Genomic DNA, 62,344 nt, shown 5'->3' on the forward strand with positions numbered 1-62,344 from the left:
ATGATGACCCACCATGAGCATTGTGGGAGCAGAGTCCTGGCAGGCCACATGTCCAGTCTAAGTCAAGGAAGTGGCCTCCTTCTTTCTTAGATTCTGGGCAGGAAATGGGAAAGGTACAGATCCATAAAGTGTTTCATGTGTTCGATCCAATGAAGAGGAGAGTTTCTGTAACTAAAGGATTGTATCAGCTTGTGTTACAAAAAGAGGCAGAAACACTAGATAATGTACTAGTCTTGGGAAGCCATGTCCTTGGAATATATTGATGAAATGTCTAAAGAATGTTGCGAGAAGCCACTCTATCAAAAGGAGGGTAGAAATCATTCAACACAGTGACCTAGCAGATGGCTGGGTTTATCTGTTTCTATTTCTTTCTTTTTCCTCTCCAAGACAGGGTTTCTCTGTGTAGCTTGGCTGTCCTAGAACTCCCTTTGTAGACCAGGCTGGCCTCAAACTCAGAGATCCACCTGCCTCTGCCTCCCAACTGCTGAAATTAATGGCGTCCACCACCACCACCTCGCTCTTTATCTTTTTAATTGCTTACTTACCCGTGCAGGCAAGCGTAGTAATTACTCAACAAGATCTGAAAGCACAGAAATAAGTCAGTCTCAGTTTCCTGTTGCAACCTAGACCAAAGGAAAAAAGAAGTGAGAAGCAATGAGCAAGGGGCTAGGGGGTGGAGGAAAGTACAAAAAGAGGGAGAAAAAAAATCTTATGAATCTAAGTGGCAGCCAGGCCTGGTGGCGCACACCTTTGATCCCAGCACTTGGGGAGGCAGAGGCAGGTGGATCTCTGTGAGTTCAAGGAGAGGTCTACAAATCGTATCCAGGACAGCCAAGGCTACACAGAGAGACCCTGTCACTCTGTCTCCAAAAACAACAACAACAAAAAGTGGCAATTAGGTTTTGTTCTTCCCTAGAAAGCAGAAGCAGCATCGGAACTGGGCACAGGTATCTGCTTTGTTACAGTTCGCTTGCTCCATTGTGCTCTTTTGGTTAGTGGTGAGTTTGTTGCAAGCCGAGCAGGGAGGACTCCTGCATCCCTCTTCCTACCCTTCACTGCCTTCCCCATCCTGGCAGAGTGGCCATCCGCTGTTCTCTTGTCCCACTCGCCTTTGCCTCTGTGCCCTTACCTAACATCATGGGCCAGAAGCAAAAAGACTATGTAGAGAGAAATTTGTATCTGTGAAGCGGAAGAAATCCATTCTATCACCTCCTGGATGGCTCATCAAGTGTGTTACTGATGGTCTCTGGACTTCATGATTTTGGGTTCTTGGCACCTTGTTCAAAGACCCAAAGAAGCACACACAAATAGCAAAGCAGCGGGAAATTTTGTCTTCAAAAGCGAAGTCCTCTGCAAGACAGCCGAGGGCTCTGGGTGAGGGGCCTGCTCCAGGCTTGCTTGTGTGGGTCCATGAACAGAGCGAGTTGGTTTGCTTAGGGACCAATGCAGGTATTTTTCTGTGCTGATAGATAGGTTGGGATTATGTAAGCCTTTGTTATGTCCTGTGGTGGTTTGACTACGCACAGCCCCCACTGACTGACGTGTTTGCATGCTTGGTCGGTGGAGAGTGGCGCTTTTAGGAGGTGTGGCCTTGTTGGAGGAAGTGTGTCACTGTAGGGGCGGGCTTTGAGGTCTCCTATGCTCAAGCTATGCCCTGTGTGGCCCACAGTCTTCTTCGGCTGCCTGTAGATCAAGATGGCTGGAAGGATGGCTCAGCAATTAAGGGCACTGGGTGCTCTTCCAAAGGTCCTGAGTTCAGTTCTCAGCAACTATATGGTGCCTTACAACCATCTGTAATGAGTTCTAGTGCCCTCTTCTGGCCTGCTGGCACACATGCAGGCAGAACACTATATAATAAATAGATAAATCTTTAAGGATGTAGAATTTAAGCTGGGCTAAACCCCTGAACTGCAAGCCAGCCCCAGTTAAATGCTCTTCCTTTATAAGACATGGTGCTGGAGAGGCAAGATTTCTACACCTTGATCCAAAGGCAGCCAGGAAGAGACTGGATGCATTTCACTCTGGGCGGAGCTTGAGCATATATGATCTCAAAGCTCAGCCTCCAAAGTGACGCACTTTTTCTAACAAGGCCACACCTCCTTCCAATAGGGCCACACCTCCTTCCAATAAGGCCACACCTCCTAACTGTGCCATTCCCCATGGACCCAGCATTCAAACACATGAATTTGAACAGGGGGCCAAACCTGTTCAAACCACCACAGGTATAGAAGCTAAGTTCTTTCTAGGCAAGTACTACACTACTGAACTACATCACTGGTCCTCTGTTGTTTCTTTTTTAACTCAATCTTCCCAGTATTATCACAGGAGAGGGAACTGAGACTCAGAGGTCTCGACTATTTAAATGAGGAACTGAATGTGTTGTAAGACAAGAGGCTCACATCAACCTGGTAAGGAGGAAACTTGGGGGAGAGATGAAATCAGGACAGGCTCCTCGGAGGATGCAGAAGGGTGGTATATAAGTTGGGTTTTGGGTTTTGAGGCTTGTGTATGATTGGAACTCTCAAAGATTCAACACAGAGAATCAGGTAGCAGAGGACTGGCTACCCTTCAAAGGAAGCTGTTTTAAATCCCTTAGGTCTAGAACAGGCAGCGTGGGAGACAGTAGGTGTGGAGAATGTTCCCCATGGGAACAAGAGACTGGCCCAGTGCTGAACTCCCTGCCACGACCAAATGTCATCTTGTACACTCCTGTGTGTTCCATGTTGTTTGGGGGGGGGGGGGAGGAGTGCCAGAAAAAGCACTAGTCCCAGCAGCCCTTGAGAAGCCATGGGGTGGTGGTTTCCAGATTCAAACTTTCCATCTCCCAGGAAAGCCTATCGAGAAGAGGGAGTCCTAAGGGGAGGTGGAACACCCCATCCTGCAGGGAAGCCTCTTATGTTCAGAGAGCAGACGATGTCTCCAAAACTGGCCAGATCCAATAGAACCTTCCCTCCCCAAGGGGAGAGAAGCAGTAGTGCTGGGTGGGAGATGTGCTCAGGCAAGCTGAGCTGCCCAGAAAAAGCAGTGACCAACTGAGCGTCCAGGAAGAAACAGAGGCCAGACCAGCTGCTGGACCGTAGCTCGGAACAACTGAACTAGCTGGAGCAAACCCTAGCAGAGAACAGTATGTTAAACTGTAATAAATCAGACCAAAAAAGCTACAGACTCGTTTGTCCTGTCTTATTTCTGGAAGCTAAAAGAAAACTTGACCTGAATATTGAGTAATAATTAACAGACAGCGAGGTGTGTGTGTGTGTGTGTGTGTGTAGAGAAAAAACAGATATCTTACCTGTTGAGCTACCCCAAGTCTGTGCAGTGTGTTCCGGGTTTTCAGCTTTTGTGAGCTGTCACTCACGTTGGGGTGGGCTCTTGGGGTACCGGTGTCTGTGAATCCTCCCTTCACCCATGATTCTAGAAGTAACCACCAATAAAACTCATGGCTCACCAAGTTGTACTTCAGCGATAACCATGTTCTGATCTGTCACTGGGTTCCCTATCTGGAGCAAAAAGATGTTTGTTCATGTGAGCTGCCAGAAGTAGGGTCACACATTAGGAGCCAAAGATCAGAACGGGACAGGATGCCAGCGCTACACTAAGCTTTAAGGTCACCTTGATATGCCGCTGCACTTCTCCAAGCGACTGTTTATTCTGTAAAATGGCTGCAATAAGAATTTGAATTTTAGCCAGGTGTGGTGGTACACACTTGCAATCCCAGCACTCAGGCAGTCCAGGACAGTCAAGGCTACACAGAGAAACCCTGTCTCAAAAAGAGTCAAGAATCAAAAGTACTTTCTTAGCATCTATTTAGGGGGCTTTAGATTGTATCATCATCATCATTAGTTTTTTGACACAGGGTTTCTGTGTGCTGGCTGTCCTGGAACTCACTCTGTGAGTCCAGGCTGGCCTCAAACTCACAGAGATCCGCTTGCCTCTGCTTCCCGAGTGCTGAGATTAAAGGCGTGCGCCACCACCGCCGAGCTTATTAGAATTATTTTAAAAATTGCTTTGTGAGTTGTTGGTTTGAATTTCCTAAGGACTAATCATTAACAAGGTATGGAGAGATGGCTTGGTGTTTGAGAACTCTGGCAGCTCACAAATGTTCGTAATTCGAGTTCTAGGGGATCTGACACCCTCACACGGGTGTACCTGAAGGCAAAACACCAATGCACATGAAAATAAACTAATTAATTTTAAAGGCACGGGAAGGAAGTTGGGCATGGGAACACACATCTTTAATCCCAGCACTCGGCAGGCGCATCTGTGGAGAGCTCAAAGTCAATCTTGGCTTCATGAAACCCCGTCCTAAAATTTGAAAAAGCCCATAGTTAGCTAAACCCTGTTTCAAGAGAACAAAACGATAGTGATAAAATGAATTTAAGGATCTTGAGATGCAGGCAACATCTTTAATTTCATGGGGACCCCTACCCATGACCTCAGGTGTCTTGATAAGAAAAGCCAAGAGAAACTGAACCGGAAAATGCAGCTGTTAAAGCGGTGCAGCCGAAAATTATAGAGGGCCGTCAATGAACCAGCTCTGCCACGGGGCATTTCACAGCCACTCGCGACCCTTGGTGCTGTGTTGTAATACACACAAATGTTGGACCCATTTCTAAGAAACCCGTGCACAGTTCCATTAAAAACTGGCGATGTTAGTTCCATTAAAATTGCTTTAGACTTCTGCATCCAGAACACACACACACACACACACACACACACACACACACTCTCTCTCTCTCTCTCTCTCTCATTTATTTATTTATTTATTTATTTATATCGTCAGTTAATGTCTGTGTGTGTGTGTGTGTGTGTGTGTGTGTGTGTTGAGGGAGGGTCTCCCTATTTACACAGGGTCCTCTAACATACTATGTAGCCCATTTGCTCCCAGACCTCAAACTCATAATCCTCCTGTCTCAGACTGCCCAGTTCTGGGATTCCAGGTGTGTGCCCCAACCCCCCAACCCCGGTTTAAGCCATTGAACGTGTGTGTCATTTGTTACAGCAGCAGGAGGGGGTGAACACACTGCTTCTTCCTCAGAATTCAGCTCACATCTCCAAGACCTTCTGCAACCTGCCTAGGTACGGCACTGATCCCCGTTCTCCCTCACTCAACACTTGCCACACCCCAGCCACGGGGTCCTAGGGTTTGAGTCCGGCTCACATTAAAGATGAGCTCCCAAAAAGTAAGCACCCTGCCTTCTTCGTACCTCCATATCCAGGACCCAGCACCCATGGTACCTTGAATCGCCTGCTGAGAGTTGAGTGAAACAAGGAATGCCCGTGGAAGGCTTTACTCAAGACCTCTCAGCCCACTTTAGCTTTTTGACTTTGACCCAAGGAAAGATAAAAATTACATCACTCAAAGAGGCTTGTTTTCATTCTCCACAAAAGCCAAAGCTTTCACAACATTTGGCCCATGTGGGGACTGAGTTTTTGTGTTTTTTTTTTCTTTTTTCAATTGTATTTATTTTATTTCACACGAGTTGTTTTGCGTGCGTGCATGCGTGTGTGTGTCAGATTCCCTAGAACTGGATAGCTGTGATCTGAGTCTTCTGGAAGAGGGGCCAGTGTTCTTAACCACTGAGCTATCTCTCCAGCCATTATTTCTTTTTCAATTTGGAGCAGCAGCAGCAGAGAAAAAAAAAAAAAATCGTGATCTCTTCAGAGCCCAGCTGCCTGGGTTTGCAGTCTCCAGTGAACCATGACCAAACTAATTTTACCCTAGATAGCAATACAAATCAAGTTCCTTATTTTCACTTTCAGTTTGAAAAAGCAGAAACATCCATTTTTTTTCCAGAACCCTTGAATCTGGCTTGCTGTTGTTGTTAGTGGTTTATGGGACTTTTTGGTGTTGGTAACTGAGTGGATCCACTTTGGCCTGATTAACAGAATAAATTAAAAAAAAATATGTTCTAAGTCTTTTAAATCTCTTTGGAGATTAAAACACCCTCTCCTGCATGTTCCTCTCGCTGCCCCCCTCTCTGCTAGAGATAGAAGTCAAGGCTTTCCACATACCAGGGTAGTGTGCGCAAGCAAGGCAAGTAGGCCACTACAAACAACAGTGCTTTGTTGTTCTCAGGGTGTTTGTTTGTTTGTTTGTTTGTTTGTTTGTTTTGACAAGCTTTTGGTTTGTAGCCCAGGCTAGCCTCAAACTCTTCATTGTCTGGCTCAGCCCCCTTAGTCCTGGGATTATAGGTCTGCTTATTAGGAAGGTTATCTGTGTTTTATGTGGCAACCTTATCAAACATCAGCCCACATTACTGATTGCTGGCATTAAGGAGAAAGCCTCCCTCAGGCCTGTTAATAGAACTTTTATTGGGTAACAATTAAGCTGGAGATTTGTAACTCAGTAGTAGGGCACTTGCCAAGTGAGTGTGTGGCCCAGAATTTCATCCCCAGCACACACACACACACACACACACACACACACACACACACACACACACAGAGCCATGTTTACTGTGTTGGAAAATAAAGCATGAAAAGATGTTATTACATTGTCTGTCTGTCGGTCTGTGTGTGTGTGTGCATGTGTATGTACCTGTTCAAAGCATGTGTGAACGTGAGAGGACAACTTGTAAGAGTTGATTCCCTCTTTGTACCATGTGAATTTCAAGGATCTAACTCAGGCCATCAAGCTTGGCAGCAATTGCCTTTATCCACTGAATCTTCTCACTGGCCCTTCCTCCTCCTCTTCTGCCTCCTTCTCTTTTTCCTTCTCCTCCTCTTCTTCCTCCTCTTCCTTTTCCTTCTCTTCCTCCTCCTTTTCCTCCTTCTCCTTCTCTTCTTTTCCTCCTCCTCTTCCTCTTCTTTCTGTTTTTACACAAATTTACCACCACCACCACCACCACCACACAGGGTTTCTCTGTGTAGTCCTGACTGTCCTAGAACTCACTCTTCAGACCAGGCTAGCCTCAAACTCAGTGATTCACCTGTCTCAGCCTCCCAAGTGCTGGGGTTAAAGGCATGTGCCACCATCACCCAGCTCCCCCACTGATTTTTACAGTGCTAGGGACTATATTGAGGGCATCCGGAATACTAGGCAAACGTTCTACCACTGAGCTATAGCCCCTGACCTCATCCTTAAGCCATGCTCTCCCTCTTATTTTGGTTGGCCTTGAATTTGTTCTGTTGACCAGGTGGGCCTTGAACTCATGATCCTCCCTGTTCTTGCAGAAGGATTAAGGGTTCAAGGTTATTAACTGTACATACATCAAGTCTGAAGCCAGCCCGGGCTACGTCAGAGTCAGACTCTTGTCTCATGGGGAAAAAAATAAACTTAAAAAAAGCTGATCTGTGTTTTACTGTGGCAACCTTATCCAACATCAGTCCACGGCCTTTGAGGCAAGATTTTGCACTGCTCTGAATTACTCCATGTTATGTAAAGCAGCAGTTTTTCAGGTGGTGCCTCGCCCTGAGAAATTCCATTTTACAGCAGTTCCTGACTCCGTTTGGAAGATGGAGGACAACTCTGCAGCCGAGTGAACACTGAATGAGGTCATCTGTCTGGCACCACTTAGGAGGTATAGATGGAGAAATTATCTATTCTTAGGAGTAAGTAATTTATTGGGGGGGGGTGAGTTGAGATTGTAGGGATATAAAAACATGTTAAAAATGATACCAAGAGGGGCTGCAGAGATGGCTCAGCAGTTAAGAGCACTGGTTTCTCTTCCTGAGGACCCAAGTTTATTTTCCCAGCACCCACAAGGTGGCTTATAATCATCTGCAACTCTAGTTCATGGAATCGGATGCCCTCTTCTGGCCTCACAGACATACGGGGAGGCAACTCAGACACGAAATACAAGAAAAAGATTTTTAAATCATATCAGGAAAACCAGGCCCAAGAACTTACTAAACATACTAGACAGAGAAAATGGTACAACTCCCTGACTTATGAAGGGGAGTTAAACCTAACACTAGGAAGGTAGCATCACTGGCCTGTCACCTGACCCACCCAGTGTCTGTCAAAAGATTGGCAGGGAGCTGGAGAGATGGCTCCGCGGTTAAGAACCCTGGCTGCCTGTTCAGAGGAACCAGGCTCAGTTCTCAGCATTCACCTGGTGGTTCTCAGCTGAATGTTAACTCCAGTTCCAGGGAATCTGATGCCCTCTTCTGGCCTCCTTGGGCATTGCATAGTGTGTAAATGACACATATAGGCAAAATACCCATAACATACAAAATTACAAAGCACAAGAAAGAATATGATAGCCGGAGAACTCCCACACGGTCCCAGGGGCTTCAACTCTGCTCAGCTCCCACTGCTGAGGCAGCCTACTCAGCTTCCCTCTGTGGGTTTTTCTGTTCACCTCAGTTACCCTGCGTCCATCCATCTGGACCCGGCCCTGCCCTGCGCGTGGTCCCACACCTCCTCTCTGCAGCTGGACTTAACTCTGTAGCTCTGCTCAAAGCTATGGCCCAGCTGCAGCCTGATCCTCACCTCCACCATCATCCCCAACTGCCCCTCTGCCTGGGCTCATTATCATATTAAGGCAGAGATCCTCCTTGTGTGTGTTCCATCGGCTTCCAAGCAGTATGATCTCAAGATCTTTGAAAGTCCTTGAGGTTGGCTATGTTTCTGACTCTTTAAAGTCATTCTGTGAGCCTATATACACACCCATCTACTTTGATTTCTTTTACTGCGTGATACGAAATAATCCGAAGATGAATATTAGTAATTAAGATTGAAATGGGGGTTTGGAGGTGATGACTTAGCCTGTAAAGTGTTTGCTGTGAAAGCATGAAGACCCGAATTCAGATCTGCAGCACACGTGTGTAAAAAGCCAGGTGTCGCGGCGCTCGGGAGGTGGAGACAGGAAAGTCCCTGGGGCTTGCTGCCACTCCTTGTACCTGAGTCAGTGAGGTCCAGGTTCAGTGTGGGGTCCCATCAAAGGATGAGATGGGGGTGGAGTGGAGAGGTGGCTCCGTGGTTAAGAGTGTTTGTTGCTCTCGCAGAGGACCAAAGTTTGTTTTCCAGCACCCACATGGTGGCTCACAACTATCTATAACTCCTGTTCCAGGAGATCTGACATCCTCTTCTGGCTTTGGATGCACTAGGCATGCACACGTTTCATAGACATACATGCAGCCAAACATCCATACACATAAAACAATAAAATAAAGATGAGACTTTATAACTTTTTAAAAGGTGGGCTAGCTTGTGCCCTTTGCTCTCCGTTGCCTACCAGAAGCACCACATGGTAAGACCTTATTGCTGAAGATATAAGCATACTTTGGTACAGGACATAGAGAAATCAATTTGGAACGGGCCTGAAAACTTTCTCCTTGCTAGCTGATTTTCATAGGTCTGGAAGGTGCTGTGCTGCCGGCTGCCAGAGAGAAAAGTCATCGATGGTGCCACCCAGCAGTGAGCCCTAGAAACTATACACCAACCTACCAGGCAAGATGCAGGTGACCGGGTAACCAACTGCTTTTGGATTAGATTCGAGGCCTGCTTTCACAGAAGGGGATTCTGACCTGGTATTGTAAACCCGGTTAACCGATCATGGCTTGGGAGGTCGTGGGCCTTACAGTGGAACCTATGATTGTTGTTTTGCCAAATGGACAGGTCATCAAACTGTTTTCTAACTATTTCCTTCTATACATATAGCTTGGTATCACTCTTAACCTTGGCCAGAGAGGCTGCTTTCTCCAGTGGAATGGAATGCAAGGATTCACAACTGGTCAGGGTGCTGAGAATAATTACCTGTTGAGTGTTCAGCCCCAAGTGGGTCACTCATCTTAATTAGCCACCCCACCCCCAAATCCTGAGGGTCAGGGAATACTGTGGAATGAAAGGCTATAAAAACCAGAGAATGTGGAGGAGTGTTGTGGAATGTTGTTTTTGGGCCATGACATAATCGTGAGCTCACAAACTCACTGTGGTTACCTGACTAAAACCTGGATAAGAAAAGGTAAAAAACCAGTCAATGTTCCAGCAGGCAGCACAGTGGATTATGAAAGAGAGAGACAGGACAAAAAGATGGGAGGGGAATACAATGGTAGCTGTTGACCCAAGAGAGTGAAAGGGAAAAATAGGGTGGATAAGATCAAGATACAGGGGAGGGTGGGAGTGGGAGGGAATGAGGGAGCGGGAGACAGCTGGGATACAGAGTTAATAAAATGTAACTGATAAGAAAAAAATAAAATTATAAAAGAAAAAAAAAGATCAAGATACAGTGTTAGACATGATGATACATGCCTTTAATCCCGAATTGCATTGGGGAGGCAGAGGCAGAGGCAGAGGCAGGCAGATCTCTGAGTTTGAGGCCAGCCTTCTTGTTTACAAAGTGAGTTCTGGGACAGCCAGGGCTACACAGACACCCTGCTTTAAAAAGCCAAAAAAAAAAAAAAAAAAAAAAAGAAAGAAAGAAAGAAAGAAATATAGTGTATATATGCATTAAATTATCAAAGAATAAAGAAACACTTTTTTTTTTTTAAGTAAGAAAGAGGTAGAGAGAAAAGAAGATTCCTGACATTGACTTTGGCACCCACATTCCTATGAACACATTCACACCACACAAAGACTGGAATAAAGAACTTGTGTTTTCTTCAGCCTGTCAAAGTAAGTGAGACTTGACAAATTGTTACCATTGAAACGGCCGCACCTTGAGGGTTTGTTCTTATTGAATAAACTGTGACTAAGCCAATTCTGATTGTGAAATGTCACACATGCATCTGTCTGTTTTCTGACATAGTGCATGAACAGCCGTGCCTCACATCTGCAATCCTGGCACCCTCAAGGCTGAGGTGAGTTGTGAATCTGAGGCTAGCTTGGTGACACAGTGAAGCAGGCCGGTCAGGGCTTCACAGAAAGATCCTGACTCAAAAACAAAACAAAACAAAACAAAACAAAACAAGCAAACAAACAACAACAACAAAACCAGAGGCTGGAGCAATGACTCAGTACTGGAGAGCACCCACTGCTTTCGCCAGAGGACCTGGCTTTCATTCCCAGCATCCAAATGGTGGCTTTCCACCCCCTGGAACTCCAGTTCCAGGAGATCTGCCCTCTTCTGGCCCTCAAAGGCACCAAACACTCTGGCACTCTCGGCATTTGGGACACACAGGCAGGTGGCTCTCCGAGAGTTTGAGATTTACACAGTGAGATCTAGGGCCAGCCAAGGCTACAGAGTGAGACCTTATCTAAGAAACAACAAAACCAAACCAAAACACAAAGCAACAAGACAACAGCAACAACAACAAAAAAGGAACCATTTTTGTTGCCCACCTCTGAGTCTGACCTAACATCCTTTCGACTATCCGGAAAAACCTTTGGAATGTGTTACAGGCCACCGCTGCCTCCCATCAACCCAGAAGTTAAGGATGTTGTCAGATAACTTCCGAAAGCCAGTGCAGAGCTTCCCCCTGCCTGCCTGCTGTTTCCGCTGATGTTTGTGGCAATGCCAGGATTTACGATTTTCTTTTGTTCTGTGTCCTCATTTTGCTGTAACCTTGCCTGCTACTACCCCCGCCAAAGCATGCGGCAAAAGCCTTAATTTATGGCCTTCTGTTCTGTAACATATTATGCTGGTTTGTTTCTGAGATCCTGTTATGTAGCTCAATATGTATCCCAGACTGGTCTTGAACACAGAGATCCACCTGCCTCTGCCTCAAAGGCATGCACCACCACCCTCAGCAAAATGTTATCTTGGGGTAACCTGAACCCATGTCCCCAGGCCATGGTAGCTTCTATTTGGCTCTGAATAATCTTACTCTCCTTGAGGTGAGAGCTGAGATTTTTTAACTAAACAGGTTCTAAGACTTTTACTATTTTAGGTTCTCTTAGAAAAACAGGCTTTATTCACTTTATTATTATTATTATTGTTTTTTTTCGTCACATAAAAATCCTATGTGGGCCTGGTGGTGGTGGTCGCCGCCGCACAGGTCTTTAATCCCAGCCCTGGAGAGGTAGAGGCAGGGGGATCTCTGCAAATTCAAGGCCACCCTGGTCTACAAAGTGAGCTTCAGGATAGCCAGGACTACACAGAGAAATCCTGTCTTAAAAATACAGAAACAAAACCAAAAAGCTTATGTTGTAGCCGCAGCTGGCCCGTGGGTCCTTCGCACAGAGGCTCTGGTGTGGGTTTTCACACCGTGGTTGGTCGTTTCCTAAGGAGGAAACTTGGTGAACAGTCTCTTTCCAGAGGTCAGGGCTCAGACAGCGGTAGGTCTTGGGGATGGCATCAAAGGTGGCCTTGGTGGAGTTGCCCAGGATAGCCCTGCAGCTCTGGCTGATGTGTAGCTCTCGCTGATGTCTCTTCGTGTTGGTGTGTTAGTTAAGGTTTCTACTGCTGTGAACAGACACCAACTCTCACAAAGAAAAACATTTAGTTTAGGCTGGCTTACAGCTCAGAGGCTCAGTCCATATAGGATCCGAAGGAAGCAGGAAGTGACTGAGATAGGCTTCCTCCAACAAAGCCACACCCACTACCATAAGGCCACACCTACTGATAGCACCATTCCCTGAGCCTATGGTGGGGGTGGGGGTGGCATTGTCTTTCAAACCACCACAGTTGGGCACAGGGCCAATGACAATGCCAGTACTTTACCTCTGGGAGCAGGTGTGAGGCACAGCAGCACGGAGCCACGGCAGCCTGTCACCTTTGCATGGGACAGCACAGAGCTTGCCAATCTTGTTCCCCAAGTTGCCTCTCTCCAGTGGAAAGCTTGGCGAGATAATGGGCCCTAAGATGGCGGTGGCTACCTTCTTGGAGCACCTGATACTCAGAAGAACATGACTTTTGTAGTCCACAGCGGTGTCAAAAGTCTGGAACCTGTTACCCTGGCCAATCTGAATCCACTTCTACAGTGGTAAGAGCTTAAGAAGCTCATTCTTAAGGAACCAGGAAAAAGTCTGTAACCTCAGACTCCTTGATGGGTAGGAAGAACAGGTGGATCTCCTTCAGGGAGTTGATCTTCATGTCTAAACCAGACAACCCTAACTGGAGATGGGGGTCCATTCCTCATCTTGGACTTTCCGTACAGTGTTTTGTTTTTGTTTTTGTTTTTTTTTCTTTTATGTCAGTTTTATTTCAACTAGCATTTCTTCAGGGTTTCCCTGCAGTTTAGAATGTGTCAGAATGTTTTTTTTTCTTTTGATTTTCTTTTTGTTTGTTTTGTTTTGAGAGAGGGTTCTCTCTACTGAGTCCTGGCTGTCCTGGAACTTACTATGTAGACCAGGCTGGCCTTGAACTCAGAGATCCACCTGCCTCTGCAGGGATTAAAGGTATGCACCATCACCCACCTACTTGTACATTTTTCTCCTTCTTGTGGTTTCCTAATGTTCCCTGACCTAATTCAAGCCATCAGGCTTGCTTTGAAAGTGCTCTTTATGTGCAGAGCTAGCTTGCTGACCTCATCAGGAATTTCATTTGAGGCAGGGTCTTCCTACGTGGACTGAAACTTGCTATGCAGACCAGGTTGCCCTCAAACTCATAGAGACGTGCCTGCCTCTGCCTTTCTACTGCTGGGATTGAAGGCATCTACCACCTTGTCCAGCCCATTTGAACTATTTTAACTGCCTCCGTTTTATCTTCTCTATTTACTTCTAAGTATTTAATTTTTTTATAGTTCTATTTCATAGTGGTTTTTGCTGTTGTAGTTCACATAGGTTTGTCTCTAGGGAAGTATAAAAGCCTACCATCTCCTTTTAAGGTTCCAATGACAAATCCAAGTAGGATTCCTTCAAAGTTTGCCCTGGAGGGCCAATTAAGGTCACTGAGCTGTCTTACAGGTATGGGTGAGGGGTTGCTTTTGGAAGCACAAGTGACCCCTAAAGTTGCCAGACTGGAAAGTCTCCATTCAACTTGGACAGCCTTCCCCTCCAGTTAACCTTCTCTAGACCTATAGAGTCCCAAACAAAACTCCACACAAACAGTTGGGAGGGGAGTGTGGAATCTTAGTGAGGCTCTTATGACTCTCCCCACCCATTCCTTTTCTTCGGGACAGTACACAGCCAACAGTCCTGCTGCGGATGGTCTTCGGTAAGCAGGAACTTCTGATCTGATAAAGGTGGTGGCTTTTGCTTTGAACACTGTGCCCAGAAACGCCTGTTAATAATAGCTTCATTGTTTAAAAACAAAAACAAAAACAAACAAACACCATTCCAGCCAGGTGATGGTGGCACTCACTTTTAATCCCAGCACTGGGAAGGCGAGACAGAGGGATCTCTGTGAGTTCAAGATCAGGCTGGTTTACAAGGCAAGTTCCAGGACAGCCAGGGCTGCACAGGGAAACCCTGTCTCTCAACAAAAGCAAAGGAAAAAAAAGTTCACAATTCTTTCCCTTCTGCAACATCACCTGCAGATAGGATCTGTTAACACGTTTATTTATTTATTCTTCATCTGGAGGCAGGGTCTCCGTGTGCAGCCCTAGCTGGCCTGAGGTCCACTATGTAGACCAGGTTGGCCTGGAGCTCACAGAGATCTGCCTGCCTCTGCTTCTAGATGATGAGATTAAAGAATGGGGCACCCACACCCAGCCTTATTTATTTACTGAAACAAAGTCTTGGTGTGTAGGCTAGGTTGGCCTAGAACCGGAAGTGGATTCTGTCTGTACGCGCAGCTGACGCTTTGGTTCATTAGATTTTACTTATTGTTATTATTATTGCTTTCTAAATTGTTATCATTTATTGTTGTTGGTGGTGTGGGTGCAGATACATGGTGCTGGGGATTGAACACAAGGGCTTTCAACATGCTAGACAACAGCTACTTCAGTTTTTTAAAGATTTATTTATTTATTACTTATACGGTATTCTTCTTGCATAGATACCTACACACCAGAAAAGGGCACTAGATCTCATTATAGATGGTTATGAGCCACTGTGTGGTTGCTGGGAATTGAACTCAGGACCTTTGGAAGAGCAGACAGTACTTTAACTGCTGAGCCATCTCTCCAGCATTTTTGTTGTTGTTGTTGTTATTCAAGACATGGTTTCTCTGTGTAGATCAGGCTGGCCTTGAACTCAGAGATCTGCATCTTTCTTAATTGTGATTAAAATTTTAATTGTGATTAAAATTTCTGGACACAGGAGCACCTGTTGGCAGATTTATAATGCCAATACTTTGGAGCAGGAGGCAGGAAAATTAGGAGTTCAAGACCAACATCAGTTACTTAGTAAATGTGAAGCCTGCCTGGGTTACATGGTGTCTCAAAAACATGGCAACAACACGAAGCAAGGATATGGCTCAGTGGGTAAAGGTGAGCCATCAAGCCTGAAGACCTGAGGTTAATTTCCTGGACCCACACATATCGAAGGAGAGAGCCAGTTTCAACAAGTTGTCTTTTGATCCCCGTTGTGTAGAAGTACATTGTACACGTACAAATCACATAAAATTGGCTGTAATGATTCAAGTCTGTAAGACAAAAGGAGGCAAGAAGATCAAAGTTCAAGGTCATCCCAAGGACAGATACAGAATGAGGTCAGCCTGAGCAGTATGAAACCCTGTCACATAAAAAAAAAAAAAAAAAATGCCAGGGACTGTCTCTGACACGAACTGATTAGCCTGTTCTTTAATCACCTCCCCCTGAGGCGGGAGCAGCCTTACCAGGCCACAGAAGAGGACGAGGCAGCCACTCCCAATGAGACCTGATAGACTAGGATCAGAAGGAATTGAAAAGAAGACCTCCCCATCAGTGGACTTGGGGAGGGGCATGCGTGCAGAGGGAGGAAGGGAGGGATTGGGAGGGGAGGAGGGAGGGAGCCGCACAAAGTGAATAAAGTTAATAAAAAATTTAAAAAATGAAAAAAAAAATGCTACTAATGTTAGCATTTACCAGCCCCTTCCCTCCTTTTCTTTCTTTCCGGGTTTTTGTTTTGTTCTCTTTCTCCAGGCTTGCCACAGGCTCCCTTTGTAGCTGGTGACCTTGATTTCCTGATCCTCCTGCCTCTATCTCCCTGGCTGGGATAACACCAGGCCTTTCTGAGTCCATCTCTGAAGCAGAGAAGGGATATTAACAAGGGGAAGAGGAGAAAGCCTTCCCCAGGTTACCCCATAGCACAGACGGAATGACTCACATCCTTCCTCCCCTCCCCCAACTCTCACTCAGAGACTAGTCAGGAAAAGAAAGGGTCCTGGGGACCAGAATGTACCCTTCACCTTGCCAGGGCAATTATTTATCCAGAAGGGGTCAATGATTCGTTCAGGGTCATCCACCAAGCTTTCCAGGCAGGGCTTGGATCCTGAATTTGGGATACTAGTCAGCACCCTCACTCCCTGGGCCTTGCCTTCTGAAGCCACTGTCTAAACTTAATTTGGAGAGCACGCCCTTTCAAGCCCAGCTCTTCGAAGTCTCTCCTCTTGACCCTTTCTCCAATGAAACACTGATTCGCCCCCCCCCCCCCGCCGCCTCCAAAAAAAAAAAAAAAAGCTGCCAGAGGAATCTGTGGTCACTCTGGAGATCAAAGAGGGAGTAGCTGAATTTCTCATGACCACAGCTGAATCAGGATTCCCAGATAAAGGCAAAGGTTCACTAGGCCAACCTCTGCCCTCAGCCAACTGTTCCTCCCCGCCTAGCTTTCTTCTTTCCCAAGTCAGGAGAGGAGAAGTCACTCTGCCGGGACCTTTCTTCTCCTCTCCGTCTGGAATACGGATCCTTCAGGACAACGTGGGCGCTAGAAGTTGTAGAAATTGTGTGTCAATCTCTGGTTACCCATTGCCCAGGCCCAGGAATGAGTAGTCCCTTTCCTAGATTTTGTCGCCCATCCCTCTTGAACTACATGTTAGACTACAACCCAGAGGCCACAGCTAGAGGGCTGAGTCTCTCCTTGGTCCTTTGGAGCCCAGGGGAAGTCGTGTTTTCAGGCCTCAAGCTAGGGCAGAAAGACAGAAGGTAGCATTCGACAGACTCGCTCCTGATGCCACCTGATTTTGTCTTCCCAGTAATCTTCTCGGAAGGACGTGGTACAGAGAAAGAAAGGATGCCGCGGGAGCCGGACTAGGCCCTGGGTCCCCCAGCACAGAGGGATTCACCCATCAAACCAGCTGGTCCCTTCTCCTCTCCCCTGAGGCCCTCCGTTCGAGCTGCCAGGCTTCAGAGGCTCTCGGGGCGGGTTCCTTTGGCTTGTAGCTCAGCACCGAGGAAGTTCCCACGTGACCCACGCTCTGCCGGGCACGTGGGACTGACCAGCCTTGGCATTGCCATCTGGCCCTATGTGGGCTCCTGATTGGTCTTCCGTTTATGAAACTTCTCAGCACTCCGAACTTATCCGAGGGATGGTTGCGGGAAAGCCCTATACTGTGCAGCAGAGTGGGTCTTGGGATCCCCAGACAAAAACAAAAGAGAACAAACTACAGGGGCCGTTCTTCGAGGGTGGGCGAGGAGGGCTGCAGTTCCCACGCGAAGGTGGCCCAGGACGCGGAGTCGCCACTTTCCTGCCTCTCCTCGCCCCGCCCCGCCCCGCCCCTCGGGGACCCAATCCTCCTCACCCCATAGGCAGAGCGACCCTCCCGCCTCCCCGCCCGCTTCTTCTTCACCCCCGCCCCGTTCGCTTTCAAAGTTTACTCCGGGCCGGGACGGGCGGCGGAAGCGAGCCATGGCTGTCTACCTCGGGATGCTGCGCCTCGGGAGGCTGTATATCGCGAGCCTGGGGGCGCAGGGGGCCCGGACGCTGCTCTCTCGGCCCTGGCAGAACTCCAAGTTGCAGGGTGTCCGCGCTCTCAGGTACCCCGAGCAGCTCCCCGAAAAGAGAGGGGGCTGGGCAGTCCCGAGGAGAAGGGACTTTGGGAGTTCTGCAAAGCTTGGCAGGGGCTCACCCAACTCTGGGTGGCCCTCAGGCACACTACCCTCCGTGGCTGCTGCGGGAGTCCCAGATTGAGTTCAAACTCTAGTTCAGAATTCTGTAAGCGTCCGAGGTGATACACAGGGCTTTTACTAGTACAGGGCTAAGTGCTGCCGGGACACTCTCTCAGCTGAATGCACTTCAGTGAGAAACTTGGGGACCGTTTGGGGTCCTGGGGTACTGAGTATAACAGAACCTTCTTCCCTCTTTTCTTTTCCTCCTCCTTCTCCTCCCCCTCCCCCTCCTCCTCCCCCTCCTTTTGCTCCTTCTCCTCTCCCTCCTCCTCTTCCTCCTCCTTTTGTGTTTGTTTATTTTTCGAGACAGTTTTCTCGGTGTAGCCCTGGCTGTCCTGAAACTCACTCTGTAGACCAGGCTGGCCTCCAACTCACAGAGATCAGCCTGCCTCTGCCTTCAGAGCGCTGGGATTAAAGGCGAGTGCCGCTGCCACCACCCCAGGCCTCTTCCCTCTGTTTTCAATCATGGCCACTTACTTCTGGGCTTGTTTTCATCTGTCCTCAGCACCAGGGCTGGGAAGTGGGTTGGCAGGAGAGAGCTGATTGAATAAAACTAATGTGCCTGGACCCTGAAGGGACTGCAGGGGATTGCCTTGGGAAAGGCCGGGCTGGGAGAACTGACTGTGCAATAATAATAGATCTCTGAAAACTAGGTTTAAAAGACACTGCTAGGGCCCTGTGGCGGTGGCGGCAAATGCCCTTAAGGCAGAGAGCAGGTGGCTTTCTGAGTTCTAGGCCAGCCCTGGCCTACTGATTGAGTTCTAGGACAGCTAGGGCTACACAGAGAAACCCTGTCTCGAACCCCCCTGCACCCCAATAAAAAGACACTCCTGAGAAAAAGTTGGACAGACAAGTTGGAAGATGCCTTTTTGTGCTGGAACTCTCAGGTTACAACCTTCTGAAAACTAGGAGGCAGGCGGTAGTGTGTGTGTGTGTGTGTGTGTGTGTGTGTGTGTGTGTGTGATGCATGCTGAATTGGTGCTCTACCACTGATGAAGCCCCTATGATGAACTTTAGCATCCCTCTGTCCCATTTCTTGAGGAGACCTTGGGAATCACAGTGGGCAGCGACTAGGACCCATTGGAGGGAGCTGGGTGCTTTTTAAGGGGGCTTCTCTCATGTCTTTTTCTCCCTATTGCCTCCTTAGGCCAAACTGACCCTCCCCCATTCCTAGTTGCCCTCTCACCTTTGAACTCCTGCAGTATTCCCCCCCCAGGTTTTGAGGACTCTGAAGAAAAGTTACTCCCCAAAGTACATATATTTTATGATACTCAGAGACAGTGTTACACGATGGTGCTTCGATTCGTGTGTGCTTGTGTGTGGTTCATGTGGAAGTGTTTATATATGCACAGGTGCCCATGTGTGACCGTGAGCTTGGGTTTTAAGTGCAGGCCAGGAAGGCAACTGGTCAGTGTCGGGTGTTTTCCTTGAACTATGGCTTCCTTACTATCTATTTTGAGGTAGGGTCTTTGGCTGAGCTGGGGGTGGGGGTGCTCACTGATTTGCTTTGCTGGCTAGAACTACTGCCTGAACTGTTTCCCTAGCCCCAGCACTCCTGATCTTTGACATTTTCCTGTGTAAACAAAGCAGGTCACTTACTTGCCTCAGGGCCTGTGACCTCGGAGGGTTTCGGTGGCTGTCAGGCCTTAGAGAAACCGTCTAGAAGAGACTCTGTTATGGGGGGGGGGGGGGGGGGGGAAACAAGATTTTCTGAGCATCTGGCCCAGCTTCTTCCCATTCCTCTTGTGTTTGCATCCTTTCTTGCTGATTGTGGGGACTTTTATCTGGTTCATCCTCTGCTCTCCTTTGCAGATGCCTCCCCCCTCAGGCATCTCAAACATTCAGCACATATCCCTAAGGACACTCACTGTGTCAAGCACCTAGGCCATACAGAGCACTCAGACCCGAACTGGTGGAAGGATGGAAGGAATTAGGGGGAGCACTCAGCGGTGTTCCTGGGCATGATGATCTGAGAAGCTGCTGTCCTTCACCCTCTCTGATTAGAGGCTTTGTTTGCTGCCGCCCAGCACACCAGGTCAGTCACTCCAGGCCGGAGTTTGGGTTTTCTTTGTGGTTTTGAGGAAGGGTCTTGGTATGTAACCCAGGCTGACCTGCAACTTGAAGCTATTAATCTTCCTGCCTCGGCCTCTGGAACCATGAAATTACAGGCGTGTACCACCGTGCCCCGCTCTGGTTGCTGGTTTTGCTAAACAGGAAAGAACAAGAATTTGCAGCTAGCCTGTCTTGAGAGACAACCTGGGCTCCTCTGCACAGGTGATGCCCCAGGGGCACATTACATAATCTCTGAGTGTGGTTAGTTTGTTGCTAATGAATTCTTTCCTGCTAGCTTGCTATGGGTGGGAGAGGCAGAAACTGGCTATTCCTTTCAGCCTTTCCTTTGAGGTGGGGCTGACCCTAGGTGGCTAAGATTTAGACTGATCTGTTTGGATTTTAGCAATCCATCAAAGGGTGAGTGTATTGAATCAGGCCTCACCCCTGACAACTGGGGCTCTGTACAATGACCTGGGAGGGCAGGAGCTTGCAGCATGGGTGCCTGAACCCTAAGTATTCCAGGCTTTAGAAATGTCTCCTGTCATTTTTCTTCTCTCTCTCTTCCTCCCTCCCTCTCTCTCTGTCTCTTTCTTTCTCTCTCCCTCCCCTCCCTCCCTTCTTCTCTCTCCCTCCTTCCCCTCCTTTCTTCCCTCCCTTCCTCCTTCTCTCTCTCTTCCTTTCTTTCTTTTCTGGTAGTACCAGGAATCAAACCCAGACTCTTGTACATGTTTTTGCAAAGGACATCCTCTGCTGACTCTTTGTAGGAAGAGTTTGTCACACTCAGATAATGACTTCCCACGCACTTTCTCTTTGTCCCCATAAAGGCACGTCTACCAGCGCTTCCGTTTAGGATGCTGAAAGTGAGTCCTCCACCAGTGGAGGACTGCATTGAAAATCTTTATTGCGGTTCTCACCCCTAAGTAGTTCTTTGTAGTCTGCTTCCTTCCTAGGCCGTGGGTTCCTTCAGGGAGGTTATATTGAGTGATCATAGGACTTTATGGTATAATTACATATGGTAAATTGCACAGATCTTAAACGTATTGCTCGGTGAATTTTAATGGTTTGTTTTCTATTGCCGCAACTGAATGCCAGAGAACAGAGCAATTTGTAAGCTTTCCCTTCAGAGTTCATTTAGCTCAGAGTTCTGCAGGCTAGGAGGCCAAGAGGATGGTGCCAGCATCTGCTTGGCACTGGCAAGGGCCGTCCTGCTGGGTCATGACATGGTCCAGTGTGCATGAGGTGGTGAGGCACAGAAAATGTGCCAGGAAGAGCCCTTTCATAGCAGAGTTGCTCCCTCTATAACCCATTAATCCACAAAAGCATGGATGGATTACTCCTCCGTTCCCATGTGCAGAAGTGTGTGTGATTCAAAGGTTACAGCCTAAGAACCATTAATGCATGAATTTGGATAATCATTCAAACTCATAACAACGCTTTCCAAGTTACAGAAGTTTTTTCCCTTCCTCCCTTCTTTTCCTCTTCTTATCCTTCCTTTCTTGCTGTTCTACTTTATTTAATGATTTCTAAAAATTTACTTTTATGCACATGGATGTCTTGCTTGTACGTAGCTCTGTGTATCACATGTTTGCCTGGAAACTTCAGAGGACAGAAGAGGGCATCAGATCCTCTGGAGCTATAATTCAAGATGGTTGTGAGCCACAGTGTGGGTGCTGGGAACTGAGTGCTTTGGAATAGCAGCCAGTAATTTTTATTTTTATTTTTTAAATGTGGCTCTCTACGTATTTGTTATAAATTAGGATATGCTCTCCCCAGAGGGAATCCAAGGAGGAAAAGCAGTCCTATGGCCCTGGGGACAGAGCAGGGTAGCCTAGAGCAGAGTCCTGGGTATGGCTGGTGCTTGGACAGCTCCCACCTCTTCCTGGGAGGAGCAGGTGTGGCTGCCTTCTCAGTGGCTGGCACAGCAGAGCTCTCAGGCATCTTGCCTGACACCGGGGCCTTTTGTGAGGTACAACTTCCCGATGGCCATCCTCACGAGTGCCGCAGTCACTGATGGACGGCTTATGCCTGGGGCTCACGAGGAGTTGAGGAGGTGGCTGGGTCCCACTTGGCCATCTCTGGCAGCGCAGCTGCAGCGTCGCCTGCAGGTCACGCCCAGGCACCCAGTTCCTCGGCCTCTGGGTCGCCATGTTTCTTGTGCTCCGAATCGAGCAGCCAGTACTCTTAATCCTCAAAATATCTCTTCAGCTCCTTGATCTATCTATCTGTCTATCTATCTATCTATCTATCTATCTATCTATCTATCTCTGACATGGGGCCACATCATGCTGCCTCAGGCTCTCGGCAAACCCTCTGGTCTCAACCTCCCAATGCTGGCATCACAGGCATGAGCTACCTTCCACACCCAGCTCTGCTGTTTGTTTCTCCCTTCTCATTTATACCGGTTCCTTTTCTTTACTTAAATGCTCAGTGAGTACAATTCAAGGAAGATTTCTGTTGGCTCATGATGTGAGGGTAAAGTCCACCCTAGCAGGGAGGGCATGGTGGCGAGGGCGGCAGGGGTGTGAGGCGGCTGGTTGTATTATGTCCGCAGTCAGGAAATGGAGAGGAAGGGATGTCAGCTCTTAGTGCCGCTTCTCCTTTCTGTGGTCTGAGACCCCGGCCTGTGGGCTGGTGCCAGTCAGTCCCAGGTTAGCTCTATCCCTCACTTACGCCTCTTTGGAAACACCCTTGAAGACACACTCCAGTCCCTGCGGTTCCAAATCCAGTCAAGTGTACTCCGATTAACCACCACAGCATGGGTACGGGCACGAGAGTATGCCAGTGTGTACGTGAAATTTGGATTTCGTGAGTTCCAGGAACAGCCAGGGCTATGCAGAGAGACCCAGCCTCAAAAACAAACAAACAAACAAAACCAGTAATACAAAACTCAAACCAAATCCAGCGTGTCATTTTTGTGCTCTTAGTGACCACTATTCAAACGGCCGTGGGTTAAGAGAATGACCACTTACTAATGCTGTCATTTTAGATCTTATTTGTCACAAACACGTGTTTTCTGGAACGGTTGCAGGTTGTAGCTGGTGCGGCCGTATCACCATAGGTAGATAAATACCAGAGTTTATGGCTGGAGATGGCACTCAGCCGTGCAGTGTTTGTCAAGGACTCATGAGGCCCTGGGTCTACCCCCAACATGTAATAACAAGACTCAGACTGTGATTTCATTTCAGGACAAGGCGGTCTCAAACATACACCCTGAAACTAACCTGAGAAAAAGCCCACCCATGGTGGTCCACCCACAGTTTCAACACTCGGTATGCGGAGGCAGGAAGGTTATATAATACTGGGTTTGCAGATTCAAACCCCAGTGTCTGGGGCTCTTCCTTCCTTCTAACCAGTGCAACCAGATGGTCAATCATTAGGCCTAGTGTCTACTGGTTAGACATCCCCCTGAGGGTGCTGGTGGCTGGTGGCAGGTTAGCTGATGGATTGATAGCTTGGGACAGTAAACCTCAGGGTGGTATGCGAGGGTGATGAGAGAAGAGAGCCTGCCTTTGAGTCCCCTGACTGTGCCAGCAAGTCGCCCCATCTTTCAATTACTTCAGGTACCCTAATTAAGAGGGTATTAAACCTCTAGATTTTTTCTTTTTTAAAAGAATTTATTTTTATGTACATTTGACACACACATATATATCTATGTGAGGGAATCAGATCCACTGGAATTTGAGTTACAGACCAGACAGTTGTGAGCCGCCATGTGGGTGCTGGGAATTAATTGAACCAGGGTCCCCTGGAAGAGCAGCCAATGCTCTTAACCACTGAGCCATTTCTCCAGCTCTGACTTTTTTCTTGTTGAGGCAGGGTCTGACTAGCTCAGGCTGACCTGGAACTATGTAGTCCAGGATAGCCTCAAACTCACAGTGCTCTTTCTCCCTTAGCCTGCTGAGTTCAGGGACAGCAGGCAGAAGTGGCCATCCTTTGCTTTAGTGTTTTGGGTTTTGTTTTTTTTTTATGCTTTTTTGTGTGTGGGGAGGGGTGTTTGGTTTTTCAAGACATGGTTTCTCTGTGTAGCCCTGGCTGCCCTAGACTCGCTTTGTAGACCAGGCTGGCCTCGAACTCACATAGATCTGCCTGCCTCTGCCTCCCCGAGTGCTGGGATTATAGGCGTGTGCCACTGTCCCTGGCAAGTTGTTTTATTTTTATTTTGTTTGTTTGATTTGATTTATGTGTACCTGTGTGTATTTATGTGAGTGTATGACACATGTGTGAGGGTGCCTGTAGAAGCCAAAAGGTGTTGGAACCCCTGGAACTAGAATGATGGCTGTGAACCGATTGATATGGGTGCTAGGAACTGATTTTGGTTCTCTGGAATTGCAGAAAATGCTCTCAACCACTGAGCCCTCTCTTTAGAGCCCCTAGCATTTCCTCTTAAGACTTGGTGGGGTTTTGCTATATTGCCCAGGTTGGTTTCATAGTCCTGGGCTTAAGTGATTCTCCTGCCTCTGCCTCCCAAGTAATTGGAAGGATTAGTGAGTATCCATGATGTCTGGCAAGCTTCTTGCATTTTTCTTCTCAATCATATTAAAATGATAATTTTGAAAAGCCATACTTGGTGGCACACACATGTACTTTCAGCACTTGGGAAGTGAAGGGAAGATTATCTCTAACGCCACTCTCAGCTACATATTGGGTTTGAACTAGCCTGGGCTACATAATATAGGACACTCTGTCTAATATATATAAATTGGGGGAGATTGCTCAGCACGGAAAGACGATTGCCACCGAGTCTGATGACCTTAGTTTGATTCCCCAGAACCTACATGATAAGAGAGATCAAACTCTAAACAATAGTCCTTTGGCCTCCACACATACAACACACCTTGGCATGCTCATGCCCAAATACAAACACACATGCACATACAAAATAAGCAAATGAATGTAATTAAATTTTTTTTTAAAATATCAGAAAAAAAGTGAAACAAAATTTCAAATGGGAACTACGCAAGTCATGACATGATAGAGTAACAAACGCCTGTTCCCCCATCGCTCAGAAATAAAAGCTGGCCGTAGTATTTAATTTCAGAAAGTTATAAATGGAAGGAGAAAGCCATTATAGATAAAACTGAAGCCCCCTCCCATTTGTATAGTTTTTATGTTATGTTTATGGGTAGTTTCGCCTTTGTGTATGTCTGTACCACCTGTGCATGCAGTGCTAGTGGAGGTCAGAAGAGGGCGTCTGATCCCCTGGCACTGGAATTAAAGAGGAGCTGAGCCCAGGATTCTGAGCTTCCCTTTCGGGGTGCTGGAAATCCAAGCCTGGTCCTCTAGTAAAGCAGCCAGGGCTGTCCACTGCTGAGCTGTCCCTTCAACCCCAAAGTCTCCTTTATATTTTCCCTGCCCTAAATGTAATGATATTGTATCAGAGCTTGTCTTACACCCTGTTTCTTTATTCTGGAATCAAATGCAGAGGCCTGGAGCAACCTAAACATTCTCTGACACTGAGCTCCACCCCTAGCCTGGTTTATACTGTTGACCCATCCGTTAGCTGACGAGTGATATATTGTATCAATTGGTATATAAAGTGTTTGGTTTGTTAGGCCTATAAAGCTCTTGTAGCCATACCATGTGAATCCTTTGTTGGTTTTGTTCTTATACTCATACAGGCTACATGTATCCTGCTGTGAGCAAAACTAGCACTGTAGTTCTGTCAGCGGCAGGCACCTGCTCACGCTGAGGCCTGGGGATGGCATTCCCGGCTTTCCCTGCTGCACGGCAGTCCCCGGCATGAGTGTCATCTGCAGCAGCAGGGTTGATGCCCTGGGGAGCTGACACGCAGCTCTTCAGGGTACTTCCCTGGACCAGCTGTGCTGGTGTGATTCCCAGCACCATCCAGATCTTGCCCTTTTCCTATATCGCTGCCAGTACTCGGAGTGCTCAGACTTCGAAGTACTTCCTGGGCCATCCTGCCGAGGCAAGAGGGCATCTCGAGGGCATCTCGTTGTGGTTTTAAATTTACATGGCCATGGCTATCAGTGAGTTTGTCTGTCTTTTGAAGTATTCATTGTTCATCTCTCCTGTGACTCTTCCATTCCTATTATTTGTTTCTTTATTGTCCTTGTTAATTTGTGGGGATTTTGAGGGAGAGAGGTTTCGAGATAGGGCCTCTCTTTGTAGAACTTGCAGGGACTTAAAAGGGGTGCACTGCCACCCCCTGGCAATTTGTGGTGATTTTTAAAAAGCAGGCGAGGGCTTGAAAAGCTGGTTCAGTGGTTAAGAAACCATACTGCCTCAGGTATGTTGCCTCAGGTGACTTGCCTCAGGTGGTTCCCAATTGCCCATAACACCAGCTTCAGAGGGATCTGGAGCCTTTGGTTTCTGATGATACCTGCACTCATGTGCACATACCCCCACACACACCCACACAAACACTTAAATACTTTTCTAAAAAGCAGGTCAAAGACTGGAGAGGTGCTCAGTGGTTAAGAGCACTTGCTGCTTTTCCAGGACACCCAGGTTAAGTTCACAGCACCTACACGGCAGCTCCCAACCATATGTAACCCCAGTTCCCCGGGATCCAATGCCTTCTTTTGCCCTCCATGGACAGGCACTCACATGGTACAAGTTCATATATTCAGGCAACACACTCCATTTGTTTGTTTGTTTAGCTTCGATTTCTTTGTTTTCTCCATGTAATATCTTTATCATGTCAAAATGTAGAACACCAAATTGTCATTTTAATATCTTTAAAGTTTTCTTAGTATTAATTATACACAATACTGGGTTACATGCTGGTGTTTTCATACGTGTGCATAATGCTTTCGTTATTATCACACACATCACATACTATCTCTTATCCTCCTTCCACTTCTGATGAGTCCCTCTTCCAGTTTCACGGTGTGTGTGTGTATGTGTGTGTGTGTGTGTGTGTGTGTACATGAGTTGTATTAAGGTTGTTTACAGGAACAGAGGTGTGACATTCACAGGAGCATGGACATCTTACCCCAGTGGCTACGCCACTAAAGAAAATGCCCACGCTCCTCATTAACCGTTCTCTTTATGAAAATCTTCTGGGGGTGACTTGCTCATGAGCCCCCCTCCTCCTACGACAGCCTCACCCAGTGCGTGAGCTGGTGAGCACAGAGCTGTGAGCTCAGGGAAGTCGGCATTCCCTGGGTCTCCTCTGTCCTCCCCCAGCTCTTATATTCCCTCCACCTCTCCATCTGAGATGTTCCCTGAATCTTGGAATGATGATGCAGATGCTGCGTCTGTGAACAGCCATTCAACGGTCACTTATTCTCTGCCCTTTGGCCGGTTATAAATCTATGCGCCCACTGCTGACCACAGCAGGAAGAAGCTTCTGGGGCCAGAGCGGGCAACACAGCAGCGTTGTTCTGTGGTTACTCAGAAGGCAGTTTTAGGTGCATATAATGACCTAGGTTTTGTTTCATTGAGATAGGCTCTCACGTAGCCCAGGCTGTCCTCAAATTCACTGTGTAGTCAAGGATGACCCTGAACTCCTGATCCTCCTGCCTCTCCACTTCCCAAGTGCTGAGTCTCTAGGCATGAACTACCATGCCTGGACCACTTGCTTGCTTTAGTCTTACTGATGATTTACATTTTTCCCTTCTTTCTTTCTTTTTCCTTTTTGATATTTTATTTTTAAGTATGCATGAGAGGAAGGTTTGTGCATGTAACTGTGGTTCCCTCGACAGCCAGAAGAGATCATTGGATTTGATGGGGCTGGAATTACAGGCAGTTATGAGCTGCCTGATATGGGTGCTGGGAACCAAATTCTGTTAAAGCCGTACTTGATATTAACCAGTGATTCATCTTTGCCAGTCAGCCTACTGGTTGGGGTGCACGCCTTTAATTCCAGCACTCAGGAGACAGAGGCAGGTGGTTTTCTGTGGGTTTGAGGCCAACCTGGTCTACAGAGTGAGTTCCAGGACAGCCAAGGCTGATACACAGAGAAAACCTGTCAACCGTCCCCCCCACCCCCATCATACATATGCTGGACATTGTGGCACATGCCTTTAATCTCAGCACTTGGGAGGCAGAAACAGGCAGATCACGCTGTGAGTTTGAGGCCAGCCTGGTCTTCACAGAGAGTTCCAGGACAGCCAGGGATATGTAGAGAGATCCTGTCTCAAAAACCAAAATAAACAGATTAATTAATAACCAAAAATAAGTACATTACCTTAAAGAGGTCTGTGCCGAGCCGTGAATGTGAAGGTCAGAGGGCATCATGGGAGGGTTGGTTTATCTGTGTTTAGGGATCATTTCAGGTGTTCAATCTGGCAGCTGGCACCTCTGCCTGAGCTAGTTAGTTCATTGCCCTTGGATCAGATGCCAGGGAAGGGAGGGGGCAAAGGTCAGTGTTAGTTCATGACTTGGGTCTAATTGGCAAAGGCTTTCAATTTCATTTCAGAAACTTTGCTGGTGGCTTGCATGAGTCTTTTCAACCGTTGACTTAAATTTGGGGGATGCTTCTGTGATTCTTCGGTTCTGGGCATCTGGCATCAGCCCTGCCTGCTCATCTTTCTAGTACTGTCTGAAGGGATCAAGAGGCCTTGCCCTGGGCCTAGTAGATTTCCAGCTTTCCAGCAGGGTTCATCTGCTGACCTCTGGTTCAACTTCCAAGAACCATAACCAATAGATAACGTTTTCAGGGGGGGCTAAACAAATGGCTTCTCCTCCTAGGCCTGTTTGCTCAGGCATTATCAGTATTCCTGTCTCCGTGGCTCCCTGGAGCCCAACCCTGCAGTGTTTGACTCAGACAAAATAGACTCATCCTCTGTGTTGAGCCCGCCTTTTAGCTGCCCACCCCGAAATATGACAGACTGCCACAGACAGACCTCACCTGGGGTCCCCATGAACTAGCCACCTGTGTTTTCCGAGGCTGGGCCAGGCAGAGAGCGTGAGACCCTCTGGGTCTGCCCTAGGCGGAGCTGTGAAGACAGATTCTATAGGTATTATGGGTTGGTGCTGGGAAAGGAGAAAGCTGAGCGGGAGCCCCGAGGACAGGAGAGTGAGCCGAGAGAATGAATCAAGTGTCACAAATAAACAATAGAAAGAGCTGTGTGTACTTGAGGGCGGACGGGATCCCTGTAGGGAGTGCTCGGGCACTCCTGCTGAGCACACTTCTCAGGAGGTTTCCATTCACCTACCCTTCCGTGGGTTCTACAGCAAGGCCACTAGGGAAGGCAGCGGATGAGCCGCGGCGCAAGGACCAGTGTGTATTCAGAAAGGATGTAGGCTTGCTTCCTGTCGGTGCTGGACCTTCAGGAAACAAACCTCTTGCTGTGTTTTTAAAAATAGGGTTATAGGGTTCCACTGAAGAGGTTTTGGACATAATTTTGTTCTTACAGGGGTCCACCTACAAATTCACACATGGGTTCCAGGGCACCTGTCTGAAGGTCAGAGGACACATTGGCAAAGTCAGTTCTCCAGGCGGACAGGTAAAGGCAGGGCTAGCATTCATCACCCTCAGCACAAACAATTACTTTTATTTTGTCTAGGTCAGACAGAACCACAGCAGGGCTGGGCTCCAGGGAGCCACAGAGGCAGGGTGCAGATAATACTGGAGTAAACGGGCCCCTGTGGGTTTGGGGAATCTAACTCAGGTCTTCAGGCTTAGCAGCAAGCACCACACACTTGCTGAGCCATCTCAGGGTCCCCTAATACATAATATATTATAATACATACACTTACATGCATACACACATGTATACATACATGTATGTGTGTATACATATATGTACACACACATATACATGTATGCCTGCATGTATGTCTGTGTATCATGTACTTGCGTGGGGCCCAGAAGAGAGCATCAGATCTCCAGGAACGGGAGTTAGACGTGGTTGGTTGTAAGCCATCATGTGAATCATCCCGAAGAGCAGCCAGTGCTCTTAATTGGTTGATCCATACCTCCAACACCCGAAACTATTCCGATACAAACTTTTAAGCACAAAGAGTTAAGAGAGAGGAGCTCAGATGGAAAGCGAGACACACCTAAGAGGACTGGAGTGGGCTTCTCAAACAGTTACTTTGTTGTTGTTTGAGACAATGGAGCAGGCTGACCTCAAACTTGTGTAGCTGAGGCTAGTCTCGGTGTTTACACTTCTCCTTTTATTCCCAGTGTTTCTTTCCTAGCCCAGGCACGGCCTCGAACTTCCTGGTCCTCCCTCCTCTGCCTTCTGGATGTTGCAATTACTGGCCCGCAGCACCACATGCGGCTCAGTGCTTCCTGACTGGCAGCTCGCCTGCTGTCTCCAATTCCCAGGAGCTCTCAGCACTAGGGCGGAGGAGAGCGTCCTGGTGAGGGGTGCTGAAGGGCACTCCGTGGTCATGAAGGCTCCTGTGCTCATTGTCCTCTGGAAATCTTCTACCAACCTGCGCGATGCTCCATTTCTCCGCAGCCGCTGTTCCATACCATCTGTCATTCTTATTTCTGTTCGTTAATCGTATTAATCTTCTAGTGGGGGGAGTTTTGTTTAGGCTATTTTTGTTTTTAAACACACCCCGGCCCCTAGTAGGGTGCCGAGAGCTGAACTCAAGGCCTTCGATATGCTGAACAGGAGTTCCACGACCTCTACCCTCCAACCTGAGACTTAGGTTTTTGTTGTTGCTTTTGTTTTATTTTTATTTTGTGAGTGTTCTGCGTACATGGGACATCAAATCACCAGAAAGCGGAGTTACAGATGGTTGTCAGCTGCCACGTGGTGCTGACAACTGAACCTGGATCTTCTGTACAAGAGCATCAAGTGCCTTTAATGGCTGGACCATCCCTCTGGCCTTGTTTTCATCTTTGCTGTGGGTCCGCTTAAATCCAGCAAAACTCAAGCACTGGGTCAATGCAGATGACACAAAAGTTATTGTAATCAAACCGCTACTGACTGATCAGGGCCGCAGAACAGACTCGGGAGCTGAACTGCCACCCCGAAGAGACATTTTACAGCATATTTAAAGGGTAAAACCATAAAGGTTTGGGGGAGGGGAGGCTGTAGCATTGTCCAGTCATATTTTAACTTAAGGGGTTTAGCAAGGGAGCTTCCATCTGTCGGGATAGGAGTTGGTTCCTGGGTCTGGGAACATGAACTTAGTTGACCCTGCCATCAAGATGGAGAGGTTGCCCTTGAAATGGCTGGACACAGACAACTGTCTCCTTATAAGTTGTCCCTGAGATGGCTGGATTCAGACAACTGTTTCCTTATGACAGAAGCCGAGACTTCTGGGAGGTCCCCAGCTCTGCTAGGTCCTGGGACCTCGAACTTAGTTTCTCGCTATGATTAAATGGTGTCTGAAAAGGAAATGGTAGTACTTAAAATAAGTTTATTTGCTTGTTCTCAATAATGTTTTTGTTGTTGTTGTTATTGTTGTTGTTTGTTTGTTAGCTCTTTGATGCACAGGCTTTCTCTGTGTAGCCCTGACTATTCTGGAACCCATTCTGTAAATCAAACTCTGAGTCTGTTGGCCTAAAACTCAGAGATCCACCTGCCTCTAGCTCCCAAGTGCTGTGATTAAAGGTGTTTTTTTTTTTTTTTTTTTTGGTTAGTTTGTTTTTTGAGACAGGGTCTCAGTACCCCCCCCCCATTGGCCTTGAACTCAACGCAGTCAAGGATGACCTTGAACTGCTGATCTTCCTGCCTCGACCTTCTGAGTGCTGGGTTTAAAGATGTGTACCACTACAACCAATTCATGCTGCACTAGGGAATCCAACCCAGGGCTTCACTCTTGCTGGGCAGGCACTCTACCAACTGAGCTGCACCCCCAGCCTCGCTAAGGCAGTTTTGAATTCTGCCCTGTGGTCTAGTCTCCAGCCTATTTTCGGATGAGCCGTCTTACTGATTGCACAGAGTCAGCAAGAACGCATTGATTTAGGTCCCAGGATGAGCTGTTATCCACTGGAGCTGCTGCCTGACCTACTGCAGAACTCTTTTGCCCAAGAACGCGTTTACAAAAGGATTTTATTGCATTTTATTTTTTACTTACATATATGTGTATGGTTACCTGCAGAGGCTAGAAGAGGCTGTCAGATTCCCAAGGGCTGAGTTGAGGGAGCTGCCTGATGCAGATACTGAGAACCAAACTCTCATCCTTTGCGAGGGCAGCAGGCACTCTGCAGCCCCCTGCTTATCGTTTCTCGTGAAGAAGAATCACTAAGTCCTTGAGTTGCCATTGAAATCTCTCTAATGACTTCCCTAGAAACTGCACTGTGAAGCTGGTCATCCGGGTGGATTCTTGTTTCCCTCTGGAGCGTTGGACCAGTCTTACCTTCTGGACCCCAGCTGGGTATCTGAGAAACCTTATCCTAACAATATGCCATGGGTCCTGGGGAGCTCTCAGCCCTGTCCCTGCAGAGCGCGTATCCATGGCTGAGATGGGCTGCAGGGCGCAGTCACAGAGCACAGTCAACCCTGCAGAGCACACAGTCTTCTGCCTCCTTTATTGGAACCCCTTGGAAGCAAAGCCTAAAAGGTTTAGAAAAGGAAGGATTCTTTTGTAGAGGGAATTAAAAAAAAAACTATTTATTTATTTATTGGTTTTTCTAAGACAGGGTTTCTCTGTGTAGCCCTGCTTTCCTGGAACTCACTCTATAAACTAGGCTGGCCTCCAACTTGCAGAGATCCACCTGGCTCTGCCTTTTGCTTGGAATTTCTAATCTAGAAATCACCAACAGATGGCATTATTTACTGATGTTTGAACATGTTTTGCACAGAAGAAAAAAAATGGCAAATAGATTCAGCAATGTGCTGTTTAATTTATTGGTTATGACTTTATCAATTCTAACTTAATCCCTACAAGTTAGGTTGTTTTTTTTGGTTGTTGTTCGTTTGTTTGTATTTTCGAGACAGGGTTTCTCTGTGTTGTCCTGGCTGTCCTGGAACTCGCTCTCTAGATCAGGCTGGCCTTGATCTCAGAGATCCACCAGCCCATCGGAAGAGTGCTGGGACTAAAGGCATATGCCATCTCTACGTGGCTCCTACAAGGATTGTTTAAAAACTTTAGGTTGAAGTACCCAAGACAAAAGTATGCTTTTAAATTTTTAGTCACTTGTTATCACTGCTGTGTGGAGGGGCCACCTGAGTGTCAGGTCACATGTGTGGTGGTCTTTGGAGAGCTGGTTTCTCCCGCCTTTAAGTGGGTTTCCGGTATTGAACGCAAGATTATCAGGTTTCTGGGGAAGTGCTGTTACCCAGTGATCCATCTCGACGGCCCCAGAGTGTCTTAAAATAAATGGTTACTGGCAACCAAGCTGGGTCACCCAAGGCCTTACACATCTAGGCAAGTGCTATACTGTCACTCCTTCGTCGGCCCTTCATATTTTTGTTCCATTTTATTTTGTTGTTGTTGTTTTGAGACAAGAGATCATATAGTCAAGGCTGGCCTCAAACTTGCTGTGCAGCCAAGGCTGGCCTTGAACTCCTGATCCCCCTGTCTCTACCATTGGAGTGTCGGGACCACAGACAAACAGCCATGCTTAGGGTATGTGGTGTCCAGAGCTTTGTGTGTGTGTGTGTGTGTGTGTGTGTGTTTAAGATTTATTTATTATTTATACAGTATTCTGCCTGCATGTGTGTCTGTAGGCCAGAAGAAGGCATCAGATCACATTATAGATGGTTATGAGTCACCTTGTGGTTGCTGGGAATTGAACTCAGGACCTTTGGAAGAACAGCCAGTGCTCTTAACCTCTGAGCCATCTCGCCAGCCCTTTGTGTGTGTGTGTGTGTGTGTGTGTGTGTGTGTGTGTGTGTGTTTTGAAAGCCTTCTATTAACTGAGTGACAGCCACAGCCCTGTTTATTTATTTTGAAACTGGGGGATGGTGGAGTTGTAGTCCAAGCTGGCTTGGAACTTAGTGTGTTGACCAGACTGTCCTTGAACTTGTGGTACTGCTCAGCCTCTGCCTCCTGAGGACTGGGGTGTACCATCATGCCCCGTTTTCTCTACCCTTTTAAAATTTATCTGCAGGTAGGGGCTCACTAAATTATGCAGGCTGTGCTGAGTGTGGTGGCACACCTCTACTTGGGATGATGAGGCAGGAGGATTGTGGGTTTGTGAGCAACTTGGACGCCATGGGAGCTTCACACCATCCTGAATTAAGTAGAAAGACCAAGAAAGGGGAGGGGGAGGGAGGGAGGAATGGAGGGAGGGACAGAGGGAGAAGTGTATCAAGCTGATCTTGAATTTCCAGTCCTCTTGCCTCAGGCTCCCAAATAGTTGGGACTTTCAGGACAATAACTCTAGCTCTAAGCCACACGGAACCTTCACTCACTCATTCCAATACTCTAAACAGAGAGGAGATTTAGTCGATGTGGCCATCTTGGGGGGCCTGACATGAGTGCTAGCGTTGGGACAGTGGGCAGGTGGTATTTGTAATTGAGCATTTTCTGCTGTGGTGTGGCTCTGCTCCTCACTTGCAGCTCTGAGAAGAAGAAAGATAGATCGTTGATAGCCAGAGAAAATTGATCCGGTTCCTACAAAACAGTACGTTAAGATGGCTCCCAAAAAAGCTGAACAGACTGTACGCCCTGGCTTAAAGACAAGATGGAAAAGCAAGGGCCAACACCCAAAGGTTGTCTTCTGATCCCCACATGTGCACCGTGGCATCCACACAGACATGTGAACAAGCACACATGCACGCGTGCGTGCACACACACACACACACACACACACACACTCACACACACCCACATACCTGCTCCATTGCATAGCCTCTCTACCTTGGAAACTGTATCTTGTCTGTGGTCTGTCCTGCTTCAGGCCATGTTACGTTTGGATTTCTAGGTGACTGCAAATTTAGAAGGATGGGTAATTTTGTGCCTTCAATGTTAAAGGGAAGTAAGATAGTTATCTCTGATTCCTAGGTAGACACTTTAAACGCAGAGGCAAGCAGGTGCTGCAAGGTGAAGGAGACAGATGCCACAAGGAGGCAGAGGTGTCCGGCTTTCTTGTGGTTGGAGTCAACGGTTTTTAGCAAAAGCAGCTTCTGAATGCCTCTTACAAGATTATAGGCATGTGCCTTCACTCTACACTCTCCCGCCTCCCCCTCCCTCCTTTCCTCTCCTTCTCTTTCTTTCATGGAAATCAAACCGAGGTCCTCGGCAAGAGCCTTAAACACCCTTAACCTCTGAAACATCTCTCCAGCACTCCCTTTTATTTTTTTATTTTTTTTTAAGATTTATTTATTTATTTCATATACGAGTGCTCTGACTGCATGTACACCCGCACGCCAGCAGAGGACGTCAGATCCCAGTAGAGATGGTTGTGAGCCACCATGTGGTCGCTGGAAATTGAACTCAGGACCTCTGGACGCCATCTCTCCAGCCCAGCACTGCTTCTTATTATATTTTAATTTGCCTTTATTTTAATTTTGTTTGTTTTGAGATGGGGGCGCATTCTTGCTGTGTAGCCTAGGGCGGTCTCAAACTCTTGATCCTGCCTCAGCCTTCGGAGTACTGGAATTACAACCTCACCATGCCTGGGTAAATATTTATTTATTTATCTAGTTATTTTTGTGGTATGGGGGGGGGAGGGTCAAACCAAGGGCTTTGTATATCTACTAAGCTAGTACTTTACCGCTGAGTTAAAGCCACAAGGAGGCAGAGTTAAAGCCTTAGTCCTTGTTTTTGTTTCTGGAGTCCGGGTTGAACTATGAACTCCAGGCTGTCCCTGAACTCACTGTGTAACCCAGGCTGGCCTAAAGGTCTCTCCAGGCAGTGAGTGATATTTATTAGTTTTGTGAAGAGTCTCTTGTATCCCAGGCTGGCCTCAATTTTGCTACGTGGCTGAGGATGACCTTGAACTCCTGGCTTCACTGCCCTAGCTAGATTTTGGTGACTGCTGAATTACATTGTTCAAAGGGTTTCTAAAGAACTTTTTTTTTCCCTTAAACCTTGGTAAATGAGGTCAGAGGGTGTCTCCATAGGCCACAAAGTCTATGGAATCTTTGCTGTACTCAATCACAAGAGAGTTAGACACATTTTTTCCTACCAACAAGGTAATAAACTTGTTTGTAAGAGCCTTTGAGAGCAATTTACAGCTTCACAGCCAGGAAAGGGGTAAGGTTAAATTCAAAGATCTAACATGCTTTGGTTTCATGCATGAATTTTGCTGCTTTACTATTAGTTTTTTTTTTTTTTTTGGTTTTGAGACAGGGTTTTTCAGTGTAGCCTTGGCTGTCCTAGAGTGCTTCTGTTGACCAGGCTAGCCTTGAACTCACAGTGATCCTCTGCCTCCACCTCCCGAGTGCTGGGATCAAAGGTGTGTGCCACCATACCCAGCTTTGCTTTGCCGTTCTTTTTCTTCTTTTCTTCTTTTGCTTTACCACTCTTATTTCAAATATCTTTACAAAAAAAAAAAAAAAGGAAGGGGCTTGGAAATATGGCTCAGTAGTTAAGAGTACCTTTTGTTCTTTCCAGAGGTCCCAAATTCAGTTTCCAGCAACCACATGGTGGTTCACAACCATCTATAATGTGATCTGATGCTCTCTTCTGGCATGCATGTGTACATGCAGATAGAGCACTCATATACAAAATAGATGTTTTTTAAAAAAATGAGTACTTTCTCCACATGGGCAACTACACTATGCTTTTCTCTCTCTCTCTCTCTCTCTCTCTCTCTCTCTCTCTCTTTTCTCTCTCTTTCTTTCTTTTTCTCCGTGTAGCCCTGACTGCCCTGGAACTTGCTCTGTAGACCAGGCAGTAACATTTTGTTAATTGTGCTGAAAATTTCAAATCTCAGTAAGGGAGTGATTTCAACCACACTCCTGGATATCAGGGTTTCGTTTCCTTCCCATTATCCTCTATTTTCCTAGTCTTTGTAGCCTGCCTCACTTCCTTCCACCACCTGTATTCGCCACCACCCTTGATTCTGATGTCTTTTATTTACTGTTATTTTTATAAGATTCACCCAGATTATCTGGTTCTGTCATTAAGTCCTTTGCTGTCTTTCACATATGAACAGACCAGTGATAAGTCACTGTTTATCTTTTTTAACTGGTGATGGGCATTTGGGAAGTTTCCATATTCCACTGGATGTGTGTGGTCCTATCTCATCTTGAGCTATCAATCTTCAGAGTAGACAGCACCCACTAGCTCTGCCATCACTTAAAAGTCTCAAGGTGGGGGCTGGAGAGATGGCTCAGAGGTTAAGAGCACCGGCTGTTCTTCCAAAGGTCCTGAGTTCAATTCCCAGCAACCACATGGTGGCTCACAACCATCTATAGTGAGATCTGATGTCCTCCCCTGGTGAGCAGGTGTACATGCAGACAGAACATTGTATACATAATAAATAAATAAATCTTAAAAAAAAAAGTCTCAAGGTTTCTGTCAAACTAAGATTTAGGTGAGGCCTGTGGTTAAATCCAGTGAGTCACTAAGGTGGACCTAAAGGAAACATAACATCCAGAGAAGGAAGCACAGGCTCTGTTCCTAACCACAGCCCAAATCTGTCACCCACCTAGCAAATAACAGCAAATTAATTACTTAGCAATTGTTCTCCCTCCCTCCGGTGCTCGGGAGCTAACTCCGGTCTTCATGAAGGTCAGGTAAGCGCTCTATAAGCCACACCCAGCCCTTATGTAATCATTAGAGTTTTTTTTTTTTTTTTTCCCCACAGAGACAGGGTTTCTTTGTGTAGCCTTGGCCATCCTGGACTCGCTTTGAAGACCAGGCTGGCCTGGAACTCACAGCAGTCTGCCTGCCTCTGCCTCCCTGAGTGCTGGAGTTAAAGGCATGTGCCACCATGCCCAGCCTATGTAATTCTTAGAATACTTACTGTATCAGTATTTTCTCCTCCTTTTTTTAGATCTTATTTAATTTTACTTTATGTGTTTGGATATTTTGCCTGTATATATATATATATATATATATATATATATATATATATGTATATATATATGTGTGTGTGAGAGTGTTATGTATGTACACGTGTGTGGTGCACCACCAGAGGCCAGAAGAGGTCGTCAGATGCTCGGGACTAGAGTTACAGGCTTAACAGTTGTCGGCCACTGTTTCAGGCCTGGGAATTGAACTTGGGAACTCTAGAAAAGCAATCAATGCTCTTTGGCACTGAGCCATCTCTCCAGCCCCATTGTTTTTCACTTTTTTTGGAAGTTTCTGAAATTGTTTTCAAAGGCTTTTTTGAGGAGTTGGGTTTTTTGTTTGTTTGTTTTGTTCTGTTTGTTGGAGTTAGGGTCAGGCTGCCACTAAATTTACCACAATCCTCCTGCCTCAGTTTCCTCCCAAGTGCTAGGAAGCCAGGCGTCCACCATCGCTCGTAGCCCCTTTCAAGCACTTTTCTATCTGCAGGTCTTCAGTGAAGAAGCCAAGGACGCATAGAGCTGGCTGTAGCTTCCCTGAAGGCACGCCCCCCATCATGTAGTCTGGCCCTGTTTGTCCTGTGTTCAGACCTCAGTCAGGTTGACCTACATCTTCCCAGACATGGCAGTTCTGTTTGGTCCAAGCTCCGTGATCATTTCTCCAGCACCTCAGAGCAGGGAAATTCCTTTAAGGTCTTGGTCCCTTTCCTCCCTCTCCCCTTCCCTCCCTCCATTCCTCCCTCCCTCCCTCCCTTTCTCTTTTCCTTTCTTCCTTCTTTCCTTCTCTCCTTCTTTCCTTTCCTTCTTTCCTTCCTTCCTTCCTTCCTTCCTTCCTTCCTTCCTTCCTTCCTTTCTGTACTTGGGTTTGAACCTAGGACTTTGCACTTGCTAGGCAAGTGCTCTACCAAAGAACTACATCTCCATGCCTCTTGCCGAGTTTTCTTCTTCCCGCCTGGAAGACCTCCCCAGCCTGTGTCACGCCGGGTGCTCTGGAAGAGCAGCCGGCGTTCTTAACTGCTGAGCCATTCTTCTCTTTTTCCTCCTTCTCCTTCTCCTCCCAGTCCTTCTAATAGGATCTCACAGTCACTATGAGGCTGGTCTCACACTGTAGCTGAGGATTCTTCTGCTTCCCCCTCCTGGGTTCATGGCACCATGGCTGGATTCTATGGTACTGGAGATTAAACTCAGGGTTTCATGTGTGCTGAGCAAGTACTCTACCAACTGAGCTTCACCATCCCCAGCCCCATAGATCTTTTCTTTCGTGGTCAAATAACATTCTAGTATATAGATGGAGCACCACATTTTGCTTGCCTGTTCTTCTGTTGCTGGGTACTTACTAGAAACATTTTGGCTGTTGTGAATAATGCTGCCATAAATTATTCATGTCCAAGTTTTTGTTCTGTCAAAGAACTAAGTTAGGAACTGAAGATGGCTCAGCAGTTAAGAGCACTTGCTGAAGACCTGGGTTCTGTACCCAGCATCCACATAGCAGCTTACAATGTCCAGTCCAGAAAAATCTGACATTCTCTTCTAACCTTCTTGGGCATTGAGCATAGTTTCGGTGCATATACATAACATGTGGACAAAATGTATACTTAATAGTTTAAAAACGTTATTCATCAACTTAAAGTTAAAACCAAATTTACAGCAATGTTGTTTATTAACAACATTTAAATTAATTAAAAAAAATTAAAAAAATTTATTTATTTATTTATTTATTTAGTAAATAAGACAGGATCTCATTAAGCCTAGGGTGACCTTGACTTCTGATCCTCTCCTTGTATCGCCTCAGTTCTGGGATTACAGTCCTGAGCCACCAGTCTTGTTTATGTGACTTCTGCTGATCAAACCCAGGCTTCACGCCTGTTAGGCAGGGACAGAGCCACCTCTTGACCACCTTTTTTTACTCCTAGGACACCACATTCCATAAAACTGAGTTAGTGGCAGGCTGTGTGCAGGAGGTTGGCTGTGTAAACACAGAGGGGCTAACCAAAGTCAGAACAAAGAACAAAAGCACATTGACCATTTCAAAGCAGCTTTCCTGGTACAGTTGGACAGAGACAGAACTATGGGACCTGCCCCCATCCTGAGGAATCAAACCCAAAGCCAAACCATGAAACTCTCTGCTAAGAAGCTCCCTGTCCAGCCCCAAGGGCCACGGTGTGTGTGTGTGTGTGTGTGTGTGTGTCTGCATAAGGATAAGGGGGGGCCTTTGTTATCATTTAGACTGAAACACACCCGTTTAGAAAATAAATCTGTTATTCGCTTTTCTGGCTTTTTTTTTCTAAGTGTTCAGGTAAACAGTTGAGTTTTATTTGGTAACGGAGATCTTCAGACAGAGTGACTTCGTTTTGATTTTTAGTCCTCTCTGCCAGAGCTCAGGGCAGGCACTTAGCTCCACACCAGGATCATCCGTGATTTCTTGTGGGGTCAGGGTGGGGTGGGGTAGGGTGAGGTAGGGTGGGCTAGGGTGAGGGTATGTATCGGAGTATATGCATATTGAGGAAGGGCAGAGTCACCTTGAGTGTCTTAAATTGCTCTGAAGCACATTATTTGTGTGTGTGTGTGTGTGTGTGTGAACAGAGTTTATGGGAGTCATCTCTCCTTCCAACTCAGGTCACAGGGCTTGGCAGCGAGTGCCTTCACCCGCGGAGCCGTCTCCTGTTTCTGAGGCAGGGTCTCTCTCTGAATCTAGAGCTCGTAGATTTGGCTAGCCTGACGAGTTTTTTTGACCGAGAAGTTTGAAGCGCTTGTTTTTTGGGGGGTGTTTAGGAGTCATGCATTCCTACCAGTGGAACCGAGCAGTTTGAACACGTGTGTTGAGTTTTTCTTTTGGGGGGGGTTGTTAGGTCACATGGAGAGCCTGTGTTTCACTTTCGGGGGAACCGCACCCAGTTTTCCACAGAGGCGGTCTCTTTCCACTCTGACCGGTAATGGATGAGGATTCCGGTTTGTACACGTTCCCATGACACTTAGGGTCACCGACTCAGGTTTTGTCTTGTTTTTTTTTACCTTGTGCCTTCTCAATAAAAATGAGTCGGTACCTCACACGGATTGTGTTCGTACGCACGCAGGAGCACAGGTTTGTGCTGCAGGTGTGTGCGTGGACATGTGTGCACACACGCATGTGTACGCCAGACCACCTCAAGTACCGCCCCCCCCAAGCTCCGGGTCCTTTGGCTTTATAGACAGAGCCTTGCAGTGGCCTGCTCCTCTCTGGCTGGTAGTGAGCCGGGAATGCCCGTCTCCGCCTCCACTAGGCTAGGAGTACAAGTGTGTACCAATTCACCCAGTTTTGTCGTTTGTTTGTTTGTTTGTTTTGAGACAGGGTTTCTCTGTGTGTCCTGGAACTCACTCAGTAGACCGGGCTGGCCTAGAACCCACAGAGAGCCAGCCGCTTGCCTCTGCCTCCTGAGCATTGGGATTAAAGGCGACCCGGCGCGTCCCGCCTTTTACATAGGTTTTAAGGATCAAACTGGGCTCTTCATGCATGTACAGTTTTCTGAGCGAGCGGTTTCTCCGCCCCCTCGGAGAGGATAGCAGTTTGAATTTTCATGTTATAGGCCTGTTGGAAAGATAAGTGTTCAGATCCTGCTCACTCCCCCCACCCCCCAGTGCTGAGAATCGAACTCAGGCCCTCACCTAGGTCAGGCAAATGGTTTTCTACTAAGCTGCAGCCCTAGGCTCAGGTTTGGCTAGTTCTTTGCTGGGGCATTTCCTACGTTCCAGACACTTGGGCTGTGAAGTGTGAACACGTGAGTTTGCCAGTATAGAGAAGTCAAGAGGATTTTTTTTTCTTTAACTTCCTTATTCTCTGCTTCTCTTAACGAAAACAGATCTGAGCTTGAATTCCCACAGGCTAATTCTAAGGGCACCTTTAGGTGAGGCTGTGCCTTCTCCCTTGTCCTCCTGCAGCACCTACTTGGCTTCAGTCCCGCCTGGCCCGGAGTTGGGTTTTGCGATCCCCGATTGAAGCTGCGCAGTTTTTCTCTTCGGTTATTTGGGAGACCGATGGGCCCTCCTCCTCCAACTCTGTCAGCTTCTCGCGCTGCACTAAGGAACACGGATTTCTAGTAAAAGTTTCCCGGTTCTTTTTAAGAAGATAAAAAGAAAGAAGCATCTACCCTTTGGGGCCAGGTGTTCAGGGTGTGTGCGGAGAGGTACAATAACTCGGGCCTTTGAAATGACTGAATGACTAGGGTGGTTCCCCCGTTTATGAGCAAATTATACTGGTATGGGTTTCTAGAACTCTTTTTCAAAACATTTTATTTATTTATTATTTTATGTTTTTGCTTTTTATGTTTTAGATGAGTGGGGTTTGGTTTGGTTTGGTTTTGTTTGCCTGCATGTTCATCCATGTACCCCTTTCCTGCAATGCCTGTGGCAGCCAGAAGAGGGCCCCTGGAACCGGAGATACAGTTTGTGAGCTGCCTTGTGGGAGCTGGGAACTGAACCCAAGACTTCTGAAAGAGCAGCCAGGTGCTTTTAACTGCCGGGCCCTGAGGTTCTAGAACTCTTAACTCTTTGGAGAAGCTGTTCTCCCCTTAACACTGCCCCCGTGTCACTTGATAGAAGTGTGGAAAAAAATAACACGGGAAGTTAGATACTCTGATGATGGGACTCGGGATGAATGCAAAGAGAAAAGGCAGGCACGGCAGGCTTGACTGTAACTTGCAGCAGTTGCGCTGGTTTCCATTTCCAACTTTGCTGTTCCCCATCCTTTCTGACCCTTGTCATAACAACCTCTTTACCTTGAGAATCGGTGATCACAATTCTCACATGTACTTCAAGGTCTTGTTACATAGCAGCCAGAGCTGGCCCGGTACTCACATGTAGCTCAGGATGGCCTCCTCTCAGCAGCTTTCCAGGTTTCCAAATAAACCTGTTTGCTGAGGGTGATGGAAGGGAGATGGAGTGTCTTCTCCAGGGATAGTCTGTCTTGGCTGGCATAGGAGCTCTTTACTGGGGCGCCGGCTCCTCTTCTCCTGTTGCCCTGCGGTGCCTGAGATCACCATGCGGTCTGTTGCAGTAGCCTCTGCTTTGCCACAGCATCTGAAGGGGGAGCCTGAGGGCATCCAGTGGAACGTGGGACTCCCTTCCTACACACGACCTCTTACTCAGAGATTTCAGCAGTCTTTCCTACTGCCACTATCCACTATCCTAAACCGCTTGCCTATTCTGTCTGACCCAGAAGAGATAGACAAACTGGCCCATTGAGAAGCCAAGAAATCCAAGGCTGTGGATCCCACTTCTGGGTCCAACCATGGGCTTCATTTATTTCCCCAGGAAGATCCACAGTGACTGTCACCCTCAGAGGCAGGGGCTGGGGTGCAGGTGCAGTGAGATCTGTCTGTCTCTGTACCCCTGGGCACCTCATCATTTCCAGGAAGGTGCAGGAGACCCCTTGCCCCCAGCTGAGGATGGCCTGGTCCCCATCCTGCTGCTTTGAGGTTAGGGAAGGAGTGCACGTGAGCACAGTTTATAAGATCTGGAGAGAATGAAACTGGATGTGGTAGCGCACGCCTGACATTCCAGCACTCAGGAATGGAGGCAGAAGTTCAAGGACATCCTCAGCTAAATCAAAGTGAATTTGAGGCCAGCCTGGGATACACTAGACCTTGTTTAAAAAGAGAGAGAGAGAGAAAAAAACATATCTGTCCTCAATATACCAACACATTGTAAACAGCTGCCCTACTAGCTAGCTAGCTATGTGTACCAGACTGTTGGTGCCTGGGAGACCCTGCCTGGCACCCATCCAGTCCCTGGCTCCTCTCTCCACAGTTCTGCGATGGTGAGTTGCACCAACCCCCTGCCTGTCGGAGGCCTCAGCTACATTCAGGGCCACACCAGCTCCCATCTTGTCAACACAACAGTGGGTGAATGCCTGGAGGCCACAGCACAGAGGTTCCCCAACAGAGAGGCTTTGGTCATCCTCCATGAAAACATCAGGATGAACTTCGCCCAGCTCAAGAAGGAGGTAAGTACGGACCTTAAACCTTCAAACAGCAGCTGCTGGGCCCTCGCTGCTGTAGTTGAGTGGAGCTGAAAAGTGGGTGCACGCCTATGGGGCCGTGTGATAGGACCCCTTGAGGACCCTACTGTTGATTAGGAGGCAGAGGCAGAAGCGACCTCCTCTCCCAGTGGTTCTGGAACGTTTGCATACTGTGTCCCCTCCCCACCCTCGCTGTGCTCAAGTCCACTTCATTCAGTCCACCGAGGCCTGGCGAGCCCCTTGTTCCTAGTGACCCCCCAGGCTAAGACAGAAAGTAGGAGTCAGAGGTCCCTCTTGCCTGCCCCCACCTCAGCCGTTGTTCCCCTTCTGTTTGTGCCAGGTGGACAAAGCTGCTTCCGGTCTTCTGAGCCTCGGCCTCCGCAAGGGCGACCGGCTGGGCATGTGGGGGCCCAACTCGTATGCGTGGGTGCTCATCCAGTTGGCCACTGCCCAGGCAGGCATCATCCTGGTGAGAAGGGGTTTACCCGGCACAACTTGGTACGCGGAGGGATGTCATTCAAGGGGCGCCTCTCAGACACAGAACCAGACCGGTGGCTATCTGGCTTCAGGCTCGGTGATGCTTCCACCTAAGGCTCACCAAAGAGCGCTGGCAGAGGGTAGGGTACCGCCTTGCCCCTTCTGAGGGAAGCAGTGGGAGCATGGAGAACCTGTCCCGGGCACCAACACACCCACTCTGCTCCCCCAGGTGTCTGTGAACCCGGCCTATCAGTCCGCAGAACTGGAATATGTCCTCAGGAAGGTACCGCTTGCTGCTGACGGGGAAGGGCATTTTGGATGATGTTTTATAGAGGCTAATGGGGTGAGGAAGGGCATGCCCAGTGGATGCTGAGTGTCTCGTGCCTCAGGCCTCAGCTCCACAGAGAGGGCCTGGGTCAGTCATAAAGCCGATGTAAGTGTTGGGGGTGGAGTGTGTGTATTGGGGTAGTGTGTGAGTGTGTCATTATATATGTGGTGTGTATGTCTTAGGACTGGTGTGTGTGTGTGTGTGTGTGTATGATTATGTGTCTAGGGATGTGATATGTATGTCTTAGGACCGGTGTGTGTGTGTGTGTGTGTTTTCTAGTGTGTGCATGTTGCTACCTGGGTGTGTCAGGATAGCTATTCAGGTATGTGACAAAGAGCAACTGGCTAGTGAGGGCTCCTAAGTCTGAGGCTTCTTGCTGACCGCAGGTAGGGGTACTTCTCCTCTCACAGGTAGGCTGCAAAGCCATCGTGTTCCCTAAACAATTCAAGACCCAGCAGTATTATGACATACTGAAGCAGATCTGTCCTGAGCTGGAAAAGGCCCAGCCAGGGGCCTTGAAGAGTGAGAGGTGGGTAGGTCCTGGTTTCGGGGAATGCCGTGTGATGTCTCCTCCTACCCAAGGAGGTATCTGTCTTCCCCGGGCCGTCTTTTAGCCATTTCTTACCATCTTTTCTGTCTCCCAGGCTCCCAGACCTGACCACAGTCATCTCAGTGGATAGCCCTCTGCCGGGGACCCTGCTGCTGGATGACGTGGTGGCAGCCGGTGGCCAAGAGCAGAATCTGGCTCAGATGCAGTACAACCAGCAATTCCTGTCCTGTTACGACCCCATCAACATCCAGTTTACCTCGGTAGGATAGCGGTCTCCAGTCCCAAGCCCTGATGAGACCTGCGTCCTCCCTGGGTCCCCTCACTGGGATGGAGGGATGGAAGAAAACGTTAGGCTTCCAGCCTCTTCTCTGCCTCAGAAAATTCAGCAACTGGATTTTTGTTTGTTTGTTTTTGTCACATGCCCTTTCTGGGTCCTGTTGCTTCCAGCACAGACAGATTCACAGTCACACGGGCTTGGGGAGGCAGAGCTCAAAGAGTTCACCAAGGGGAATCAGGCTCAGAAAGGAAGTTTTCCCAAACCCATGCAGCTGGTTAGTAGTAGAGTCCTCTGAGCCACCTTATAGGACGTGTAAACGGGACAAAGACAGAAGTGTGTTCCCTTTTGTATTTCTGGATCCTAACATCTGGCCCTGCACAGCACACTGTGCATAAACAAAGGGAGGAAGTGGATTTAGGACAACCATATTCTACTCTCCTGACCCGGGCCCCCAGCTCCTCTGAGCAGTGACCAAGGAAGATGAGAAGGAAACCTGGAGAGGAAAAGGACAAGCTGTCACTTGCTTCTCTTCTTAGGGGACAACTGGCAAACCCAAGGGGGCCACTCTTTCCCATCACAACATTGTCAACAACTCCACCCTGATAGGCCAGCGTCTGAAGATGCCCACGAAGGTGAGGCTGGGATGGGCCCAGGTGAGGTTTTTACAGGCAGCAGGGTAAGGGGTGAGACAGCTTGCCGGCGGCTCCCCCTGATGGCCGGCAGAGCGGGCTCCGTGACAGCCTCCTCTCTCCATCTCCAGACTGCAGAGGAGTTGCGGTTGGTCCTGCCTAGTCCCCTGTACCACTGCCTGGGCTCCGTGGGGGGCACCATGGTGTCTATGGTCCACGGTGCTACCCTCCTCCTGTCTTCTCCAAGCTTCAGTGGCAAGAAGGCACTGGAAGCCATCAGCACAGAGAAGTGGGCATTGGTGGACAAGCCACCTGTGGGCTATGAGACCCTCTAAACCCTTCCTCCTGGACCCACCCCCTCTTCTCTGAGATGCTTCCTTCCACCAACCAGGACAGCTGGGATGGGGGTGGCAGGGGCTAGAGGACCAGGTCCTGCCTTGAGCCTCTTCCTGTTCTCAACTTTGGTCCTTGCTGAGAGTTCATGGTGGATGGGGGGGGGTGTTCCGTCTCACTTCTAAACCTAACTTTAAGGTCTTCCTTTGTGCAGGGGCACCCTCCTGTACGGCACACCCACGATGTTTGTGGATATTCTGAATCAGCCAGACTTCTCCAGTTATGACTTCTCATCCATACGTGGAGGTGAGGCACCGTCAAAGGAGGGATAGCTTCCCTGGCCCTGGTGAAGCCAGTTTTTTTTATAGAGGAGGCTGGACAGACACTGTAGAAACATGGGTGGGAGGGGAGACAGTTCTCAAGTGTCCCTGAATGCTGGGCCAACTTCAGCTTTTATGTGTTGTACCAAGGCTCGGGGCCTCTCCCCCTTTACATGAGTAGGTGAAAGGGGTCTACCAGGCCTAAAGAATGGGGAAATGTTTTAGCTTCTTTTTTCTTTCTCTGTGATGTTGAGGATTGAACCAGGGCCTCCTGCATGCCAGGCAAGTGTTCTATAACACAACTGTGTCCCCTGCCCTCATTTACCGCTTTGGAGACAGAATCTCACTAAGCTAACTAGACTGGCCTGGGACTCACTCTGTATCCCAGTCAGACTTTGAATCTGCAGTCTCCCTGCCCCAGACTCCCAAAGCACCTGCCATCAATCCCATCAGCCCCTCTTTCTGATCCAGGTGTGATTGCTGGGTCCCCAGCACCCCCGGAGTTGATCCGAGCCATCATCAGCAAGATGAACATGAAGGAGCTAGTGGTGAGTGGTGTTAGAGCCACAGCTCTGCGGGGCGCTGGCCAGGCCTGGAGTGAGTAGGGACTGACAAGCCAGACCAGAAGCCCAAAGGTGAACCTCTAGTGTAGACTCTGCTCCAGGAAGCAGAGGTGAGGCGTAACTGTGCGAGCTTATCAACTAACGCCTGGTAAGGTAGGGATAGGTGAGAGGGCAGTAAATGTTCTACACATGGAAATTCATGTTTATAGAAATCTGGGGCAGAAACGCGGCACGGAAGGATGTGCAGCCAAGCACTGGTATCCTGTTAGCACATCCTGGCAGGCAGGGACTGGCAGAGTGGGGGCATGGGCCCGAAATCCTTTCTGGCAATAAGGGTGGGGGACAAGGGCCTGATGTTCGTTTCCAAATGGCAGGGGAAGGAGGGAACTGAGGAAGGCGGGAACAGGAGTGTGGCCACCCAGTGGCCACCGCATTTCGGCTCTGATGGACATGGGGTAGGAGGTTCTGCAAGAGCTTCTCTGAGAGGAGCCGCGGCTGAACCAGGGCACAGTGGCTGGGGAGGTGTTCCGTGTTCTCCCTAGGACCCCGCTGGACGGAGCTGGGGTGGTAATGAGAGCCCAGTGCCCCCTGCCAGGATGTGTGCAAGTGTGTAGGGGCGGCTCTGCGCGTCGGCAGGGGCTGTGGACGGTAGGAGGAAAGTCAGTAGTCTCTCCAGCAGAAAGCAGTCACCAGGACTGGCTGGGTCAGGACCTGCGGTGAGGGAAGGATGGACAAGACAGAGGATCTGAGTGCCCCTCCAGGGGTGGTGTCATGGGAGATAGCAGCACCCCGGCTGGAATCTCCAAAGGCAGACAGGGGTGGCCTCCCTGCCCGGCCCCTACCTGTTTAATGGCGGCCGGCTTTCTTGGACCTCTTGGTGGGGGATTTGCAGCTGCGGAGGGCATCTGTGTCCCTAATACGCTGACCCTTGGTCTTGGCTGGGGAGGAGCAGGTCGCATCCGGTCGAGAGGGCTTGGCTTCCAACCACCTGCAGAGACAGAGCTGCTGGGCTCGGGGAAGCTGGGTGGGACTGCTTGGGGAAGGGACAGTGACCAAGAAAAGGGACCGTGCCCTAGGAAACCCTGGAGCTGTCATTTTCATTTGACAAATGAGAAAATGAAGCCACTCGGACCCGGATCTACTAGGTAGCTGCTAGGCTGTCCTCCTATAGGACCATCACAGAGAAACTGGGGATTACGTGGAGAAACAGTCTCACCGCCGAAGGCCACGGAGCTGGCAGGTGCATTTCCACGGGTTGTTGGTGAGCGTGAGGGTCTCCAGGTTGTCAAAGGGGAAGGAGGAGGGCAACTGGTTCAGGCGGTTGTTCTCCAGGTGCACGTGTTTCAGCGTGGTCACGCCCGAGAAGGCACCGTCTGAGAACTGGGAGGTAAGGAAGGCAGAAGTGAGCACGTGGAGTCCAGCCTCTAGGCTCTCCTAGCTCCTCCCTCGGAGGACCAGGGCCTTTCCCTGGACACGCGCGATGATTTGTTGAGGAGCTGCAATTTTTCCAAGCAGAATGACCAAGTTGTCTGCATGATGTCATCCACAACACCTTGTTTTTTTTTTGTTTTTTTTTTTGAGATGGAAGGTTTCCTTTCCAATATGTAGATGGAAAATGGAAGAAATCCAGTCCCCTGGCCAGGGTCACCTCGCCAGTAAACAGTAGCTGCCTGACCACACCCTGCCCCCCACCTCCTAAGCAGCACCCTCCCTGCACAAACACTGGGTCTGGGGAGCAGCCAGAGCTTGGCTCTGAGAGCCCAGACGGGCACACAGTAAACCTGGTCAGTGTTTGGTGGGATGGGCAGTGGGCCAGGCTCCCCACATCTCCAGGGTTCTGGGATTTCCCCCCAGCACTGTCCTCATTGCTCCACCCGGGCCTCTGCCAAATGCTATCTGTGGAGCCACCTTGGTGGGGACTTTGGCCTGGACTCATGGCTCCAGAGGAAATGTCGTGTTGGTGCTCTCCTCTCAACCCCGGTACCACAGTTCTTCTCTGGCCTCTCCATCCCAAGCCGGCCCCTGTGTGCTGTTCTACTGCTCACCATCCTAGCATTTAGGGTGTTCTATCATCATCTGGGGTGAGACCAGGCCAAAGAAGACTCACCCAGGAGGCTCCATCCACCCAGACAGAGGTTGGCCTCTGCCCGTGTTAGCTTCTGCCCTGTGACCTCTCTCACAGGGCAGCCCGGCTTGGGATGTGGCGTTCTCTAGAAACAAAACTGCCCTCTCTCTTGTTCTGGTCTCTGCTCAAACCTCCTGGCTGACACTGTGTAGGAGGGTGACTTCTAGTTCCAAGAAAAGGATTCTGCTCTGATACAGCCCCACCTGGCTAGACTGAACATCCCAGGGGAGGAAGGACTGAGAAGCGTCCAGGGGGTTGGTGACTGGAGAAGGCAAAAGTCAACAAGCTGTCTGGGGGACAGCGAGATAGTCAGTCTGCTCTGTGAGGAGACACTTGGGGGCTTGTGCCAAGGATCACAAGTGTTTGTTCACGGGTCCCAGAGCATCAAGCCTGCACCTTGGTGAAGCCTTGGTTTCCCTCCTGACTCAGTTGAAATGGACCTGAGACGGCAATAAAATTGAGTGTGTTTTTGGCCCACGGAAGGGATGGGGCATTCCTCAGGGTCTCCGTAAGGTCGTTGCTGCCCTGCTCATCCTCCAGCCCCTCATTTTACCTTAGCACCACAGGCTGGCCCCCACAGGGAACAGGGTCTCTTTGTGTCCTCTCAGCTTCTCTGGAAGGCGCCTCAGTGGACAAACCTTCCTTTATGGGATGGTAGGCTCACTGGAGGCGGGGAAAACGGCAGAAGAGGGGTGGAAAGCCCAACAGGAAGAGCTGTTCACGGTGGGCTTTGGGGCAGATGCCTCCCCCAGAGGACATCTGTGGGACCAGAACAACCCCATCTCTTACAAGGAGGAGTCCCCAGGGAGCACTGGCTGAGAAGAGTCATGATCAGGTGAGGGCAAGAGAGGGATGGGGAAGGGGGGGGGCCGTGTCAAAGCCTGAGAGAGAGGTGGCAAGGCTCCCTGCTTTGGTGATAATCTGAGGGGCCAGGAGCCCAGAAAGAGGGAATGCTGCCCCAGTGAGGTGCTAGAGCACCAAGGCACTCACCTTCTCCAGGTTGGTGTTGTCCAGCCATAGGGTCTCCAGGTATCTGCCGAAGGACTGGAAGGCATTGTCTGGGATGCTCTTCAGAGGGTTGTGGGACAGCTTCAGCTCCTCCACCACCCGAAGTTTGCTCAGGGCAGCCAAGGGGTAGCTAGACAGCTGGTTCTTGTCCAGGTGGAACTTGGCGAGGTTCTCGACATCATCCAGGGAACCAGGCTGCAGGGAACTGAGAGCGTTTTCTGACAGGTAGAGCCAGCGCAGGTCCTTGGCACCCTGGAAGGCTCCGGCACGCAGCTCTCGGATTTTGTTGTTGTTGAGCTGTAAGATGAAGAGGTTGACCAGAGGGGAGAGCAGCCCCCGAGGCAGCTCCGACACCTTGTTGTGGTCTAGGTAGAGGTAAGTGAGTTCAGTCAGGTCGTCGAAGGCTCCGGCTCGAAGCACCCGGATGTCATTGTGGGACAGGTACAGGTAGATGAGCTGCTTCAGGCCCCGGAAGGCGCCAGCGGCCACCTCTCGGATGTTGCAGTGCTGCAGGTGCAGCGAGACCAGGTTCGGCATGGTCCGGAAGGAGTTGGTGGCCAGCACCGGGAAGTTGTTGCGCTGGAGGTTGAGCAGTTTGGTCGACTCTGACACCTTGGGGATCTTCTGCAGCCCCACCTTGTCACAGATGACATGCTGCAGGTCCCCGTGGCAGTGGCAGTTTTGGGGGCAGGCGGCCAGCGCCTGAGGGAGCATGGCGAGGAGGCCCAGACTGAATAAGAGCATGCGGGCCATGGTCAGGATGCCTGGAGCCGGGGCTGGGGGGCTAAGGCAGCGACAAGTCCTGGACTCTTGGGTCTCTCGGCCCATTTATAGGGCAGCCCTGACCGCAGTTGGCAGCAAAGCCAGCTACTACGTGGAACATCCAAGCCACTGATTTAACCCCCTCCTGCCCAGAGATACATACTCCAACCCCCCCACCCTCCCACCCCATCCCCGTCCTCAATGCCTAGGGCCTCTTTCCACAGCAGGCGACCATGTGTAGGGTTGGGGACCCTTCCCCCGAGCCCCAGCTTCTTGCTTCTTGCTTGCAAACGCTATGCTGTACCTCTCCCTCCCCTCCTGTACCTGGACCCCCACCCCGAGGGAGGGTGGTAATAGGTGTGTTGAGGGCCTCTGAATTTCCACTGGGCAGAGGGAGGCGTTCCCAGAACTTATTTATTTGCTCAGCTTTGAGTCTCCACGTCCCCTTCCCCCATACACCCTTGGCAGACAGGTCACCCCGGAGGGAGGAAGTGGGGCCCGACGGCCGGATGCGCCTCTCCGCGGTCGGCCAGCCAGCGGTGCGCTTTAATGGGGCTGTTGTGTCCTGCAGGCGGAGTGGAGCGTGAGAGCGTTTGTGGGTCGGGCGGGCCCTGCCTTCTGGGTAGACCTTCCTCAGTTCACCGCCAGGAGATGGGGGAGCTGGTTGATGATGCTACTTGACAATGGTGCGCCCTCTGCCCCTTCTCGGAGCCTGGTGGCACCGGGCTTCTTACTCTGTCCTTTGCTCCCTCGTTCCCTTCTGTAGGGCTGAAAGCTAAACAGAAAAGTGGGGACTGGTGTGGGGGGGTCGTGAACCGGCACCACACCTGGAGACCCGCAGACCCGCTGAACAAGCTTCTTCGCACATCCTCCTTAATCTCCCCCAAACATCCCATCTCCGGATCCTCCCTTCGCTGGTGGTTAGGACCCACCCCTGAGGGGGGAGAGGGGTCTCAGAGTGGCGGCCTGGTGGCGCCGATGTGTACTTGGCAGAGGCCAGACCTGGGCAATGACCCCAGGACTGTGTGAGCTGGTGGGAGGTGGAGTGCTGGCTAGAGGCAACCAACCTGGCTACTTAGGCGGCCAGATGCTAGGCTGTGGGCAGCCCCACCCCGGTGGACCAGGCTTCCCGTTCAGTCGCCAGCCGCAGCGTCTGGAGCCCTGTGGAAAAGGGAGGGTGAGCAGGCAGGTTACGGCTTTGGCCCAGGTTGAGCTCTGGTTTGCCTGGCAAGGGAGGCTGTCTGGTTTTGGGAGGTGGGTAGAGGAACCATGTAGCCCTGCTCTGCCAGAACCACACCACCTGATGGTGTGGCTGGAGTGGAGGCCACCAACAGAGGCCCCGATTAGGGGACAAGGTATCGAGGCCTTCTCATGGCACCCAATAAATAGTTGTGGGGTTTGGTCTCCAGGCCTGCCCTTCCCCAAACCCCTCTCACTCCTTGCCTCTAGAATGGGGTGTGTGGGGGTCATTCTTGGCCTAGAATGTTCTCCGATGGTATGTAGGCTGGCTGCTAGTTCTTCTTTTGCACAGGACGTTCTAACCACGGGAGCTTTTAAACTCCCCGCTCTGGCTGTGTTTTTTGTTTTGATGAAAATAAATGCACAAGAAAAAAGTCTCCAGAGACTAGGCATTTGTCCCAGGTTGGGGAGGAGGGCGGGAGTTATGTCTGTGTGTCTGAACCACTCCCGGCTAGATCAAGCGAGGCCGGCTGGCTTTCTCATCAAGTTTATGGGGGCCTCTGGCTAGGAAGAGAGGGACAGAGGATGTTGTGGCCTGAAATCAAGAAGGAAGGACTAAAGCAACCTGGGGATGGGAGAAAAGAAGTATGGGTGTTGTTGGTGCCAGAAGCCACAGTACCACAGGGGAGTGACAGAACCTTGGCCATGAGAGACTGGCTTCTCATTTTGTTTGAGACCAGGGGCCCTGCACAGATCTGCACTTCTGGCTCCTAACCTCTGGCTCTTCTCCCCTCACCTCAGTGCTCACCATTCAGCTGCCTAGGATAGGTCATGCCAGCTCTCTTGTCACTCAGCTCCCTCTCCAAGCAGTCTTTTTGGCCCCTCTAGGTTGTTTACGGAACCACAGAGAACAGTCCCGTGACCTTCATGAACTTCCCAGAGGACACCCTGGAGCAGAAGGCTCAAAGCGTGGGCAGAATTATGCCTCACACGGAGGTGAGCCCCTGACGGATGCCCTCGGAGCCCCCCTCCCCGCCAGCCCCTTGAGGACAGTTAGGGCTTTTCCATCAGACATCCAAAGGGCTCACTCAAATATAGAGAAGGGCCTCGGCCGTGGGGGCTTGCTGGACCTGGCCCTGCTCTGTGGGCTGAAGCAGGGAAGGGGAAGAGCTGGGACAGCAGCCCTGAGCAGCCGCCAGCCGAACCTCTCCTCAGCCACCCTTCCTGTCTGAGGTGTGTTTTTGCCAAGCCCACTGTCTGTCTTGGGGCAGCTAGGCCAGTCTCAAAAAGGAGCCAGAACACAGAGTTGTTCTTTTTTTATTTCCTTTCTGCAGCTTTCTTCCCCCAGGCTCCTGCCTCTCACTCTTCTTTTGTGTGAGTGTGAACTCTTCTTTCCCCAAGCTGTTGCCCCTTGAAGGTCCCTTGTGCTTCAAAGGCCCCAGAACACTTCCCAGTCTGAGACTCCTAGCTGTGACTCCTCTCTGGCTCCAACCATGTGGCTTTATTTAGATATCACTGAGTTTCTGGGCCTCTCTGGGGTAACTTGGAGGAGGCCCACACCTTCGGTCCCCTTGACTCTCTGCCACCCTCTCGGGGGTGCACCCTGGGGCTTGTCAGGGAGACATCCTTCTCCCCATTCCCCAAGTGCAGACATGGAAGCACCCGGACCCACCTTCCCTTGGCACGTTGGCTGTGGCTCTTTGTCCGCTAATATTCTGGGTTCTCCGTCTCCCAATCACGTGGCACTGCCGTCATCTTAGGTCCTTTGCTGCCTTGTGGGAAAGAAGGGAGACAATGGCCTTCCCTTCTACATGGTTTATAATTCAGCAGCTGGCATGGCACTCTTCAGGCCTTCTTCAAGGCTGCTCACCACGAAGCCCTGTTTTCAGTACTCTGGGTAAAAATACAGCCAGAGCAGGAATTTAAAAGGGTTGAAGCATCTTTCCCCTTCCACCACCCCCCCAGCCTGCCCAGCACACACACACACACACACACCCTCCCGATGGTTCAAGCCCAGTGTGGGTCCCTGCATGGCTATGGATCTGTTCTAGCGTCTCTTTCCTTTCCCTGGACTGGGATGAGTAGAGCCAGCAGCTTCCTTTCTGAGAATGGGGAGGGGGAGAGAAAAGCAAAGCTCCCCCCCCCCGCCATCCCGAAGGAAGAGAATGGGAGGCTCACACTGGACACTGACTTGTCCCAGGCCCAGATCGTGAACATGGAGACAGGGGAGCTGACGAAGCTGAACACGCCTGGGGAGCTGTACATCCGTGGGTACTGCGTCATGCAGGGCTACTGGGGCGAGCCTCAGAAGACCTTCGAGACGGTTGGACAAGACAGGTGGTATCGGACAGGGTGAGACGGCGAGACGATGCAGATGCTGTGGCTGCTGAGTGGGGCTGAGCTGGGAAAACTAAAGCAGTGCACGGAGGAGGAAGGTCACGGAGGTTAACTGGATCCCTCTTGTCCTAGACACCTGGGGGGTGTGGCTCTTGGATGCCCTGTGTGAAACCACGGACTCCATCCCCAGTGCTGTGGGGATGTGGAGGGGGGGAACCATCTCCGAGGCTTGCTGAGACGTACCTTAGTTTCTAGCGTTACATGAAGGACTGGGGTCAGTCCTCAGCACCACGTGGACTGGCATGGCACACGTGCCTGAAACCCCAGCACTTGGTAGAGAAGGAGTAGTAGGACCAGGGGTTCAAGGATGTCTTTCGCTACATAGTGAGTTGAAAGCCAACCTGAGCCACGAGAGACCTTGTGTCCAATAACGGATTGAAAAAAATGGATTGTAGGATGCAGTTCAGCAGGTGGAATGCTGCTTGTCTAGAGCGCACTTAGCCCTGGGTTCTATCCCTCGTGTCACACAGCCCCGGGCATGGTAGTACATATGTCTGTAATCCTAATGCTTGGGTGGAAGCAAGAGTATGCAAAGTTCAAGGTCACTCTCGTGAGACACTGTCTCAAAACAAGCAGCAGCAACAACAACCATGTGTCTAAAGTCAAAATGTGTGTGTGTGTGTGTGTGTGTGTGTGAACCTAGTTCTCACAGAGATAAGACACCAGGACAGCACACTACGCTGGCAAACCCCAGAATCTGAGCCAGTTTTCAGTGCGCCTTTTATTAATTAGACATTGGGAGACCTCGACCCAGGCAGCCATCTTAACCGCTGAGCCTTCTCTCCAGTCCCTAGATTTCCTTTCTTTCTTTTCTCCACCCCACCCCCCACCCCACCCCCAGAACTGAGGACTGGACCCAGGGCCTTTGGCTTCCCAGGGAAGTGCTCTATCACGGAGCTAAATCCCCAACCCGTGCTTGTCATTTATTAGACCCGCGCATTCTCGGTACACACCTGCTAAGTCCCGGTGCTTTTCTCAACCCGATGAGCCAGCGGGAAACGGGATGAGAAGGGGCCTGCTTCTCCTTCCCGTGTGTCTGGTTGAAGGAGACAGATAATTTCACACATTAAAACAAAACGAAAAACCAAAAAAACAAATCAAATGGGGTCACAGGAGAGGAAGAGGAAGTGGCTGTGGTGTTTCAGAAAGGGTTTTCCTAGACCAGGGTCACAGAAGGCCTTTGGAAACCTTTGATCTGAGACCTAAATGATTAAAAAAGAAGCCAGCCATAAGGGAAAAATGATCTATAAATAGGAAGACAGAATGTGATAGGTCTGGTGCTGATTTGTTTTCCTCCCTCTTCCAGATGAGCCTGTGGGCTCCAGAGCCGGTGGTTTTGTTTTTGTTTCTGTTCCTGCTGGGACTCCTAGAGTCTAGAGCAGTGAGGGACACATAGTAGAAACTCAATAAATGTTTTGCGACTGAGTGAACGCGTGAGTTGGTGGGCTTAGCCCAGTGAGGCAGCAATGAGAGTCCGCTCCTGGGCTTCTTGTTACAGAGACATCGCCACGATGGACGAGCAGGGCTTCTGCAAGATCGTAGGCCGGTCTAAGGACATGATCATCCGGGGAGGTGAGAACATCTACCCTGCAGAGCTGGAGGACTTCTTCCTCAAACACCCGCAGGTGCAGGAGGCGCAGGTGAGGCACTGCGCACCCAGCGAGGCCCGGGGAGTAGCCGATGTATAGCAAGGGTCTGTCTGCCTCTGCCTTCTACTGCTGTGATGAAACACCATGACCAAAAGCAACTTGGGGAGGAAAGGGTGTATTTCATCTTATGCTTCCATATCACAATCCATCACCAGAGGGAAGCTGGGGCTGGAATTCAAAGCCGGAACCTGGGAGCAGGAACTGAAGGAGTGCTGCCCACTGGCTTGCTCGCCATGGCTTTAAAGATTTATTTATTATGTGTAATATGTTCTGCCTGCGTGTACACCTGCACACCAGAAGAGGGCACTAGATCTCATCATAGATAGTTGTGAGCTGGGAATTGAACTCAGGACCTCTGGAAGAGCAGCCAAGTGCTCTTAACCTCTGAGCCATCTCTCCAGCCCTCACCGTGCTTTTTTTTTTTTTTTTTTTATAACACCCAGGACCACCCAGCAGTGGTGTCACCCAAAATGAGCTGCCAGTCATCAATCAAGAAAATGCAGCCTACCCCCTGGTGGGAGGGGGGCATTTTCTCCCTTTCTCTCTCTTTCCAAATGACTCTAGCCTGTGTGAAGCTGGCATGAGAAACTAGCCAGCCTGGGGTTTGATGCATGGTGTTTGTCCTTGGACAGGTGGTGGGGGTGAAGGATGAGCGGATGGGGGAGGAGATCTGTGCTTGCATCCGGCTGAAGAGCGGGGAGACCACCACAGAGGAGGAGATCAAAGCTTTCTGCAAAGGGAAGGTGGGAGCCCCAGTCACCCTCACTCACTCACCTACCTCCTCTCCCTGTCAGTCATCCTGGGTGGGGGTGGGGGGTGCTGCCCTGATGGACACAACTCTCCAGCCAGGGGAGTGCCCAGCCTCACCCTTTCCCTCTCTGCTTTTTAGATCGCCCACTTTAAGATCCCCCGCTACATCGTGTTTGTTGAAGGCTATCCTCTCACCATCTCGGGAAAGGTGTGTAAGGCTGAGGAGACTGGAGAGGGGCAGGGCAGCGTGGGGTCCCTTGGGGGCTAGGTGCCCCCACTGGTACCTCCCTCAACAATGAGCCAGCGAGCTTGGCAGCAGGAGGACCGAGAAGTCACTTCATCCTGATTTGCCCCCGGCTTTCTTGGGTTTTGGTCCTTGTTCCCCTCCCCCACTGTCATTCCCAGGCAAACCATGGATGGTCGGTTACCATAGCACCGGAGCACAACGTAGAGTCTCACTCTTGTCTCTCTTCTAGATCCAGAAATTCAAACTCCGGGAGCAGATGGAGCAACACCTAAAACTGTGAAGCAAAGGAGGGTTCTCCCAGCCCCTCCCAGCCCCCTCGGAGCCCCTCAGCCCCCTCACACAAAGGAGATCCCTCCCGGCCCTTCTCAGTCTGCCAGGCCTTCTTCAGTCCTCCCACGGAAAGGAGGGTCCTACCAGCCCTCTCAGGCTTTCCTGAGCCCTCCTCATGCCCCTTGCCACCTTTATGACTTGGCATGAAGACACTGTTTGGCCAGTGTCTGGCCGGTGTCTGGCCGGTGTGCCCCTATGGGATGGAGAAAGGAAGAGGGGATCCAGCTCCTTCAGACCTAAGCCTCCAGGCACTTTGCTGTGAATTATCTAATCTCAGCCTCCCCTGTCCCCTTGAAGTTCCAAGCACCCCGCCCCCTTATTTTTTCCCTTTGAGACAGGATCTCACTGTGGTCCCCTAGCTGTGCTTACATCAGGCTGGTTTTGAACTCAACAGAGATCTCATTGCCTCTGCCTCTGGAGCGCTGGCATCAAAGTCTTTTGTGCTCCCATGCCTGGCTCCTCTATTTTGTGTTTTTTTTTTTTTTTTTTTTTGTAAGCTTTAGTCATTTAATCGTTTTTCAAAGTTTTGTTTGCTTGTTTTCCAGTTCTGGGAATCGTAAAGCCCCCCACATGCTGGATAAGGACTTTTCCACTGGCCTCTACTCCCAGTGCAATAATTCTTCATCTTGTTTGAACTAACAGCTTTGAGCGCTGGAGGGAGGGCTCAGTGGCTAAGAGGACTAGCCGCTGTTGCAGAAGATTCCGAGTTTGATTCTCAGCACCGACACTGGCAGCTCACAACTACCTTTAACTCCAGCTCCAGAGGACTGATGCTCTCTTCTGGCCTCTGAGGGTACCGAGCTCCCCACCCAACACATGATACATGCTTACATAGACACATGCAAATAAATAAAAATGAATCTGTAAAAATAACACGTTTATTGAGCTATAACTCACATCCTATCCAGCTCACCCATTTTTTAAAAAATAATTTATTAATTTTATTTTATGTGCATCAGTGTGAAGGTGTCAGATCCCCTGGAACTGGAGTTACAAGACAGTTGTGAGCTGCTACTTGGGTGCTGGAAATTGAAATTTCGGAAGAACAGACAGTGCTCTTAACCACTGAGACATCTCTTCAGTCCCAGCTTGAAACACATATTTTTGAAACACATATTTCCAACATTTTTAGATTTGAATGTATGTACAGCCAGCACCAAAGCCAACTTTAAACATTGCCATCGTAGCTGGGTGGTGCCGTACACCTTTGATCCCATCGCTCGGGAGACAGATGCAGGCAGATCTCTGAGTTCTGGGCCAGCCTAGTCTGTAGTGAGAATTCTGAAATTTTGCTTTCTTTAAAGAACACAGAAATATTGTAAGAGTATGTTTTTGTCTTAGTCTCAGACGTGGGGATATGGGAGCTGCCTCAGAGCAACTGACGATTTGCCTCGTGCTCTAGCAGAGGCCTCGTTTTGCCAGCTGCAGATAGTTTCTACGATTGTGTGATGTTTGGAATTCTGGGAACTTTTCAGAGGGTATATAAGTGTGAGGGCCCCGAGAGGCAGGGGTTGGTGTCTGGTGGTCCTTTTTCTTGGGGTTGGGGGTTGGTGGTCCTTCACGGGGTGGGGTGTTGTGGTTTGCTAGTAGTCGTGCTTCAAGAACTATATTAGATCCAAGGATCTTCCTCCCCTCTCTCTTTCTCTCCTATTTAGTGATACGGGGTAAAACCAGAGGGATAGAGGGTGGGAAAGAGAAGAACCTACAAAGCAGTAAAAGGCAACTACACTACCCTACAGAGCAAGTTCCAGGACAGCCAGGGCTACACAGAGAAACCCTGTCTCAGAAAACCAAAACCAAAACAACGAAAATCGACTCTGTGGTCTTCCTGGATATGGTGATACAAAGCTTGTAGTTTCACAACTTTGAAGGCAGAACCAAGGTGATTGCTGCAAGTTCAAGCCTAGCCTAGGCTACATAATGACCTTGTCTCAAAAAACAAGTTAAAAAACAAAAAAAAAGGAAAACCTTATATTTATAATTTTCTCTCTCTCTCTCTCTCTTTTTTTTTTGAGACAGGGTTTCTCTGTTTAGCCATGGCTGTCCTGGAAACTTGCTCTATAGGCCAGGCTGGCCTTGAACTCATGGAGATCTGTCTTCCCTGACTCCCAAGTGCTGGGATGAAAGGCATATGCCACCGCTGCCCAGCTTCTCCATTTTTTTTTTTTCAACCAGCCCACTTTTATTTTATTCTATGATTTTTGATTAATGAGCCTGGGATTTCTCTAATGAACAGATCCTGCCTCAGCAACAACAACAAACAACAACAGCAAAACAATAGCAATAAAAAAAGCAGAATGGTTTAAGATGTGGAACAAGAATGGGTGAAGGTCAGTGAATAGCTAATCTTCATGGCTCTTGGAGGGGTCATTTGTTTAAAAAAAAAAAAGTGCCATTAGCATGATCTCAGAGATCTATCTCAGGGTAGGGCTCTATCCTCAGCCGCTCAAAGGTCAGCCGCTGGATACTTGACTAGGCCAAAATAAAGAGTCCAGGGTTTGGGTGAAGGCAAGCTTCAGGACCCAGGAAAGCAACACAGAACAACAGGGACCGCGATTCAGAGCGCCACCTACAGTTCATGACTGGGAAGCAAACGACTGCTCTTACGCAGGCGTGACCCCCAAGGGTTAGTGGGATTTTCTTCTCTGTTTTGGGGATGGGACCCGAGTCCTCAAGCGTGCTTGGGCAGGCGTTCAATCACTTAGCCATGTCTTCAGTCTGACTGGCGTTTTGTTTGAGCCCGTGTGTCATGTAGCAAGCTTAATCTCAAACTCTTCGTGGCGCTGAGGATGGCTGCGTAAACTCCGCAACCTCCTGCCTCCACTTCCCAAGGGCTACAGTGACCAGTGTGAGCCGCTGTTACGTGGCTCCCAGTTATTTGCTTATTGTTTTTACCGATTTTTAGATAGCTCTTTGGTGGGTGGGGGTGTAGGTGAAGAGGGCCCGGCACACACGTGGAAGTCAGGACGACCGTGTGGAACCGTTCTCCGACGAACCGACAAACCGACGAACGTATGGACCGTTCTCTCCGCCCGTATGTGAGTTTGGGGAATCAAGCTCAGGGAGTGAGGCTTGCGACATTGGGCGGCAGGCATTTTTACCCTCTGAGCCGTCTTGCTGGCCCACGGTTATTCGTTTTAAAGCCGAGTAAATGGTTGGTAGTGTGGCGCACACCCGTAATCCCAGCACTCGGGGAGGCTGAGGCAAGCAGATCGCTGTGAGTTCGAGACCAGCACGGTCTACAAAGTGAGTCCAGGACAGCCAAGGCTACACAGAGAAGCAATAATAAAAAAAAGTTGAGTAAATGCAGGCAATGAAAATCAAGTGAAGCTACACTGGGATTTGTTCAGGGTTCCCCTCAACTTCAGTTCCCACTTGGAAGTGTTGTCTCTATCTGCAGCCTCAGCGGATTTCCTGAGCTCTGCAGCCCTGAGCTGCCTCAGCACCAGCACGTCCTCCTTCCCGGTGAAGAGATGAGTGTTTATGTTTAAGTCCCTCTTAAGGACCAGGCACTGGTCCAGATGCCTTTCACATGCATCTTCTCTTGAAAGTTTCCCAGCAGTCCCATTAAGTAAGCATCAATCCACTTCACAGAGGTGACCCTGAAACACGGGAGATCTGCTTTCTAGCCCAAGGAGGTGAAGCCACTTGGGTTAAAGAAAAAATCTCCCCAGTGCAACTTCAACTCTCTCTGCTTGTATTTTATTCCTTTCCATTCTTTCCCCAATTCCCACCCTTTTTGTAAGACAGAAACCCCAGATTGACCTCTAATTCCTGATAATCCTTCTGTCTCAACCTCCCGGATGCTGGGGTTACAGTTGTGTGTCCCTATTCCTGGCAAATTTTGTGTTCTTTCTTCTTCTTGAGCCAACACCAAGGTTATCTAGAGATCTCTGTTGAGTTTGAGGCTAGCCTGGCCTACATAGTGAGTTCCAGACCAGCCAGGGCTACATAGTGAGACCTGTCTTAGAAAAATAACAACAAAAACCCCAAAACAAGGACAACCACAAATCAAACCTGGACAAAGATAAGCAGAATTTGTGATCATGTATGTTTTAGTTGGTGCACATAGTTGGTGCAACCACTAACTTTTGCTAAATCGAGATTAATAGTCTCTAGTCTCAGTGTCTACCCATCTGTGACTTGCATCCCTCTCTGCCTTAAAAGATGCATGAAAGGGGACGCCTTAAGAGGGACCAGTGGGTAAAAGATACTTGTCACCAAGCTTGATGCACCAAGTTTGATCTCTGGGACCCACAGAGCGGAGGCAGGGAGCTGACTGATCTTCACATAAGTGGTGTGATAGATATGGGTGCCCATACCCCCCACACACACATGTGCACACACAGATAAATAAGTGAAAAAATTCGGAAGAGGCTCCCAACTAGGGTTAATAGCAAGATGGGTAGCTAAGAGATTCGGACCTGCCATTTCTCAAGCCAAGCTTTCTTCTCCCAACACCATCTCCGGAGCCGTTAGTTTCACTGACAGGAGAGGTGAACCTTTTAGTCCCAGCTGTCTGAAGCGGGTTTATTTTGCACCAGCCATCAACTTGCTTGGGCCGCACAGACAGAACATTCAGCCATTTTATACGAAGGATGATTGCTGCTTACATAGAGACAACACTGGAGAAGAGGAGGCTGGGACTCCCCGAAGCTGGTGCCCCAGGCTCGGGAGAGCAGCCTGGTGTGGATGGACTCTCATCTGCCCGTGCCCCCACCCCCACCGCAGCACAGCCCTCCCTGAGTTGAACACTCTAGGGCCATATATACTGCTGAGCTAAAGCACTGAGAGACAATCCCACCTCTA

At 49.2% G+C, this 62,344-nt stretch overlaps 2 protein-coding genes across 2 annotated transcripts; one reads left to right on the forward strand and one right to left on the reverse strand.

Annotated features, from left to right (window-relative positions):
• Positions 1 to 17,481: 17,481 nt before the first annotated feature.
• Acsf2 (acyl-CoA synthetase family member 2) lies at positions 17,482 to 58,408 on the forward strand. Its single transcript, XM_060386909.1, has 16 exons — positions 17,482 to 17,658; positions 43,401 to 43,596; positions 43,952 to 44,080; positions 44,318 to 44,371; positions 44,827 to 44,945; positions 45,061 to 45,226; positions 45,780 to 45,875; positions 46,004 to 46,161; positions 46,420 to 46,511; positions 46,997 to 47,073; positions 53,051 to 53,158; positions 54,363 to 54,514; positions 56,058 to 56,199; positions 56,841 to 56,951; positions 57,098 to 57,166; positions 57,435 to 58,408. The coding sequence occupies exons 1-16, from the start codon at positions 17,531 to 17,533 to the stop codon at positions 57,483 to 57,485; spliced, it is 1,848 nt and encodes a 615-aa protein (XP_060242892.1). The 5' UTR covers positions 17,482 to 17,530; the 3' UTR covers positions 57,486 to 58,408.
• On the reverse strand, positions 47,266 to 51,172 carry Chad (chondroadherin). The gene is made up of 4 exons (XM_021643121.2): positions 50,204 to 51,172; positions 48,305 to 48,468; positions 47,931 to 48,076; positions 47,266 to 47,799 (listed from the first exon to the last, which is right to left on the reverse strand). Exons 1-3 carry the CDS (start codon positions 51,047 to 51,049, stop codon positions 47,935 to 47,937), a joined length of 1,152 nt encoding a protein of 383 aa, XP_021498796.2. The 5' UTR covers positions 51,050 to 51,172; the 3' UTR covers positions 47,266 to 47,799; positions 47,931 to 47,934.
• Positions 58,409 to 62,344: the final 3,936 nt, after the last annotated feature.

This window comes from Meriones unguiculatus, chromosome 7 (genome assembly GCF_030254825.1).
Source record: "Meriones unguiculatus strain TT.TT164.6M chromosome 7, Bangor_MerUng_6.1, whole genome shotgun sequence".
Classification (NCBI taxonomy): domain Eukaryota; kingdom Metazoa; phylum Chordata; class Mammalia; order Rodentia; family Muridae; genus Meriones; species Meriones unguiculatus.

Coding starts and splice junctions, on each gene's coding strand:
- Chad (XM_021643121.2), bottom strand. CDS start 51,049: ATGGGCCGAGAGACCCAAGAGTCCAGGACTTGTCGCTGCCTTAGCCCC. Junction 48,469..50,203: donor ACAACACCAACCTGGAGAAG/GTGAGTGCCTTG, acceptor CTTACCTCCCAG/TTCTCAGACGGTGCCTTCTC. Junction 48,077..48,304: donor CAGCTCCGTGGCCTTCGGCG/GTGAGACTGTTT, acceptor CTGTCTCTGCAG/GTGGTTGGAAGCCAAGCCCT.
- Acsf2 (XM_060386909.1), top strand. CDS start 17,531: ATGGCTGTCTACCTCGGGATGCTGCGCCTCGGGAGGCTGTATATCGCG. Junction 44,081..44,317: donor CCCAGGCAGGCATCATCCTG/GTGAGAAGGGGT, acceptor CTGCTCCCCCAG/GTGTCTGTGAACCCGGCCTA. Junction 57,167..57,434: donor CTCTCACCATCTCGGGAAAG/GTGTGTAAGGCT, acceptor TCTCTCTTCTAG/ATCCAGAAATTCAAACTCCG.